Source organism: Eutrema salsugineum, unplaced genomic scaffold (assembly GCF_000478725.1).
Source record: "Eutrema salsugineum unplaced genomic scaffold, Eutsalg1_0 scaffold_4, whole genome shotgun sequence".
NCBI lineage: Eukaryota > Viridiplantae > Streptophyta > Magnoliopsida > Brassicales > Brassicaceae > Eutrema > Eutrema salsugineum.
Window position 1 is genome coordinate 12296176 of NW_006256686.1, and position 72089 is coordinate 12368264.

General features: G+C 37.6%; 3 protein-coding genes and 1 non-coding gene across 4 annotated transcripts; 2 read left to right on the top strand and 2 right to left on the bottom strand.

Annotated features, from left to right (window-relative positions):
* Positions 1-13585: 13585 nt before the first annotated feature.
* On the top strand, positions 13586-13690 carry LOC112084884. Its single transcript, XR_002898540.1, has one exon. It is a non-coding gene; the product is annotated as a small nucleolar RNA R71 (small nucleolar RNA).
* Positions 13691-28210: 14520 nt separating this feature from the next.
* Positions 28211-36882, bottom strand: LOC112084532. Its single transcript, XM_024153681.1, has 7 exons — positions 36822-36882; positions 31363-32825; positions 30834-31086; positions 29759-30392; positions 28854-29626; positions 28576-28707; positions 28211-28518 (listed from the first exon to the last, which is right to left on the bottom strand). The coding sequence occupies exons 1-7, from the start codon at positions 36880-36882 to the stop codon at positions 28211-28213; spliced, it is 3624 nt and encodes a 1207-aa protein (XP_024009449.1).
* A 22373-nt stretch (positions 36883-59255) lies between these two features.
* On the top strand, positions 59256-64534 carry LOC18013580 (AT-rich interactive domain-containing protein 4). Its single transcript, XM_006419065.2, has 16 exons — positions 59256-59997; positions 60234-60425; positions 60654-60707; positions 61016-61104; positions 61222-61498; positions 61607-61663; positions 61800-61831; positions 61945-62080; positions 62167-62340; positions 62714-62953; positions 63109-63411; positions 63489-63626; positions 63704-63802; positions 63902-64002; positions 64094-64184; positions 64272-64534. Exons 1-16 carry the CDS (start codon positions 59854-59856, stop codon positions 64374-64376), a joined length of 2232 nt encoding a protein of 743 aa, XP_006419128.1. The 5' UTR covers positions 59256-59853; the 3' UTR covers positions 64377-64534.
* Positions 64535-64607: 73 nt separating this feature from the next.
* Positions 64608-67016, bottom strand: LOC18013581. The gene is made up of 5 exons (XM_006419066.2): positions 66881-67016; positions 65628-66508; positions 65337-65537; positions 65066-65261; positions 64608-64971 (listed from the first exon to the last, which is right to left on the bottom strand). Exons 2-5 carry the CDS (start codon positions 66483-66485, stop codon positions 64787-64789), a joined length of 1440 nt encoding a protein of 479 aa, XP_006419129.1. The 5' UTR covers positions 66486-66508; positions 66881-67016; the 3' UTR covers positions 64608-64786.
* Between the last annotated feature and the right edge of the window lie 5073 nt (positions 67017-72089).

The following is a 72089-nucleotide window of genomic DNA, read 5'->3' on the forward strand; positions in this document are numbered from 1 at the left end:
AAGCCCACCTATATATAGTGGAGAAGCTTGGAGACAAAGCTTTAGAAACTTGGGGACAAAATGATCTAGGGGGGATGAATGTTTAAGGGGGATGAATGTTCAAAGGGGATGAATACTTAGAAGCTAAGAAGCTATCCAAATGTATAATCAATATATTTATAACACTTTCCATATTTTTTGTTCTAAGAGATTTTAAGAAGAGTTTTTGATGCGTGTCAACTGCGTGAGGGAACAAGTTTTACCCTTAACAAAAACAAATGAAAGCCGCAAGTGCACAGCTAATCAGTTGTACACTACAAGAAAACAATCTTTTTCCAACGGTCCATTATGACGGTTTAAAAATCGTCGCAAACTTACATCGATTGTACGACGATGTTACGTCAAATTAAAAAACCGTCGTAAAACCGTCGTACAAAAAAATCATCGTAACTTCGACGTATAATTTACGACGAATTACGACGAATATACATCGATAACGAGAGATTTGATATTAATTGCAAAATCGTCGTAAATTAGATGTAAAATTACGACGAATATACGACGATTGGTTTTCGATGTAAACGTTACGACGACTTTATGTCGACAAAGAAGTTAGATGAAGAACATTTAAAACATGTTTACCTAACTAATGTAGGTGAAAGATTTTATCGCATAGTCGACGTAAAATCGTCGTAAAATTATTGTTGAATGTAAAATCGTCGTAAAAAGTCATCGTAAAGGCGTCGTAAAGCTCGAAATTTTCCTATAAATAGATCTTCATTCCTTCTTTCAATCACAACACATCATCATTCAAACATAAGAGCATCATCATCCTGGAGACCCATTGTAGGTCTCCTAAATTTTAGTATAGTGTTGCAAATCCTGATATATTGGGTTGTCCATTGCTGGAAACCTGAATTAGTATAGTTATTTACTTTGAAAAAAAGAAGTAATAATATTAAAAGGTTACTCCATTCACGTGGCTAGACGTGACACAAGAGACAAGCTCCTTTATTGTCTAATCAATAAAAAGAGATAGTATTTTGAGTTTATTTCAAGATGTCTATATACGAGCTAAGAAGCTGGATGTATATGCGTAAAGATTCAGATGGGGCGTTGACAGAAGAGTTCAAGAACGGGTTAGAAATATTTATGTATCAGGCTACAAATATGGAGAGAACGAAAGATAGCGGGAAGATGTTTTGTCCTTGTTTGAAATGCAAGAATACGAGGTATACACTAACCAAAACCGTGTGGACGCATTTATTAAATAGAGGGTTTATGCCGCAATATTTTGTTTGGTATCTACATGGAGAAGGATATGGCAGTAATACTCATGGGAATCCTGGTAGTAGTAGTAGTAATTATCAAAGTCATGTTGATTTTGATAAATCGAATTATGGTCATCAGTCTAATCAATATCAATCTGATCAAAGTGTAGATCATGATAGGATGCATGAGATGGTGACTGATGCATTTCATGAAACGCATACTGGTAATGCTGTTGAGGAACCTAATGTAGATGCCAAACGATTTTATGATTTGTTAGACAATGCTAATCAGCCAATCTTCGAATGATGTAGAGAAGGCCTGTCTAAATTATCGTTGGCAGCTAGGATGATGTCAATTAAAACAGATCATAACCTGGCTGAGGTTTGCATGGATGATTGGGCTGATCTTCTGAAATAGTATCTATCGGAGGATAAATTGGCAGCGACATCATACTATGAAATACAGAAGTTGATTTTTAGTCTTGGTCTACCTTCTGAGATGATAGATGTATGTGTTGACAATTGTATGATTTTTTGGAAAGATGATGATCAGCTGGAGGAATGTCGATTTTGCCAAAAACCAAGATACATGCCACAAACTGGTGGGCGTAAAAGGATACCGTACCAACGTATGTGGTATCTCCCTATAACTGATGGGTTAAAACGGCTTTATCAATCTGAAAGGACAGCTGCATCAATGAGATGGCATGCGGAACATACACAAGTAGATGGAGAAGTTGTTCATCCATCAGATGCAAAGGCATGGAAACACTTCAATATGGTATACCCAGATTTTGCTAAGTTCAAACGGAATGTGTATCTTGGTCTGTGCACTGATGGTTTTAATCCATTTGGTATGTCTGGTAGACAATATTCATTATGGCCAGTAATCCTAACTCCTTATAACCTTTCTCCAGATTTGTGCATGCAAAGGGAATTTCTTTTCCTAAGTATTTTGGTTCCATGTCCCAATCATCCGAAGCGAGCTCTCGATGTATTTCTGCAGCCACTCATACATGAGTTGAATCAGTTATGGTATACCGGCGTTCGCACATATGACTGTTCTACGGGAAAAATTTTACTATGTGGGTTGTGCTTATGTGGACAATAAACGATTTCCCCGCTTATGTGGACAATAAGCGATTTCTCCGCTTATGGTATGCTATCAGGATGGACTACACATGGGAGGCTATCTTGTCCTTATTGTCTTCATCGAACTGATGCGTTTCAGCTAAAACATGGTAGAAAAACTTGTTGGTTTGATTGTCACCGGAGGTTTTTACCGGATAACCATCCATATCGGAGAAACAAGAGGTTATTTATGAAGAACAAAAGTGTACATGTCCCTCCACCCGTAAATTTAAGAGGAGCTGATATACATGCGCAAATCGATCATTGGAGGGCAGAGGAAACAGTAACGCGTGGGGGAAACTGGCACACTCCTGCAAATATGCCTGAAGGTTATGGAGTTTATCATAATTGGCACAAGAAAAGTATCTTTTGGCAACTACCCTATTGGAAAGATCATCTGCTCAGACACAATCTTGATGTCATGCACATTGAAAAAAACTTTTTTGATAATATCATGCATACAGTTATGAACGTAGCGGGAAGAACAAAAGACAATGGTAAGTCAAGATTGGACTTGCCTGATTTATGCAACAGAAGTGAGTTGCATATACTGAGAAACGGGAAAGCACCAGTTCCTGTATTTCGGTTGAGTGCAGATCAAAAATCAGCATTGTTCAGATGGGTTTCTTCAGACGTTAAATTTCCTGATGGGTATGTTTCTAATCTTTCTAAATCTGTTAAGAAGGGGGTAAAGTTTGCCAAGATGAAAAGCCAAGACTGCCATGTGTTTATGCAACGATTATTTCCATTTGCATTTGCTGAACTCTTGCCCAAAAATGTCCATGAAGCTGTTGGAGGCATTGGTGCTTTTTTTGGGATCTTAGTACACGAACATTATCAGTTGATGTAATATCACAACTGACATTGAATATTCCAATCTTGTTGTGCAATTTGGAAAAGATCTTCCCACCATCATTTTTTGATGTTATGGAACATCTTCCTGTTTATCTCCCACACGAAGCAGAGCTCGGTGGACCCGTTCAGTACAGGTGGATGTATCCGTTCGAGTGTTTCATGAAGCATCTTAAGGGTAAAGCCAAAAACCTAGCTAAAGTGGAAGGCTCAATTGTGGCGGGGAGCTTGACGCAAGAGACTTCACACTTCACTTCGTACTATTTTGCACCGAAAGTACGAACACGCAAAAGAGCTACTCGTCGATATGATGATGGAGGAGTTGGCCAAACATATGCCGTTGAGGGTGTACCTGATATATTCTCGCCGATCGGACGTCTTAGTGGAAAACTAAAAGAAGTTTGGTGGTTGAATGAAAAAGATTATCACAGTGCACATATGTATATCCTGCTAAATTGTGAAGAGTTGTCATCGTACGAAAGGTACTTTTTAATTAATAATATATATATATATATATAGTCAGTATTAATACACTATTTGTTGTTTTCTCAGCACATTCGTTGATGAGGTTAAAGAATGCATATCTGGGGTTTCTGAAACTGAAATCAATGATCGTAACGATCAACACTATGCCCAGTGGTTAAAAGCGCAAGTACGTATAAATTTTTAATTAAAAGACTACTTTGATATATATCCAAATTAAGAAATTAAAGCAAATTTTTTTCTTGTTAGGTGGACCCGAATGATCATCCATGGTTCCATGAGTTACTACTAGGTCCGATGGCAAAAATAACTACAGCCTCCATGTATTTCACTCGGGGCTATGTTTTTCACACATACCGTCACGGTGCAAAGCGGGCGACAACTAACTATGGAGTTTGTGTGAGGGGTGAAATAGATTTTTATGGAGTTCTGCAAGAAATAATTGAAGTAGAGTATCCTGGATTGTTAAGGCTGAAAATTGTTCTCTTCAAATGTGATTGGTTTGATCCAACTGTTGGAAGAGGGGTACGTCTAAACAAGTTTGGAGTTGTTGACGTGAACAAGTCACGACGGTAAAACAGGTTTGAGCCATTTATATTAGCTTCTCAAGCAGAACATGTAACGTTTCTGCCATACCCTAGAGTTCGATCAACAGAAATCTCATGGATAGCTGTAGATAAAGTGGCTCTGAGGGGCAAGATTGTAGGGGTTGAGGATGTTCCACTTCAACAGGACACTTGCGTAGATCTGTCTGAACCAGATGTTGATGAGGAGATTTTCTTAATAGACCCTCGGAACAGGCAAGTTGAAGATCTTCCCAATGATACAGAAGAAGAAGGTGATGATGAGTTTGCTGAAACCGATGATGACGATTTGGCGGAAGACGACGGTGATGGTGACGAAGTAATAGAGGAAGATGAATCTGATTGAGTTTCATGCATCGTATTTAGTGAATGTTTGTTATTATGTAATTTGTAACTTTGTTTGTTTGAATTTTTAAATGGAATAAAATTCGATTTTACGACCGTTTTACGACGAATTTTACAAACCCTAAACCCTAAGTCTAGGTTTTAAGCCCTGAATGAATAGGGTTTAAGCATTACGACGTCTTTACGACGCGTTCACTATTTAGTCGTAAAATCGTCGTAATATTGAAATCCAAGCTTTTGAATCTTTTATATCTGATTGGTTGTAAGGTATTTCACAAATGTTTTTGATTGGTTATCTTATTTTATATCAAATGCTATCAATCTGATCAAAATCAAAAATTTGAAAAAAAACATACATATTTCAAGTTCATGCATGTTTTTGTAAATGTTAAGTAAAAGGTTATATATTAGATTACGGAATTTCAATATTTACTATCTCATGTACTAAATCCGTCATACATGCAAAGTTATAAACCTTTTTTTATATGTTAGGATACAATAACCTTTGCGTTGTTCTTTATGCAATAAGCCTTTTGAAAGATTTAAGGTTTGATAACTTTTTACATAAACATCGTAAAACCGTCGTAATATTATCGTAACGTTACGACGGTTTACGACGAATGTTCCTTAAACCGTCGTTAAACTGTCGTAACACTGATGAGAATCATACGGCTCCAGATCCGAGGTACGAGGTAATAAATGTTGTTACGTTACGACGGTTTTACAACGGTTTAGGGTTTAGTCGTTGTAAAACAGTTGTAACGGTCAAACTCTCCCATCATGACATGTGTCATGTCATGCAGTGGACCGACTGTTATACAACCAAATCGTCGTAAAATCGTCGTAACGTTACGACGATCACAAAATCTATATAAGGGACGCGAGTTTTCCTCCTTCGTCGCTCATTTCTCTCTTCCCCCTCTCTCTCTCTCTAGAAAATCTACATCTCCCTCTCTCCCTATTCTCCCAGCCAATTTAATTGCAAGTATTTTTTTTAAATAAATTTCATTATAGTTTTATTTAAATAATAGATAGACCTGGAATTTAGATAGGTTTAGGTTCGGAATTTAGATAGGCCCGGAATTTATAAATATATGATATAATTAGTAACAAATGTTATTTAATTTTGTAGATTACTTAGATATGGCTCCTCGGGCAAAGAGGTTCCACTACCGACAGATGGTAGATCCAGACGGTACGGCTCCGTCCACCTCAGCGACAGGGGCAGTCATCCCAGAGTCCTCGGGAACACAACAGACGGTTTCCCAACCGGTCGTTGTACCACAGCCGGCACCGCCTCCACCACCACCAGCCGAACCAGCAGCCCCGATACAGCCTGTACCGTATGCCCAATTTATGGTACAGGATCTTCTACGCCAACCGGATCATGAGACTATGAAAAAACTCGATCCAGATCGAGCCCCGGGAACATTTTGGTACGAGTTTTTTTTTTCAAATATTTTTTAAACAAATAATATTTATTATTAATTGAAATTAATTTAATTTTTATTTACATTTGACTAGCTTTACGACCGATAATGCGGTCAGTCGTAACGTGATGGTCGTGTCAACTGCGTGAGGGAACAAGTTTTACCCTTAACAAAACAAATGAAAGCCGCAAGTGCACAGCTAATCAGTTGTAGTATTTAGGGATCGAATCCACAGAGATTTGTGTGCCTGGTATTCTTCTACGGTTTTTAACTTTATGTCTAGACTAGATTGGTTTTTAAAGGTTGGTTGTTTGTCACAAATTAAACTAAACAAAAGAAAGCAAATAAATCTATCCTAAAAAGCAGGTAAGAAAATCGAATGAAATGCAATTAGAATAAGCAAATATCGAATGAAAGACTAATAAGGCAAGTAAAATATCGCATGAAAGGTAAATAAAGAAAGTAAATAATGAACTAAGGAAATTGAAATGCAGGTCTAAGAAAGCAAGTAAAAATCGATGGAATTGTAAACTATGGCTAAAAACGATGAGCTTTTGGGAACTCTAAGGGATCATAATCGGTTTTAACACTAAGGTAGATAGATTGGGATTGACGGATAACGATATATGGGTTCTAGAGCTAGAGTACGGCGGTATGACTACGTCACTGTCGTGATCATAACCAACTGTTTCTCGCAACCCTGACCAGTAGGTTTCCACTCTGGCCCTGGAAGGGAGAGAACGCAAGAGTTGCACAAGACTCGTCAATACTCACGATCTCGCCGCAGGTAGGTTTCCACTCCTACGGAAAAATCGCCTGTTTCATTCTAGTGCTGATACTTAATGAAAACTTTCGCAACACTAACTATCTAGATCAGATACTAGGTGATCAATCAAGCATACATGCAATAAGAACAAGAATAAACAGAGAACAGGTCGAAATCCCAGATCTATAAACCTAGATGTCTTAATCGATTATGAGAGCCCCTTTCGGGAACCCTAAGCCCAACTCGGGATCTACTCAGACATGGCTGAGTTCGACATCATCATTGGTTTTAATAAAAGTAATGAAAAACAGTAAAGAAAAGAGATAAAGAAAGCTTCTCTATTGAAGAACTCGGACTTGAACAATCTTCTACAAAAATCTCATAAAAACGGCTAATGGAAAAGGGTTTCTGTAAAGTATCAAGGGTTCTTCCTAAAAACGACCTAAATGACATGTATTTATAATCTCCAATGCTCCATGGTCTCTAGGGTTCCAGAATTGAGGCTGAGAATGACTTTGGTCTTCAGATAAGTGGGCCTTAAGTCGGAGCTTGAATGCCGCGGTCGGGAGTGTTGTGACCGCGGCAATTGGCTTGTTGGCCGCGGTCGGGAAGCTTCTGACCGCGGCAAATAGCTTGTTGGCCGCGGTCGCGTGAGTTGCTGACCGACTTCGAGTGGCTCCGGGGCTAATGGAATATCTTGAGATCCAACCGTTGGAATGTCTTCAAACCAAGTGCATTTGAAAGCTGGTTGATTCTTCTATAAGTTTTCCAATTTTGAGGGTGATCAGACGGTGAGAAGGTCTTCGTCTCTCCATGAGAGTTCTGACGGTCTGCATTTATCTAAAAGAGTCTTTTTGTTCCATTTTGTGCCTCTTTATCCCAAATTACCTTAAAAGTCTTTTAAAATCCGGAAACATAGAAATCCTTTGAAAACCTTTGAAAATGGAGTAAAAACACATGTAAAAGATATTAAAATGATCCATAAAAATGGTCAAAATCCGGTGTTATCAACTCCCCCAGACTTAGTCTTTTGTTTGTCCTCAAACAAAACAAAGGCTAAATCTCGGCGAGAGGTTTGAAAACGCAGGAACTAAACAAAATCTCAGAGACCAAACTTCTAGACCAATATCAATCAGTATGCATCAATCGGGAATAGCATAGAAAATTCTCACTAGAAATACAGGCATAACTAGTCCGTTAATCCGTCATGCAGAAATCTATGCACTAAGATCTAACTTCCAGTCAACTAGCTCTTAACATTCATTAAAAATCTCGGTGGTTCTCATCAAAGAAAATCTAGGCAAGGCGATCTAGGCTAGGTGTCAAGAAGGATTACTTTGGGGGGTAAGGCTTAAAGTGTTTACGGGTTACCTGAAGATTTGGAGGATGCAGGATATTATGCAAAACCGCAAGAGAGAGTGAAGCTGTTGGTATCCACAGTTTTCAGTCACTTTCTTCTTGACATAGATTCATGGTCTTCTTCCTCAGGTTCTCTCCAAACTCCCCCAGACTAGATTTTTGTTAATCTTTCAAAACAATAGCTCCTTAAACGAATAGTGGTTGCTCATTGCTCCACAAATTTCGACAACCTAAGACACATTAGGCTTTTTGTTTCCCTTTCTCTTTTCACGTTTTTTTTTTTTTTTTTTTTTTTTTTTTTTTTTTTTTAGAGAAAGGGAACACCTTTAGATATAGAGTCTTAGAGAGCATAAATTCACCAGTTAATATCTGTCTTGTAAAGCTTTATTATGTTTCTGATACTCTTCCTTCCCAATTCCATTCAGTCTCCTTTGTGAGTGACTGAAAACTGCGTCGCTCCTCTTCTCTCCGACGTTTTTGCACATATCTGCTGATATAAACTAAAGAGAGAATGCATGAGGATTGAAAACAAGTGTTTTGGGTTTAGGGTATGGTACCAGATAAAGATAAACTGGTCATCTAGGACGATAAAGAGTGGTAAAAGTGAGAGTAAAAGACGTCCTAGATGTGTATGTCGATGCTTGCCTAAAATCATGATGAGAAAATTAGATGTCAATATTAAGGTCAAATAAAATGAGCTAGTATATCCTGTCAGAAAGAATCTCCATGAATAGAAGTCTTCTGGTGGGAGTTCGTAGTGCAAGTACTCTAGCTACCGCCTAGTCTAGTGCTAACCACAAATGAGCTATCATGCATAGTGTAGAAGTGTGCAGGTCTAAATCATCATAGTTTTGTGTCAAACATTCCTGAAAAATACTTAATGTCGAATAGGTTACATATTAAAATTTAAAAAGTGCTTGAAATTTAAAAGCAAAAGCAAGAAAATGATTAGTATGGATAGACATCCTCCCCCAGACTTAAATCACACTGTCCCCAGTGTGAAAAAGTTGGTGAGAAGATGGTGAATAAAAGCGAAATAAAATAAATAAAAGAAAAGAAAATGATGATAGAACCGTGATGGCAGTGAAGTGCTGATCAATCACTCATCCTCCGATGTGTCTGCTGCGAACTGGTGCTGCTCCTGTAGGAAGGTGACAACGCGCTCAAAGCGTCGTCCTTGTCTCTCAACTCTGCGCTCCAGATCAGAATGTGTGTGCGATGATGTAGATGATGAGGCGTGGCCGGTCGAAACAGATGGCTGAAAGTGAGCACGGGCCGCAGCTGCATCGCGTTTTGCCTTGGCCACTATGTATTGGCCAATGGTGAATGGTAGACAAGGTACAGATGGCAGAAAATCATCGGGTTCCGGAGTCCATCGCGGACGTTCTCCGTTACACAATCTCGGGACTGATGGTGAAGGCAAGCTGACTCGATGCTCCTCAGTGCCAGTGCAATACTTGTAACCAAACCTGTCTGGATCGAAAGCGGCAAGAGAGATAGTGTGATCGCGAGAGAGATAAAGTAGGTCATACCAGACATCGGGAAGTGGATCATCAGATGAAAAATCGAATCCTACAGCCTGTAGTATCGCTGTAATAGCACTCCCATAAGCTGGAGTAGCGTCCTCGCAACCATGTAAATCATGCTTCACCTTTACCATGTTCTGTGCTATGATCCAGACAAAGCAGGCAAGTCGTGGGTCGTCCATAAATGGCATCTGAAGTGTAATGAGCTCGGTCTTCAAAACACATCCCATGTTGGCTCTAGAGAAAATCGTGTGTGCTAAGAGTTTGTGCACAGCTCTCACTGCAGGATGAGTAAGAAGGGCTGACTTGGATCTCCCGCTATCATAGACTCCATGACCCATCTCTCTCCACAAGTTAAAATCGGGTTCATCTTCAAGGTAAATGCCATCGGTGTATGGAAGCTTAAGAGCCTCGCAAAGTTCAGAAATGGTGAGCGAGTAAGGCTGTCCGCGGATAGAGAATGACAAGATGCCATCAGATGCTCTGGGGTTCCTCCTCTTAGTGTGGTGGAGTGTAATAGTTGCTAAGAACTCTCGGACTAGCTCAAGATAAGTTGGAAGGTTCAGCTCCATGTAGGGTCTTAGCTTAAGTGCATCGATGTACCAGATTACATCTTCTCTGATTCCAAGCATCTCAAGTGTATGATAATCAATGCAAGGCGTGGGTTTGATGTTAAGCTTCTTGAAACGTCTTGCATAGTCCACTCTCGGGTTTATCTCCTTGCCAATGTATCGAATCTGTGGTGGCTCAGGAGTTGCTCGTGTTTCTCTTGAGTGCTGGAGCAATCTCTCACATAGTTTCTTCTTCTCGGTCTGGCTTGGTTCAGCATGTACTCTCCTAGAGTAGCATCATCGGGAATGTCCTCAGAGCTGTCACCAGTGCGACGGCTTCTTCGGGATCTGGTTTGTTCCATTTTTCTGCAAAACGAATTGATTCTTGGAAAAAGAGTGAATTGCTGATTTTAACACATTAAGATCAGTTATACTAATACTAGTATAAAGAGATTAATTAAAACCATGAGCAAGCAGAATTGACATTAAATCAAAGAAATCGAGTAGTTCACTAGATTCAGATTTTTGATGTTCTCAATATAGAAATCTTCTAAAAATCGGTTTTAATGAGCAATTTCCATGTCAAATCTATAGGTTACCTAATACTAATCACTAATAATACAAAACTTAATCAGATTCATCCATTTTTCTGTTCCAAACTCGATTTTTATAAAGCATGTAAAATCCAAATTTCAAAAATCTCAATTCCTCTTTAGCTAGGTGTTATTGATTTTTAGATAACCTAAAAGGAAAATCTATTGTTCTTAAGCTATTTTCACCATCAATAAACCAGGATTTGGGCTTTTTAAGAAAACCCTAAGTTCTAAAATCAAGTAAAAATGGCGAGTTTGAGCTTCATACCTTGCTGGAAAGAGAGATTTGATGACATAATTGAAATCAGCTTTGAAAAAGAGTGAGGTTTGAGCCAAGAATCTCTTAAAAAGCTTAAGAATTGAAAAAGGTGTTCTATCTCCTAAATCTCCAAATCTTTTGGAAGAGAAGAGAAGAGAAGAAGGAGTTTTGATCAAAAAAGTGCATTTCCTTTCTTTAAAAAGCGTTTTTGTAGCAAAAACGGAAAATTTCCGGGAATTTTTAAGTTTACGGGAACTTACCTTTCTTGTCTTGCACGCAAGGAAGGTTTAAAACTTACGGAAAATCTTAACGGGCTTTACCGGGAATACTCCAGAAATCACCGGGAAACTCCGGGAACTTTCGAAAAGCGGTGGAAATCTGCATTCTCGTCTCAACGACCAACGGCCGCGGTCAGGAGACGCGCGACCACGGCGATTGAGGGCTCGGCCGCGGTCACATTCACAGTGCCGCGGTCGATGCTCCCTTGGCCGCGGGTCGGTTGGTCGTGACCGCGGCTCTTTCTCCTGCGGCCTTTGTCCAACTCTCTGGTCTTTGCCGGGCCGAGCAGCTAAAAACCTATCCTTTTCTTCTTGGTTTTTCTAATCTTCTGATTTTTTGTGTTTTTGTTTTATAAAATATCTGAAATTTAAAAGGAAAAGAAAACATAAATTGTAAAAAGGAAAATAAAACTAAAAGAAAGAGTACCTAAATGGGTTGCCTCCCATTAAGCGCTTTTGTTTTAAGTCGTATAGCTCGACGTTGGTATGAAGAATCAGGCTGATTTGAATGGCACTCCACTTGATGTGCCCTTATCACTTCCGGTCGCTGGAGGTTTTACTTCTTCTCCTTGAGGTGCTGTCTTCTTTTCTTTACTCTTCTTTTGGACTTTAACATTGTTTAAAACCCTTTTGTGTTTTCGATCAGCTCCTGGATTTGGTCTTCACTAGTTTCTGTTGCATCCGGTGGAATGATGATCTTGATCTTTGCAAAAGCTTTCGCCTTCTCCTTTTCTTTCTTTTTTGGCCGGTTTCCTTTGCTTGGAAAATCATCTAGGATAGTCGGGTAAAACCTTCTGCGATCTACATTGAGGAAAACAGCATGCCGGTTTGCGTGATTGATTATTGCTCCTACGGTAGCTAGGAATGGTCTCCCAAAAATGAGTGGCCTCTCCTTGTCTTTATCTATCTCCAGGACTTGGAAATCTGCTGGAACAATCTTGTCTCCCACTAGAACTTGTAGATCATGAATCGCCCCTTCAATATCTTTTTGAGATGAATCTCCAAAGATAACCTTAACCGTCGATGTCCTTAAGGTTTTTATGCCCAATTTTTTGGCAAATGTCTTTGACATGATGTTGACATTGGCTCCGGAATCGCACAGGCAGTCTGTGAAACTGATTCCTGAAATGAAACATTGGAAAACAAAACGTCCCGGATCGTCGGCTTTTGTAAGCCTTTGAAACGGTGATCGTTGAGGTACCTTAAATGGTGGCTGCTTGGCATCGACATCCTTGTAAAGTGGTACAAAGATTGGGGTTTCTTCTTTCTTTCCATCGGTTCTGGCCTCTTCTTCGGGCAGTGTGGTTATGGCTTTGCAAAACCTCTTAGGATTATCTTCAACTCTTCCTGGAAGAACTCCACTTTGCCTCTTCATAGAGTCGGCTGTTTGGGCAACTTGCACGTCTAGCTTTTTGACGTGCGAAGATAAACCTCCCGTTCAGGTCATTGTACATGCAATCAACCTTCACGTTCATGTCTTTAGATGCTTTTTCATTTGTCATAACGAGCTGTTGGATGGACTGTTCAAGTCTACCGATTTGTGAAGCTAGCTGGTTCGTCGTGACTCCTTGCTGTTGTACAAATTGATTGTTAAAACCCGTACCTTGGTAGTTATATGGCTGTCGCGGTTGATAAGCTCCTGTCCCTCCGAAGTTTCCACCTTGGAACTTGTTTTGGAAGGATTTTTTCTGTGGTGGGTAGTACTGGTCTTGAGGATTCTCCACATTTGGAATGCGGTAAGAGAGATTGTTGTAATTTGCATTCCGGAAGTTGTTGTTGAAGCCATTGTTGAAGCGATTTGGATATGGTGCTTGTGCTCCTACAAAGTTCACCTCTTCTTCTTGAAAGGCTTGATTAATGTGATCGATATCAGTATGCCCTTCCTCTTCTGCGCCATTGTTGGTCTCACAAGCATGGATTGGGCGATTGTTGCTCTTCAAAAGCTGGCTCATCATGTTCTTCAACTCGGTTATCTCCTTGTTGTTTGTTCCGGTTTGCTTTGTCGAGCGATCGTATTCAGGACAATCATTGCTATTGGCTTGAGCCAAATTTTCGATGAGGGCTCTTCCTTGGGCTATCGTCTTTTGTCTAAAATCTCCATTGCTAGCTGTATCAAGCGAAAGTTTGTATTTTGGTTGCAAACCTCGGTAAAATGTGCTCAGCAGGCTTCATCCAGGAAATCCATGGTGAGGGCAATCACGTTCATACTCCTTAAAACGTTCCCAGGCTTCATAGAAAGATTCAGTCGGTCCTTGTTGAAAGCTTGAGATCTTTGTTCTCAACAAGTTCGACCTTGACTTAGTATAGAAGTGATTCAGGAAAGCAGTTTTACACTCTTTCCAATTAGTAATCGATCCTGCAGGCAAAGATTTCAACCAACAGTGAGCTTTGTCTGCTAATGAAAAAGGGAACAACTTACACTTTAAATAGTCTGCTGTAACTTGGTTTGTTCTCATCATGCTGCAGATTTCTTCAAAGAGCTCGATATGGTCCATTGGATGTTTAGAAGGAACTCCATGGAATTGGTTTTGCTTCACCAATGAGATGATTTGAGGCTTGACTTCAAACTCATTCCGGTTCAGAAATGGAACTTGGATTGCAGATCGGTTCTGAAAATTTTGAGTAGGTGCATCAAAATCAGCTATGTGGTGGTTTCTGGCTTGTCTTCGGTGTTGATATGCTGGCTGCACAGGGCGGTTAGCACGCCCAGTCAGCTGCATTCCTTGGTGGTCACCATCGGCTGCATTGATGGGTGCGTCAAGGTCTTCACGTTCTTCTCTTTCGCGGTTCTGGTGGTTTCTTGGAGGAACCTCATCCTCCTCTCCATCTTGTCGAGCATGATCACCTCCTCTGTGATCATTCTCTTCATTTTCTCCATGTTCGGACCCGTCTTGGTCCATATTTAAAGCTCGGTTAATAGGATCTCCAGAATCGTCGTTGTTGGCCATTCCTTGCGTTCGTCTAAGTCTTCGAAGTTCTCTTTCGTGCCTGTCTATCTCGTCTAGAATTGGAATGTTTTCTACAGGTCTGCGCCTGGTATTCATGCAATTCAGAGAAAAACAAAAGAAGGGAAAGATAATTCAGCAAAACTTTAAGAAAGAACTAGAGATCAGGTGTCTAGAACAGAAGTTAAAACAAGAAAAATAGCAAAAGACAGCGAAACAAATCCCCGACAACGGCGCCAAAAACTTGATGCGTGTCAACTGCGTAAGGGAACAAGTTGTACCCATAACAAAAACAAATGAAAGCCGCAAGTGCACAGTTAATCAGTTGTAGTATTTAGGGATCGAATGCACAGAGATTTGTGTGTCTGGTATTCTTCTACGGTTTTTAACTTTATATCTAGACTAGATTGGTTTTAAAGGTTGGTTGTTTATCACGAATTAAACTAAAACTTAAAAATAGCAAATAAATCTATCCTAGAAAGCAAGTAGAAATATTGAATGGAAAGCAGGTAAAGGAAGTAAAATATCGAACTAAAGCAATTGAAATGAAGATCTAAATAAACAAGTAAAAACCGATTGGTTTGTAAACTATGGCTAAAAACGCTGAGCTTTTGGGAACTCTAAGGGATCATAATCGGTTTTAACACTAAGGTAGATAGATTGGGATTGACGGATATCGATATATAGGGTTCTAGAGCTAGAGTACGGCGGTATGATTACGTCACTGTCGTGATCATAACCAAGTGTTTCTCGCAACCCTGACCAGTAGGTTTCCACTCTGGCCCTGGAAGGGAGAAAACGCAAGAGCTGCACAAGACTCGTCAATACTCACAATCTCGCTGCAGGTAGGTTTCCACTCCTACGGAAAAATTGCCTGTTTCATTCTAGGGCTGATACTTAATGAAAACTTTCGCAACACTAACTATCTAGATCAGATACTAGGCGATTAATCAAGCATACATGCAATAAGAACAAGAATAAACAGAGAACAAAGTTGAAATCCCAGATCTATAAACCTAGATGTCTTAATCGATTATGAGAGCCCCTTTCGGGAACCCTAAGCCCAACTCGGGATCTACTCAGACATGGCTGAGGTCGACATCATCATTGGTTTTAATAAAAATAACTAAAAATAGTAAAGAAAAGAGATGAAAAAAGTTTCTTTATTGAAGAACTCGGACTTGAACAATCTTCTACAAAAATCGCATAAAAACGGCTAAAGGAAAAAGGGTTTCTGTAAAGTATGAAGGGTGGTTGTCTAAAAACGACCTAAATGACAAGTATTTATAGTCTTCAATACTCCATGGTCTCTAGGGTTCCGGAATTGAGGCTGAGAATGACTTTGGGCTTCAGAAATATGGGCTTTAGTTCGGAGTTAGCCGGCCGCGGTCAGGAGTGACGTGACCGCGGGGAATAGGTGGTTGGCCGCGGTCGGGAGGCTTGTGACCGCGGGGAATGGGCTGTTGGCCGCGGTCGCGTGACTTGCTGGCCGTCTTCGAGTGGCTCCGGGGCTAATGGAATATCTTGAGATCCAACCGTTGGAATGTCTCCAAACTAAGTGCATTTGAAAGCTGGTTGATTCTTCTATAAGTTGTCCAATTTTGAGGGTGATCAGACGGTGAGAAGGTCTTCGTCTCTCTATGAGAGTTCTGACGGTCTGCATTTATCCAAAATAGTCTTTTTTGTTCCAATTTGTGCCTATTTATCCCAAATTACCTGAAAAGTCTTTTAAAATCCGAAAATATAGAAATTCTTTGAAAACCTTTGAAAATGGAGTAAAAACACCTGTAAAAAACATTAAAGTGATCCATAAAAATGGTCAAAATCCGGTGTTATCAGTTTTCTCCTTTTGTTCAACCCTTATTCTTTTAACAATACAATGATTTTTACTCTGCGTGTACACTTCCACCTTGTGGGAGTAAACCACTTGTTAGATCATGGGTATTTCAAGAAGTGCATAAAAAAATTTGATATTGAAGTTTTAAAAAAATTTATCATATGGTTCTTCACATTTATTTGTGCTAATTGCTGGTTACGTGGTTGGCCATCTAATGATTTGATCTTTGGTAATATACTCTCTAAAAACTTTTTATATTGCTTGATCAAATATTTGGTGAGCAGTGCATCGTAACAATCAAAATTTGAGTTGCAGAGCATCGTGAACAATCTTATTAACTTGCTAGACTAATGCATGTTTTCATGTTTTAATAACCACGGAAAGTTAAGTCTATTAGGTTGTTTGCGAATTATCCATTGTCTAAAGTTTTCTCATATTGTTTATCTCTATTTTATATATTGCTTATCATTGATCTCCCAAAAGCTTTTATTCTGTTGTTTTAGCTCAATCCAAAGTCAGAAAACCTCTAATGCTTCATATTTCAGTCTATATGGATTTGATCCCCAGGTACTACATGTTGTTGTGCATTTGAAAAATTCATTATTCTAAGGGTGACAAACTCACCAAATCAGTAGACTATCTCCAATATGTTATAACACATATCATATATGGACTCTTATACCGGCCCATTAGGCCCATCAGGGCATTGTACTTAACCTAGATTCCTTATGTACTCTATATATACATTCCAGTGATTAATAAAGTATCTAAGTTTTCACAACACGTTATCAGCACGATAAGACTCTCTGAGCGAAAAACCCTAATAAATCCGGCCACCACCAAAACCCTAAAAGCAAGTCGAAACTTAAAAGACGCATATCTTCCAAACCGTGAGGAACCAGAAGACGATCTACATATCAAATCGAAGCCCTCGACGAGACGAATCTACTGGTGAAAACCGTTTGTCGACCCAACGTCGGACGCGCCCTCACGCACACTTACAGTACACGACGATCAACCAAAAAAAAAAAAAAAAACCAGATCCGAGTTTTTCCTTCTTCAACCAGCAGCTTCTCCAGTTTTGGTGATCAATCCTTGGAATTTGTAGCGGCTAACTGAGGTCTATTAGCTCCCAGTTTCATTAGCCTGTCAGAAATCCAAAGGTGGAAAAGCACACCAGCAAATGGAAACCATAGTCGTAGATAGTGGATCCAGCCACACTATCTTAAGAAACAAAAGTTACTTCATAAACCTAACCTATCAAACCGCAAATATTAGCACCATCGCGGGTCCCTCAAACCTTATCGAAGGATATGGCCATGCCTATGTGTTGCTATCAAATGGCACACAACTTGAAATACCAGATGCTCTATATTCTCCTAGTTCGAAGAGAAATCTTCTGAGCTTCAAGGATATAAGACAGAATGGTTTCCACATAGAAACCCAAGGTCAAGGGAACAAAGAATCCCTCCTAGTCACTAAAACCGTAGACGGCCATAAACAAATCCTCGAAACCATACCCGCGCTCTCTACTGGACTTTACCATGCTAAAGTCAGTATGATTGAAGCTAATACCACTCTCAAAGCCCGGTTTACTGATTATACTATTTGGCACGACCGGCTCGGTCATCCCGGTGCAAATATGATGCGTAAACTAATTCAAAACTCTCAAGGGCATACCCTCAAAGAAAACCGAGCTTATCCTCAACACCTCATGTGCACAGCTTGTTCTCAAGGCAAATTGATCACTCGGCCTTCACCAGTTAAAATCTCTAAACAAACACTTCATTTCCTAGAAAGAATCCAGGGCGATATCTGTGGACCTATACATCCATCTTCCGGACCATTCCGGTACTTCATGGTCCTTATAGACGCATTGACCCGTTGGTCATATGTTTGTCTCTTGTCCTCTCGGAACCAAGCCTTCGCTAGGTTCTTGGCCCAAATCATCAAATTGCGGGCCCATTTCCCTGACTTCCCACTAAAGACTATCCGCCTTGACAATGCTGGTGAATTTACCTCACAAGCGTTTAATGACTACTGTATGGCCATGGGGGTAACCGTGGAACATCCTGTAGCACATGTCCATACTCAAAATGGATTGGCTGAATCATTCATTAAACGCATTCAATGGATAGCCCGACCATTACTCATGAGATCAAAGCTCCCGGCCTCAGCATGGGGACATGCAGTATTACATGCTGCTGAACTCATACGCATCCGGCCATCTAGTGAACACAAATATTCCCCATCCCAACTACTCTCGGGTCATGAGCCAGACATCTCCCATCTCAAAACATTTGGGTGTTCAGTATATGTACCCATTGCTCCACCACATCGAACCAAAATGGGACCTCAAAGAAGGATGGGAATATATGTTGGTTTTGACTCTCCCACCATCATAAGATATCTCGAGCCAACCACTGGAGATCTCTTCAAGGCCAGATATGCGGATTGCCAATTCGATGAATCGGTATATCCCTCTTTAGGTGGTGAGACAAACAAGCTGGTCAAAGATCTTTCATGGAATCAAACATCATTAAATTGGCAAGATCCTCGGACTCTAGAATGTGATTCAGTGATCCAAAAGATTATTCATTATCAAAAGCTAGCTAATCAATTGCCAGATTCTTTTGCTGACCCGACCAAAGTAACCAAATCGTACATCCCAGCTTGTAATGCACCAGTACGAATAGCTGTCCCAACGGGACAGACCCAAGTTGCTACAGAGTCTGCACCACGTCTCAAACGGGGCAGACCTCTCGGTTCCAAAGATAAGAATCCCCAGAAATCAAAGAAAGGTGCAATAACCGAAACCGGGATTCCTGCAATATCAGACATAGCCGCGGCTGAGACTCAATCTAATGAACCCTCAATGGAAGTTCGGGACGCCGAATCTCCAGGTTCAGAAGATAACAATGAGATCTCCATCAATTACAATATGTCCGGAATACAATGGAATCGAAAAGAAGTCGACTTAAATGCACTCTTTGCATACAAAGTAGCACTTGATGTTGCGCTCACGCAAGAGGATCTAGAACCCACGTCAATAACACAGTGTACACATCGAACAGATTGGCTAAAATGGAAAGAAGCCATAAACGTGGAGTTAAAGAGTCTCAAACTCAGAAACGTGTTCGGTCCGATCATCCGGACCCCATCACACATCAAGCCAGTGGGCCACAAATGGGTCTTTGTGCGCAAAAGGAACGAACTCGGTGAAGTCGTTCGATACAAAGCACGGCTTGTAGCACAAGGATTCTCACAGAGACCCGGAATCGATTATGAGGAGACTTATTCTCCAGTGGTGGATGCAACAACATTCCGATTCCTCATAAGTCTGGCCATAAGAGAAAATCTTGATCTGCGGTTAATGGATGTTGTAACCGCATATCTCTATGGGCCCCTGGACAACGAAATATATATGAGACTCCCAGATGGCATTGAACTAAAAGACAAAAATGCATCTCGAGATCAATACTGCATCAGGCTGAACAAATCCTTGTATGGACTGAAACAAAGTGGGCGTATGTGGTACAACCGCCTCAGCGATTACCTCATCAAAGAAGGCTACAAAAATGACCCCATCAGTCCATGCATCTTCATCAAGAAGTACTCAAACGAAGGATTTGTAATCATAGCAGTATACGTGGATGATCTAAACATCCTCGGAACATCTGGTGAGATCTCCCAAACAGTCGACTGCTTAAAAGCAGAATTCGAAATGAAAGACCTAGGCAAAACAAAGTACTGTTTGGGATTACAACTTGAGTACATCAAAGGAGGAATCCTTGTGCATCAATCGGCTTATATCGAAAAGGTACTCAAGCGATTTAATATGGACCAAGCTCACCCATTGACCAGCCCAATGGTAGTTAGAAGCTTAAGTGATGACCCTCTTGGTCCCAAAAAGGATGATGAAGAAATCCTTGGTCCTGAAAAGCCATACCTCAGTGCTGTAGGAGCGTTAATGTACCTGGCTAGTCACACTAGACCAGACATATGTTTCGCCGTGAACCTCCTCGCTCGATATAGTTCATCCCCAACTCAGAGGCACTGGAACGGTATAAAACATCTCCTAAGATACCTTCGAGGTACTCAAGACTTAGGACTCTTCTATACTAACCAAAATAAAGATGGGTTAGTCGGCTTCGCCGATGCAGGATATCTATCAGATCCGCACACTGCCAAGTCTCAAACTGGCTACGTTTTTACGCATGGAGGAACAGCCATCTCTTGGAGATCAATGAAGCAGACACTCACTGCCACTTCATCAAACCATGCTGAAATCCTAGCCATTCATGAGGCTAGTAGGGAATGCGTCTGGCTGCGATCCATGACTCAGCACATCCGCAGAGATTGTGGTATGGACGAAGACACACAGCCCACGGTGATGTATGAAGACAACGCGGCATGCATAGCTCAGCTCAAGGAAGGATATATCAAAGGAGATCGGACGAAGCACATTCTACCGAAGTTCTTCTCAACCTCAGACTGGCAGAAGGACGGCACTCTCAGCGTTCAGCAGGTCCGATCCAGTGAGAATTCAGCTGACCTCTTCACCAAATCATTGCCTACTTAAACACACCGGAAGCTCGTCAAACAGATAGGAATGTATAGACTTAGAGATCTGCAGTGATGCTACAATCAGGGGGAGTAATGCGTGTTGTACTCTTTTTCCTTCACCATGGTTTTGTCCCACTGGGTTTTTTCTGGTAAGGTTTTAATGAGGCAACATTCCCCAGCGCATTATCGAGATCCCGATTGAGTAGCTGGCCCGGTTCACTCGTCCAAGGGGGAGTGTTATAACACATATCATATATGGACTCTTATACCGGCCCATTAGGCCCATCAGGGCATTGTACTTAACCTAGATTCCCTATGTACTCTATATATACATTCCAGTGATTAATAAAGTATCTAAGTTTTCACAACACAATATAGTTTATTCCTACATTATCCAAACTGTTAAAATTAATAATTTCTTTGTTTCTAAATATAAATCATTTTAATTTTTACTTTTTGTTTTAAAATAATTGTTGTTCTCGGGTTTTAATCCAAATCTTTTTAAAAAAATTATTTTTTTTCCCTAGTTCTTTAGCTAATTAATTAGTGTGAACATAATATATAATACATTAATGAGAGATATATTAAAATAAAATTAAATAATTTTTTTAATATGTGTGAAAAATCTTAAATGGCTTATATTCTGAAACATAAAGAGTAGTTTTATAACATAAACTAATTAATTATAATTATTTCCTACACATACAATTAAAATTGTAAATCACGTTTTGTTAACAAAATTTCACCCAAAACAAGATCCAGATTCTCATTAAATAGTAAAATTAATGGAGTTAGGTTTGAAGACGTCGAGGACAGTTTCTGGTTCAATTTAGTCGAGGAAAGATATATCATGTTCCTCTTGCTCGTTTGAATTTAAAACAAACTAGAGGACAAATCGTTGAGTGATCCTCAAAATTAGATCTTTTGAAGAGTGACCAAAGACTCATTCAAACATTAAGGTAGACATGTACTCCAAATCCCTTATGTAGATTCTATGAAATAAGTCAAAACTGACATTAAGACTTTCAGAGAGATCTCATGAAGTGTCGCTCCGCACTCTAAAACAAAAGGAACAAGTTCAATAACCTCGATGATGTCTTTGTTGGGAATAAATATTTTTTGGTGATGGAGAAAGTGTTTAAGTATTTTGGAGAGAACATAAACTTTTAGAAAGAAGAAGATTTTATTGCTTTTAGAGTTCTTAGAACAACTTCATACATCACGATACAAATGAGAGAGGATGGAGGTATTTATAGCCTCCATGTTACAAGATATTCCAAAGAACTTGTTTTTGTTCTTCTCCGAACAATATAAAAAGAAGAGTCACAGTTGGGGTACTTAGTATTTTTTTCTCTTTTTGCCTACTGACGCTCATCACAGAATTTAGGTTCCAAATGTTAATTTTTTGTTCCCGCTTAGTGAAATTTCGGTATAACGTGTTTAAAATGCTATAATAGAATATCCAAATCCGAAATATCCTCTTTAATAGCAGTTATAGAAATCATGCTATGTTAATGTGCTATCAATACTCGTTTTTCTTGTAGTGTCTAGATTATTCTACTACAATAATCTAGATACTTTTATAAAAATATCTAGATTATTACTTTCTAGAAGTTTTAAAGAGATGAAGAGATGTGAAGATAATTCTAGAAAATTTCTAGAAATTGGGTCCAACAGATAGTTATTAGATCATTAGCTAAATAATTAAACTTAATCCAAAATCAAGTTTAACTTTCAACACCACCTCTTAAACTTGATTTTCTACTCTGAGCAAACTCCTCATTTTGATAAAGTCTTCACACTTGAGTAGTTTGGTAAATATATCAGCTACTTTTCGTCTTCACATACTCCAATTACACATCCCTGTTAGTGACACATCTCTAATGTATTGATAGCAAGTGTCAATGTGTTTACTTCGATCATGGAAGACATGATTTTTTGCCAAGGCTATTGATGACTTGTTATCCACAAAGATCTTTGTTGTCTCCTCTTGTGGCAAACTCAACTCCCTCAATAACTAACCAAATAGCATGGTAAACACACGATGTAGCCGCTACATACTCTGTTTCACGCGTAGAAAGGGTGACAATCAGTTGCTTATTCGACATCCATGTGAAGGCTATATCTCCAATAAAGAACACAAAGCCACTAGTGCTTTTCTGGTCATCTATGTCTCCACCCCAGTCCCTATTGTTGTATCCAACAAGCTTATATGGTCAGAAACATAGTAATACAAGTCAAAGTTTATGGTACCTTTGATATAGCAAAGAATCCTTTTAAATGCCTTGAAATGAGTTGTTGTAGGAATTTTGATAGTAGGAACTTTTAGGTTCAAACCCAATTACTCAAACTACTCATATCACTGTAGTATTTGAGGTGTGAATCCAAATAAAGATTTTTAGGCACTTGAACTATGATGAATTAATTCTTAACCCAAGTCTAACAGATGAATGATTGGTAACCAAGATGATCTAAAACATAAAATAAACAAGAAACAAGTAATAATTAAGAACTAAGCAAGCAAGAGAAACAACAAGACTCAAATTCAAAATAAGATAAAGCTATGTGACTCACAACTCCAACCGCATATAAGATGTCAGGTCTTGTACATGTTAAATAACGAAGAATTCCAACCAAACTAAAGAGTGTTGGATCCACACTCTCTCCTTAATCTTTCTTTGACAACTTGCCTCCACATTCCATTGGCGTGCTTACTGGATTCGTGTCATCCATCTTGAGTTTCTTGAGCACTTCTTTAGCATAGCCTTCTTGAGTAATGAAGATTCCATGGTCTTCTTGTTTCACTTCAATTCCAAGATATTAAGACATCAGTCCAATATCAGTCATCTCAAACTCATTCATCATCTCTCTTTTATACTCTCCAAACATGTTTGAATTACTACCAGTGTTTATCAAGTAATCTACATACAAGCATGCAATCAATATATCATCATTTTGAGTTATGATATAGAGGGCATGCTCATATGGACACTTGATGAAGTTTTTCTCCTTGAAAAATTTATCAATTTGGGTATTCCAATGTCAAAGGAAAATAGGTCTTAGGGAAGACCTTAGGAACAGAATAGGTTCAGGAGTAGGGATTATATATAACCTAGAAGAAAAAAAAGAACGATGAGAACCGAGATGGTTTTGCGGAACCATTGTAAAAGAAGTGGAAACACCAAAGGAACGACCAGAAGATAAAAACTGACGGAAAAGAAAAAAGTAAGGAAATATAAGAAGAATAAATCCTACAGTTAAACCGATGAGGAAGAATTGCAACATTTCTGAAAAAAAAGTAGACACCTGAAGTAGAAAAAGCAACAATGAAGATGGAAGCCATTAAAGGAAAAAAAAAAACAAGTAACACAGGAATGTGGAAGGAAAGAGTTCAACAAACATGAAGAAATTAAAATGTTTAATGTTAAGGAGGATCAGGCTTGAATACACCATCAAATTTTTCTTGTTGTTGAATTGGATTGATCTTCAAGATTCTGAAAGTCAGATTGTGGCTCGTTTCATCTGTGGTTTACGCCAACAATTCAACACACATTGAATCTGTTTAATCCTCTAACGATCACACTGGAGCTCATTAACAAGTTTTAACTGTCAAATCTCAAACGAAGGTTTACTATTCTGCTTGGAATTTTTCACGACAACCTCAAACTTCTACTCCAATAAGTCTTCCTTCCACCGCAACAGACATTATGCACATTCATCCAGAAACACGAATAATTCTGGTGGACCCTAACCACACAAATCGGGTTGGTACGCTTCACTGTTTCTCTTGTGGCAAGCCTGGTCATCGACAGTCATCCTGTCCAAAACGTAACCATCAAGGATTGTTATTTGATTCATCTGTTCATGATGTGCAACTTGAGTATATATCGATGAATTGGATGAGACGATGGAAGAATTGGAAGCTGAGGCTAGTGTCTCATAATGTTACAGAGATCTTGTTTAGCACCTCATCTCCAAGATGAATTCCACAACGCAACACCCTATTTCAGTCACGTTGCACAATTGAAGGAAAGGTTTGTAAGTTAATCATTGATTCTGTCAGCAGTGAGAACATGATTGCGGTAGACGCTGTCCAAAAGTTGAAACTTCAAGACGAAGAACACCCTCATCCTTATCACCTTGTGTGGTTACAACAATCTAGTGAAGTATGTGTGATGCATCGTTCTCTAGTAGCACTTTTGATTGGAGATACATATCATGATTGAGTATATTCTGATTTCGTTCCAATGGACGCTTGTCACTTACTCTTAGATTATCCTTGGGAGTTCAACCATAAGTGATACATGATTTATCTTCTTTCTCGGACCAAGTTTGTTTACATGTTGTTGCTGAAACCTTCATGGACAACATTTTGCAGACAAAGACTAACTGGAAGCTTTTGCGGTTTATAAAACTGCAGCTGATGCATACTGATGCCACCTTGTCTTTGAGGTTGGAGATCTTGTTTATGTTGTCGTTACTAGTGATTGCATGCTAGCTCGTGCATACAACAAGCTCAAAGATAAGAATATGAGACCACTTGAAGTTTTAGAACGCATTAATGACACACACATATCATCTCCGCCTTCCTTCGGATATTATAACTTAATGTCAAATATATATATATATATATATATATATATATCTTGTTATCTATATGTCAGATACACCTTTCGATTCGTGCGACTAATCTATCTCACCCCAGGAGTCCTGATGCAGCATCATCCTAGAAAATTATCAACAGCTCCAACGACTTTCCTTTTTTTAGTTCAAGATTTCTTTTTATCTATTTCCTTATTTCCTAATTCTAGTTAGTTTTCTATTTCTATTAGGAGTAAACTTTCTTATTTTGATGGTAAGAGTTCTATATATAGTTCTCTTCTATTAGGTTTCTAATTCAGAGTTTTGAGAATTAATAAACAGACAATTGTTTTCTTTCCTTGCGTAAGATTTGATTAAATTAATATTCTTGAGAAGCAGGTCTCTAATGATTCTCTTTAAATCCCTAGATTGAGCTGAGTTCTGTTTTTACCCTCTATCACTACCATATTTCATCGTTAATTTGCATTTGTTGTACCTCTGAACTGACATTCTTGCGACCAAAAAGACTGTCACAAAATATGGTGATAAAAACTATGTTTTCTTGTAGTGAAATCGAGAGTTAAAAGATTTCATAACTATCAACAACGTTGGAGAAGCAATGTGTTATCTCACTCAGTGAAACCAGCAAAGCATTCTCATCATCTGCTGCTCCATCCATCATCTTCAGAGATTGTTTAGCTTCTTCTAAGATTAATCTCAATCTTAGTCTCTCTTTTCCTTTAATCTGTAGCTGACGTTTTGTCCAATTAGTGCAATGAACATGTAGATTTGTTTGAAAACATTCCAAAAAATTGTAATTTGTTTGTTAGGTTTCTAAATTTTGATTTATGTTGTCTACAATATCATGGTATATTCTGTTGAAAATGGATAATTATCCAACTCACGGCCTTAAGTTACCTACTTTACTGCTTATTAATTTATGTATTCTTACTTAGTATAAGGGTTTAATGCAAAAAAATCCATGACCTTTATTTTTTTTGCAAGAGTACCCGTCAACTCTAAAAAATGCATGTCAATCTCCTAACCTCCAAAGTCACCCGCAAAACAACCCCTCCGTGAAATCATCGTTATATCATTGATGGTTTTCAAAACGCTGTGTTCTGTCTGATAGAAGAGATGAAAAATCATGTTATTTTTTCTGGAAATTGTATATGTATCTTCAAAATCAATTAAAAAAGAAGAAAATATGTGATGCTTTAAAAAAATAAATAAAGAAACAAAAAAAAAAAAGAAACATCTCCCTTCTATAATGCATCTGAGCACACATCTTCAACAAATTTATCCAGAATCATCTTCATACAACTCCAGTTCTTTCTTTATGGTTATCTAACTATTTCAAAAGTAATCAAGGCACATAGAGACTAGCGTGAAATATAATTCCTTAATCTAAACAAAAAATTAAATCATATAGAAATTTACAATTTCCAACTTCAATTCCTTAAATCAAAACTAGAATAAGCAACTCTATTACTGATTTATTTCTATACATCTTTCATTTCTCTTCTTCATCGATCTCCTTATGTTCCTGAGATGATGAATATACCAACAACGTCGGCAAAGAGTAATGAGCCTACTCCGATATCGATGCCAACGTGGTTCCAGCGTCTGGAGAATCTGGAGAAGAGATTGATGAAAGATTACGTCGTGGCTCCCCCATTCATTCTCAGTGATCCCGCCTTCGATACCATAATCGAGCTTCTGACTTCCAGATCTTCATATTCCTCTTCCCCAAGATTGATTATGTTTCAAGAACCCTAATTTTATTGCTTTCCCCAAATCGATTTAAGCCAAACCAAAAATTGTTATAAAAAAATCTGTGTGCTGCTTTTTACATAGAATTAAAGAGTGGTTGAAGTTTTTCCACCAATAAAACGATGCGTTTAAACCCCTGTATGTTTTTTTTCACAGAGTTAAATATTGCCACGTCATCGATATAGGTTTGGATTGTTTTGCGGGTGACTTTGGAGGTTACTAGATTGACTAGCATTTTTCAGAACTGATAGGTATTTTTGCAAAAAAAATAAAGATGATGGTTTTTTTTGCATTAAACCCATAAATATGTATACTGGCTCTTTGTGGAAGTAAGAACAAGAATAAGAAAAAAAAAATCATTTCTCCCCATTCTGGCCTCTCTTCCTTTTTCTTGTTCTTCTATAACATATATATATATAGTATTATAATATATAGAAATACATATACATATATATATATATATATATTTCATCTTATATATTTATAAATTATAGTTTAATCCAAACCAATTGTTATGGTAAGCTTTACTTTCACAATCATTATTATCATATGGTAGACTATGTCTCCTCATATCAAATACGTGGTTGGTTTATGATTATATGGTAGATGTGTCATCAGATCATGGCCTCCATATAAAAAATATCCCGAAGACATTTATGAAAGGTTCCAGAAGAACCATTTGAAAGAAAAAAATGTCTACAAAACATTTAAGAAAAGTTCTTGAAGAACTGAATGAAAAAAAAATGTCCAGAAGGCATGAAAGTTTTTTAAAAGAATTATATGAAAATAATATCCAGAAGATATACATGAAAACATTTCTGAAGAACTGTTTAATAACTTTCGTCTAAAAAGACGATTAACACAAAGACGATTAACTTTCGTCTAAAAAAGACGATTAACACCTCAAACCATCAAATTTCGAGATCACAATCGTTGGAGAGTAGTCCAGGGCTTGATCCTCACCTAGGATCATATCAAGAGGCCTTTTGTAAAAGTGTTGTGAACAAGCCTCATTAAAAACCTTGTTTGGAAAACCCAATTGGGACAAAACCAAACGAAGAGAAAAAGAGCACAAGTCACAACACCTCTCTCGATGAACTCTTAAGTGGCTTGTATCACAACTAATGTAGTTGGATTAGCACACTTAAGATTGCCCTGAATGGTGTGTAGTAGCTTGTGAAAAGCTTGCTTGAACTTCATTGCTCTTGATCTCATCATTGGACCAATCGGAATATGCAAGTCTTTGTCTTCGTCTATACTTGCTTCCTCGGGTTTCAGCTGCTCTTGGTCTTCATTCGATTCTGGTTCAGGCTCTCCTTGTTCTCCTTCAATCTTCTCAGTTCCTAAGCTGGTCTTGATCATATCATCCTCTCCCACTTGAAAAGGATTTGTCCTCAAATCTGTTTCTTCTGCAAGAAAAGGAACTAAGTCAGGAACATTGAAGCTCGAACTCACAGAATACTTACCTTGAAAGTCCAGCTGATAGGCATTGTTATTGATCTTCTTGACAATCTTGAAAGGTCCATCGATTCGCGGCATAAGCTTAGACTTTCTTTCATTGGGAAATCTGTCTTTCCTTAAGTAAATCCACACCATGTCTCCTTCTTCAAAGACCATCTCCTTTCGGTTCTTGTTTGCATGCTTGGCGTAGTACTTAGTTTTATTCTCAATGTTATGCGCGCCTTCTCATGGATCTTTTTCACTAGCTCTGCCTTTTTCTTTCCATCTAAGCTAATTCTTTCACTCAAAGGTAAAGGCATTAGATCCAAAGGTGAAGTAGGATTGAATCCGTAAACGATTTCAAATGGTGAGAACTGAGATGCAGAATGCTTAGCATGATTATAGGCGAATTCTACATGTGATAAGCATTCTTCCCAAGTTTTAAGATTCTTTTTAATCAATGCACGCAACAAGGTGGACAAAGTTCTATTAACTATTTCAGTTTGACCGTCAGATTGCGGATGACATGTGGTAGAGAAAAGCAGTTTAGTTCCTAGCTTAGACCAGAGAGTTTTCCAAAAGAAACTAAGGAACTTAGTATCTCTATCAGAAACTATAGTTCTAGGCATGGCATGCAATCGTACGATATCTCTAAAGAACAAGTTAGCAACATTCATGGCATCATCGGTCTTATTACATGGAATAAAATGAGCCATTTTAGAGAACCTATCTACAACCACAAAGATAGAATCCTTACCTGTCTTGGTCCTAGGCAATCCAACTACAAAGTCCATAGAAATATCGTGCCATGGATGCAAAGGAATAGGCAAAGGAGTATACAAACCGTAGGGTTGTTTCTTAGCCTTAGCTTGCTTGCAAGTAACACATCGTTCACATGCCCTCTCGATGCCTTTCTTCATATGTGGCCAATAAAAGTGTTCTTGGACTGTACTTAGAGTTTTGGCAACGCCAAAGTGACCCATTAGTCCACCTGCGTGAGCTTCTTTGACAAAAAGATCTCGAACAGAAGAGTTAGGCACACATAGACGGTTTTCAAAGAACAGGAAATCATCAGCTCTATACTATTTCCCACTACCAAACTTCTCACACGAAGCATATATATCTTTAAAATCAGCATCAGTAGGATATAGACTCTTAATGTGTTCAAAACCGAGCAGTTTGGTCTCTAAAGAGTTCAAGAGAACATACCTGCGAGACAATGCATCGGCTACCACATTATCTTTACCTTTCTTGTACTTGATGACATATGGGAAAGTCTCGATGAACTCGATCCACTTAGCATGTCTTTTGTTCAGCTTCTGTTGGCCTTTTAGATACTTGAGGGACTCATGGTCAGTGTGAATGACGAATTCTTTAGGCCAGAGATAGTGTTGCCATGTTTGGAGAGCTCTCACAAGCACATACAGCTCCTTGTCATATGAAGGGTAATTCAGTGTAGCTCCTCCAAGTTTCTCACTGAAGAATGCAATAGGCCTCTTTTCCTGCATAAGAACAGCACCAATACCAATACCTGAGGCATCGCATTCTATCTCAAAAGTTTTAGTAAAGTCAGGGAGAGAAAGCACCGGGGAATGAGTAAGCTTATCCTTCAAAGTTTGAAATGCCTCTTCTTGATCTTGTTCCCATTTGAATCCCACGTTTTTCTTGATAACCTCAGTGAGGGGAGCCGCTAGAGTGCTAAAGTCCTTGACAAATCTTCTATAGAAACCCGCAAGTCCATGAAAGCTTCTTACTTCACTAACAGACTTTGGACTCGGCCAGTCTTTAATAACTTTGATCTTGTCCTCATCAACCTTGATTCCATCTGCACTCACAACAAAACCTAAAAAGACAAGGTTATCTGTTCCAAAAGTGCATTTCTTTAAGTCCGCATACAAGGTCTCCTTTCTAAGCACTTCTAAAACCTTTCTAAGATGCTCCACATGTTCATCTAAGCTTTTGCTGTAAATTAAAATGTCATCAAAGTATACCACAAAAAAATGACCTATATAAGCTCTAAGAACATGATTCATCAATCTCATAAACGTGCTAGGTGCATTAGTTAATCCAAAGGGCATGACTAACCATTCGTATAGGCCTTGTTTAGTCTTAAAAGCAGTTTTCCATTCATCACCCTCTTTCATTCTAATCTGGTGATATCCACTCTTAAGATCTACCTTAGAAAAGATGCTAGAAGCATGTAATTCATCAAGCATGTCATCTAATCTAGGTATAGGGTGTCGATATTTCACCGTGATATTATTGATGGCTCTGCAATCTACACACATTCTCCAGCTGCCATCTTTCTTTGGAACAAGTAAAACAGGTACTGCGCATGGACTCATGCTCTTACGAATGTGTCCTTTGTTCATGAGCTCGGTGACTTGCTTTTGAAGCTCTTTGGTCTCCAAAGGATTAGTCCTATAGGCTGGTTTGTTCGGAAGTGAGGCTCCGGGTATAAAGTCAATCTGATGCTCAATGCCTCTTATTGGTGGTAAGCCCTGCAGATTCTCCTCTGGAAATACGTCTTTGAATTCCTGCAAAAGTAATATTATCTTGCTAGGAATAACCTGCGTAGGCATATTTAGGTTAAAGCATTCTTTGAAAACTAGTAAATAGTTTGGGAGTTGACTTCCCTTTGGTTTGGTGATCATGAGGCTCGTTGATAGAGAGTTTGTAGAGGTGGTTTGCACTTTGTTCTTCTTCATAGCGATCTGGTCCTGCTGAACTTCTTGAGGAGTTAAGGGAACCAAAGTAGTTTTCTTGCCGTGATAGTCAAAGGAATAACGATTTGTGAAACCATCGTGCATAACCCTTCTATCTGATTGCCATGGTCTTCCAAGTAAGATATGCCCCGCATCCATAGGCAATACATCACACAGAATCTCATCCTGGTATTTGCCTATCGATATTGGCACCATAACTTGATTTTTGACCTCCATTTCTCCAGCCTCATTCAGCGATTGTAGCTTGTAAGGTTTCGGCCTCTTCATTAGTTTCAAACCTAATTTTTCCACCATAGACTCACTAGCCACGTTAGTACAGCTTCCACCATCTATTACTAAGCTGCATACTTTTCCTTGCACCATACATCGGTTGTGAAATAAATTTTCCCTTTGCTCGTTTCCCTCGGTCTTGGTTTGAACATTCAGAGTCCTTCTAGTTACCAATAGTTCTCCTCGAGCAGGCATCTCTATTTGTTCCTCATCTTCAGACTGTTCTTCTTCAGTTTCCACTTCTCCATTCTCTTTAATGATCATTATCTTCTTGTTGGAACAGCTACTCGCATAGTGACCATACTCCTTGCACTTGTAACACTGAATATCTCTATTCTTGGAGGTAGTCACCACTTCTTTTCCTTTGACGCCCTGTTCTTCACCCTTAGACTTGAAGAATGGCTTAAACTCTTTTTGGAAACTCGTTTTCTCATCCTTCTGAAAACTTGGCTTGTTGGATCCGTAGCTAGGTTTATAGTTTCTTCTCTTGAGCTGTTTCTCTAACATAATAGCCTTGTGCAACAGTTCCTCTAGTTCCACGTAGTGATGCACCTCTAATCGATCAAGAATTTCTCTAATTAATCCCCCCATGAATCTAGCCATCGTTGCTTCCATGTCTTCACGAATATCAGCTCTCATCATGAGAGTTTCCATCTCCTTGTAGTATTCTTCTACAGATCGGCTTCCTTGGGTTAAACTTCTGAGTTTGAAATGCAGTTCTCTGTGGTAATGACTTGGTACAAATCTTCGTCTCATGATCGCCTTCAATTGGTTCCATGATTCGATGGGATCTTCTCCGATTCTTCTTTTGGTTGTAACTAGGTTATCCCACCAACTTAGGGCATAGTCTTTAAACTCTGTTGGGGCCAGCTTTATCTTGTGCTCGGTGGTGTAGTCTCGGCAGTTAAAAACAAGTTCAATCTTCTTTTCCCACTCCAAATACTCTTCCGGATCAGCTGTGCCTCTGAATTCAGGAATCGTGAGCTTGAGGCTGCCCATAGGAACGCTAGACCTTTGCTTTCTTTCTTCTCTATCGCTTACTCTTCTTCTTGATGAACGAGCTCTAGAGGAGTTGCTGTAGTATTGCTCCGAAGCCGAATGGTCACTGCTCTTTCTTGGTTTGTCCGAAACCATCTTCTCCATGTCAGATCTCATACTTTCAAACTCCCGCCGCATGAGAGACATCATTTGAGTCATCATAGCATCCATCATAAGTTTGTTTGTCGATCCGCTTGGGTTTGCGGGGTCTTCTTTCTCATGAGCCGATTCCTCCATTGTACCTGTTCAGATGACAAGTAAAAGAACCAGTAAAAGAGCTCGAAGAATACACATGCTAGTTTAAAAATTGATCAAATTCGATACAGAACATGATACGACAATCGGACTTTTAGAAACCCTAATTCTTTCTATGAAAATTCTTTGAAATTCTGGATGACTTGTAATATAAACTAGAGAGATCAGATGCTAGAGAGCACGATCCGACTAGTTTCACACAAATTGTCACGATCAAAATAGAATACGAAAAGTCATAAAATCGTTAAACACGAAAAGACACAACCTGGGTTTGGAGATTTGCTCTGATACCACTTGATATGATCCTAGGTGAGGATCAAGCCCTGGACTACTCTCCAACGATTGTGATCTCGAAATTTGATGGTTTGAGGTGTTGCGGAAGGAAGGGAATGAATATGAAATGATGAAATATGGTATAACTTGGGGAAGACGCCTTGACACTTCTAAGAGAGATGAAAGATCTCTTAGACTATCAACAGAAATAAAAGTGCTTGTAATGAAAGGATATTATCCAAATTCACTACTCAAGCTGGTGATCAACCGATTTAGAGAGAGTTTTAGAAATAAAAGGTTTGATAGATTGAAAAGAAAGACAAGAGCAATACATATAGAGTCTCGAACACATAGGAAATAACAAAGACAACTAAGATGACTTAAAGACTCAATGACTAAGACTTAGACTAGTTTGAATTTGAAAATAGGCTCCTCTCTTCCTTGATCGCATCTGGTGAACGAAATGGGCTAAGTTTTCATCAAGAGACCTTTTGTAAAAGTGTTGTGAACAAGCCTCATTAAAAACCTTGTTTGGAAAACCCAATTGGGACAAAACCAAACGAAGGGAAAAAGAGCACAAGTCACAACACCTCTCTCGATGAACTCTTAAGTGGCTTGTATCACAACTAATGTAGTTGGATTAGCACACTTAAGATTTCCCTGAATGATGTGTAGTAGCTTGTGGAAAGCTTGCTTGAACTTCATTGCTCTTGATCTCGTCATTGGACCAATCGGAATATGCAAGTCTTTGTCTTCGTCTATACTTGCTTCCTCGGGTTTCAGCTGCTCTTGGTCTTCATTCGATTCTGGTTCAGGCTCTCCTTGTTCTCCTTTAATCTCCTAAGTTCCTAAGCTGGTCTTGATCATATCACTATGTCTCCTCATATCAAATACGTGGTTGGTTTATGATTATATGGTAGATGTGTCATCAGATCATGGCCTCCATATAAAAAATATCCCGAAGACATTTATGAAAGGTTCCAGAAGAACCATTTGAAAGAAAAAAATGTCTACAAAACATATAAGAAAAGTTCTTGAAGAACTGAATGAAAAAAAAATGTCCAGAAGGCATGAAAGTTTTTTAAAAGAATTATATGAAAATAATATCCAGAAGATATACATGAAGACATTTCTGAAGAACTGTTTAATAACTTTCGTCTAAAAAGATGATTAACACATATACTAACTGATTACATGTAGTTATTATTAAATTTCTGTTTAGTTATTTCTTTATGTGTAATTATATAATTTATTTTATTGACTACAATATGGTTATAGAAATTGAAATTCAGAACTTCCCGAAAGAGTTAAAATGTTGTGAAACTAAAAGCTCCAAAAAAGCTAAAAAGTTTTGAAAGTTTTACAAGAGCTAAAAAGCTCCTGATGAGTTAAAATTTCTGTAAGTTTCATGAATTAAAAGCTCTGAAAGAGTTAGAGGTTCAGAAGGCTAGAAGCTCTAGAAGAGCTGAAAACTACAGAAAAATTAAAAGTTCGGCAGAGTTAAAAGCTCTGCAAGAGTTAGAAACTCATGAAAAAATAGAAGTTCTTGAAGAACTAAACACTCTTGAAGAGAAAAATTTAAAGATGGTAAAACTCCAGAAGAGCGAAACGCTCCCGATAAGCAAAACGCTTCAGAAGAGTTAGATGTTCTAAAAGAACAAAATGCTCTAGCAGAGCGAAACATTTTAAAAAAATACATGATGGAGACATGCATAAAGATGGCAAGAATTGTTTAAGATAGTAAATCCAAAGTATATTAATATATAACACAACTGGTTTAAACCATCTCCGTATAATAATAGTATCAAATATTATTAATAATTTATATGATAAGACCAGAAGTTTTTCACATATAGCATGTTTTAACAAAAATAGAATAAAAGTGAGACCATCATAAGCGATCACCATTTTTGGTGGAAAGAGTTCATTAGATATGGTTGTTTGATTTCTTTAAGCAGTCCCCAAATTATATCCAAGTAAGTGAATTTGATTTTAGAAACCTCGTAGTTGGTTTAGTTGGTTTTGCAGGTATCCCAATTGACATCGCATCTCTAAAGATCCCAGCAAGATCTAACATACTCCATTAGGCAGTTTTAGAGAAAATGCTCTCTGATCCTCCCTACAAAAATATAATGAACTTAAAATTCATATAACTTCGAAGTACTCCACAAAAATTATTGTTTCTAAAAAACAAAATTCATCAGAGTAGAGTAAATGAACTCAAGGTTCAGTTAAAAAGGGGGAGGATGATGGACACTATAATACTCCAGAAGAGAAAGAAAATTAGAGAACAAAATGAAAAGATTCCAGAAGAATCAATAAAAAAAATATCTTTAGACTTATGGTCATTATACCTGAAGTTGTAATGTCATTCGAGATCAAATAGGTTGTTGTTTAAAAACAATGAGAACAATGAAGTCATAAGATATAAAGTCCAGTTTGTGGCACAAATTTTTTCTCAAAGACTGGAAATTGATGTTCCTCAGTCATGAATGTAATCACATTCAGTAATGTATTGGTAAAAATTCCAGAAGGATCAAAGATGCCTAAAGCATCTGAAAAAAATTCTTTGGTCATGTTTGTTGTAACGGATGCAAGAAGAAAACAGTAAACGTAAAGATTGCGCACAGAATTAACGTGGTTCACCAACGATGTGTTGGCTACGTCCACAGGCAAAGGAGACTGATTTTATTACAGAGACATAAGTTTCAGAATACATTAGAGATTAGGTTAACACGGTTATTTATAGCATAAATCCTATTTAACCCTAATCGCAATTGGGATCGTTCACTTAGGTCCATGTAAGAACCTTCATGCAGAAATAGTGGTCCAAGTGCACGCAGACTTCTACATTGCTCACGCAGGCTGTAGTCTTCAACATCAGCTTACACAGCATGTAGATCTCAACATCAGCTTCAGCGAGCAGCATGTAAACATACACACACAACCTCAAGACACAGCATGTAAACTTAACATGCTAAAAGTAACCAGCATGCTTGATCACGCAGGCTGCATGCTGGATCGTACATCCTGCATGCTTGATCATGCAGCCTGTATGATTGATCGTGCAGCCTGCACACATCTGCATGCATCAATGCCAGGAAGCTTCTATGCTCCAGGATTCAAGGCATATCAACAAATCTCCACCTTGACTTGAATCCTCTAGAAAGCTTCTACACATTAGGATTCAAGGCGTATCAACAAATCTCCACCTTAACTTGAATCCTACAGACAGATGTATCAGATGCACCATCATAGTGCCAGATGTACCAAACCTCTCCTTTGCCTCAGAATGCCAAACATGCACACTTAATGTGCTAGATGTGCCAGATGTTTCAACAATCAGAAAATCAGACTTTCTTTTGGACCAGACGTCCATAACTGGACTCAGATGCTCCTACGGAGCCAGACGCCCTTCACCGGGCTTAGATGCTCCTGCGGAGCCAGACGTCCACTCGGATCAGATTAACAGCTTGTGATGTTCAGCAAGTGCAAACAATGTTTCAACTTGTTTTGAGGAACTGCCTTCGTGAAAATATCCGCAGGATTATCAGCAGTTCCTACCTTTCTCACATTGATTCTTTTCTCACCTCTAAGAAAGTGATACCTTACGTCAATGTGCTTGGTTATTTCATGATGACCTTGTTCTTTAGTTAGACAAATCACACTCAGACTGTAACAGTATACGATAACCTGATCATGCTGCATACCCAGATCACTAACCAGTCCCTTTAACCAGATACCTTCTTTAGCTGCTTCTGTCAACGCCATTTACTCTGTTTCAATAGTAGACAAAGTCATCGTAGGCTGTAGTGTCACTTTCCAACTAAAAACAGAGTCACCTAGAGTGAATACATAGCCTGTCATTGATCTCCTGCTATCTACATCTCCACCAAAATCAGAATCAGAATAGTCTGTCACCTGACACGGACTCTCACCCTCATATATAAGACCAACATCAGATGTACCTCTAAGGTATTGAAATATCCGCGTTACAGCCAGCCAGTGTACCTTTCCTGGATGCCCCATGAACCTGCTAACAATACTGACTGCATGTGCTAAATTTGGTCGTGTGCAAACCATAACATACATTAACATCAGATGTACCTCTAAGGTATTGAAAAATCCGCGTTACAGGCAGCCAGAGTACCTTTCCTGGATGCCCCATGAACCTGCTAACAATACTGACTGTATGTGCTAAATTTGGCGTGTGCAAACCATAGCATACATCAGACTTCCAACAGCGCTACCATAAGGAACTCGAGACATATACTCGATTTCTTCTTCAGACTGAATGGAAAATATAGTGAGATGAACGTTTGCTGCGGTTGGAGTGTCAATAGGTTTAGCTGAAGACATTCCAAACCTTGCTAAAACCTTTTCGATGTAGGTTTTCTGCGACAAGAAAAGCTTCTTCTGTTTTCTGTCTCTAAAGATTTCCATTCCTATAATTTTCTTTGCTGCACCCAGATCGTTCATCTCAAATTCGAAGCTAAGCAGATCCTTCAGCTTCTGAACGTCACACATCTTACTTGCAGCTATCAGCATTTCATCCACGTAAAGCACCATATAAATATATGATCCATCTTTTAGTTTGCTGTAGTAGACACAACAATCATAAAGGCTCCTGATATATCCCAACTTGTTCATGTAGCTCGCTTATCCTAACTAGTAGTCAAATCTCTTATACCACTGTTTGGGAGACTGCTTAAGACCATACAACGATTTTCTTAACTTACAAACATATTCTTCCTTCCCTGGAACTTTGAAACGCTCTGGTTGAGTCATGTATATCTCTTCATCCAACTCTCCATGAAGAAAAGCAGTCTTCACATCATGTTGTTCAAGCTCCAGATCCTGACGTGTCACTATTGCAAGCAGCGCTCTGATTGAAATGAGTCTGACTACTGGTGAAAAAATCTCATTGTAGTCAACTCCTTCTCTTTGACTGAAACCTCTCGCAACAACCCGAGCTTTGTACTTGACTCCTTTTGTAGGTGATATCCCTTCTTTTATTTTGCAAATCCACTTGCAAGTAACAATCTTTCTCTCTGGTGGTCGTGCGACTACATCCCATGTCTGATTCTTATCATAAGACAGCATCTCATTTTCCATTGCAGATACCCATTTTTCAGCATCAATACATGATATGGCTTCTCTGTACGTGTAAGGCTCATAAGTATCCACCTATTCAGCGACATGTAGTGCATATCCGACCATATCTTCAAAACCATATCTCACTGGCGGTCCAACTCATATCCTCTTTGGTCTGTCTTTCGCAATACTGCGTGTTGTAGTTCCAGATGGTTCAGTTTCTGATAGAGTCGGTTCTGGTTGAACGTCTTCTACTTGTTTCCCTTGACCCTCTTCGTGTTGCTGCAGATCGCTCTCTTCACCTTCAACCTCCTGCCCCACCTGCTTGTTAACACTACCACTCTCTACGGAAATCGTAGGCTCTGCTGAGAATCTCAGCATAGAACTTTCATCAAATACTACATTTCTGCTTGTAATAACTCTCTTTTCTGATGGAGACCAGGTCCTGTATCCTTTGACTCCATCTCCATAGCCCACAAATATTCTCTTCTTTGTTGTTGGCTCAAGCTTGCATTCATTACAAGAAAACAATCGTTTTCCAACGGTCTGTTATGACAGTTTATAAATCGTCGCAAATATACAACAATTTTACGATGATTTTACGAGGAAAAAAACAAAATGTCGTAAAACCGTCGTAAAAACAAATTATCGTAACTTCGACATATAACTTACGACGCTTTACGACGATTATACATCGATAAAGAGAGATTTGATATTTAATGCAAAATCGTCGTAAATTGGATGTAACGTTACGATGAATATACGACTATTAAAATCCGAAGTACAGTTACGATGATTTTACGTTGACAAAGAAGGTAGGTGAAGAACATTAAAAACATGTTCACCTAACTAATGTCGATGAAATATTTTATCGCACAATCGACGTAAAATCGTCGTAATATGAAGGTTGGATGTAAAAGCAATGTAAAAGCGATGTAAAAAAATTGTCGTTAAAGCATCGTAAAGTCCAAAATTTTATTATAAATACATCTTCATTTCTTCTTTCATTCACAACACATCATCATTCAAACATAAGAGGATCAGCATCCTGGAGACCCACTTTAGGTCTCTTAAACCTTGTTATAGTATTTTAAAACCTGATATATTGGGTTGTCCATTGCTGGAAACCCAAATGAGTAGTAATTTCTTTGAAAAAAGAAGTAATAATATAAAAAGATTTCTCCATTCACGCGGCTACACGTGACACAAGAGACTGTTTCTTATATTATCTAAGCAATAGAGAGAGATAGTTTTTTTGAGTTATTTTCAAGATGTCTATATACGAGCTAAGAAGCTGGATATATATGCGTAAAGATTCAGATGGGGCGTTGACAGAAGAATTCAAGAATGGGTTAGAAATATTCATGTATCAGGCCACAAATCTGGAGAGAACGAAAGAAAGCAAAAATATGTTTTGTCCTTGTTTGAAATGCAAGAATACAAGGTATACACTAACCAAAACCGTGTGGACGCATTTATTAAATAGAGGGTTTATGCCGCAATATTTTGTTTGGTATCTACATGGAGAAGGATATGGCAGTAATACTCATGGAAATGCTGGTAGTAGTAGTAATTATCAAAGTCATATTGATTTTGATGAATCATATTATGGTCATCAGTAATCAGTATCAATCTGATAAAGGTCTAGATTATGATAGGATGCATGAGATGGTGACTGATGCATTTCATGAAACGCATACTGGTAATGTTGTTGAGGAACCTAATGTAGATGCCAAACGATTTTATGATTTGTTAGACAATGTTAATCAGCCAATTTACGAAGGATGTAGAGAAAGTCTGTCTAAATTATCGTTGGCAGCTAGGATGATGTCAATTAAAACATATCATAACCTGGCTGAGGTTTGCATGGATGATTGGGCTGATCTTCTGAAAGAGTATCTACCGGAGGATAACTTGGCAGCGGCAACATACTATGAAACAGAAGTTGATTTGAGTCTTGGTATACCTTCTGAGATGATAGATGTATGTGTTGGCAATTGTATGATTTTCTGGGAAGATGATGATCAGCTAGAGGAATGTCGATTTTGCCAAAAACCAAGATACAGGCCACAAACTGGTGGGCGTAAAAGGATACCGTACCAACGTATGTGGTATCTCCCTATAACTGATAGATTGAAACGGCTTTATCAATCTGAAAGGACAGCTGCATCAATGATTGGAGAAGTTGTTCATCTATCAGATGCAAAGGCATGGAAACACTTCAATACGGTATACCCAGATTTTGCTAAGTTCAAACAGAATGTCTATCTTGGTCTGTGCGCTGATAATTTTAGTCCATTTGGTATGTCTGGTAGACAATATTCATTGGCCAGTAATCTTAACTCTTTATAACCTTTCTACAGATATGGGCATGCAAAGGAATTTCTTTTCCTTTAGTATTTTCGTTCCATGTCCCAACCATCAGAAGCGAACTCTCGATGTATTTCTGCAGCCACTCATACATGAGTTGAATCAGTTATGGTATAGCGGCGTTCGCACATATGACTATTCAACGGGAAAATTTTTACTCTGGGGGCTGCGCTTATGTGGATAATAAGCGATTTCCCCGCTTATGGTATGCTATCAGGATGGACTACACATGGGAGGTTATCTTGTCCTTATTGTCTTGATCAAACTGATGCGTTTCAGCAAAAACATGGTAGAAAAACGTGTTGTTTTGATTGTCACCGCAGGTTTTTACCGGATAATCATCCATATCGGAGGAATAAGAGGTTATTTAGGAAGAAAAAAAGTGTATGTGTCCCTCCACCCCTAAATTTAACAGGAGCTGATATACATGCGCAAATCGAGCATTAGAGGGCAGAGGAAACAGTAATGCGTGGGGGAAACTGGCAACTCCTGCAAATATGCCTGAAGGTTATGGAGTTCATCATAATTGGCACAAGAAAAGTATTTTTGGCAACTACCCTATTGGAAAGATCATCTGCTCAGACACAATCTTGATGTCATGCACATTGAGAAAACGTTTTTGATAACATCATCCATACAGTTATGAACGTAACAGGAAGAACAAAAGACAATGGTAAGTCAAGATTGGACTTGCCTGATTTATGCAACAGAAGTGAGTTGCATATACTGAGAAACAGGAAAGCACCAGTTCTTGTATTTCAGTTGAGTGCAAATCAGAAGTCAGCATTGTTCAAATGGGTTTCATCTGACGTTAAGTTTCCTGATGGGTATGTTTCTAATCTTTCTAAATCTGTTGAGAAGGGAGTAAAGTTTGCAGGGATGAAAAGTCATGACTGCCACATGTTTATGCAACGATTATTTCTATTTGCATTTGCTGAACTCTTGCCCAAAAATGTCCATGAAGCTGTTGGAAGTAAAATAATTACTACTTAACTACACTCTAGCTATTCCTATTATACTTTGTACATATTAAAATTTTATCTAATATTATGTATATGTACATATGAAGGCATTGGTGCTTTTTTCCGGGATCTTAGTACACAAACATTATCAGCTGATGTAACAACACAACTGGCATAGAATATTATAATCTTGATGTGCAATTTGGAAAAGTTCTTCCCGCCATCATTTTTTGATGTTATGGAACATCTTCCTGTTCATCTCCCTCATGAAGCAGAGCTCGGTGGACCGGTTCAGTATTGGTGGATGTATCCGTTCGAGCGTTTCATGAAGCATCTTAAGGGTAAAGCCAAAAACCTAGCTAAAGTGGAAGGTCCAATTGTGGCGGGAAGTTTGACGCAAGAGACTTCGCACTTCAATTCGTACTATTTTGCACCAAAAGTACGAACACGCAAAAGAGCTATTCGTAGATATGATGATGGAGGACTTGGCCAAATATATGCAGTTGAGGGTGTACCTGACATATTCTCGCCGATCGGACGTCTTAGTGGAAAAGTGAAGGAAGTTTGGTGGTCCAATGAAAAAGATTATCACAGTGCACATACATATATCCTGCTAAACTGCGAAGAGTTATCATCGTACGAGAGGTATATCTTTTTCACTATATATATATATAAATCAGTCGGTCTTAATTATTAGTTTTTTTTGCAGCACATTCGTTGACGAGGTTAAAGAATGCATCTGCGGGGTTTCTGAAACTGAAATCAATGATCATAGAGATTAACACTATGCCCAGTGGTTAAAAGCGCAAGTACATATAAAATATAAATTAAAAAAACTTTGATATCCAACATGGTTGAAGGCATATTTGCAAAACCAAGAAATTAAAGCAATATTTTTTCTGATTAGGTGGACCCGAATGATCCAGATGAATTTCCAATATGGTTCCATGAGTTACTCCTAGGTCCAATAGAAAAAATAACAACAGCCTCCATGTATTTCACTCGGAGCTATGTTTTTCACACATACAGTCACGGTGCAAAGCGGACGACAACTAACTATGGAGTTTGTGTGAAGGGTGAAATAGATTTTTATGGAGTTCTGCAAGAAATAATTGAAGTGGAGTATCCTGGATTGTTAACGCTGAAAACTGTTCTCTTCAAATGTGACTGGTTTGATCCAACTGTTGGAAGAGGAGTACGACTAAACAAATTTGGAGTTGTTGACGTGAACAAATCACGACGGTACAACAGGTTTGAGCCATTTATATTAGCTTCTCAAACGGAACAGGTCACATTTCTGCCATACCCCCGAGTTCGAGCAACGGGAATCTCATGGTTAGCAGTAGTTAAAGTGGCTTCGAGGGGTAATTTTGTAGGGGTTGAGGATGTTCCACTGCAACAGGACACTTGCGTAGATTTGACTGAACCAAATGTTGATGAGGAGATTTTCTTAGTTGACCCTCAGAACAGGCAAGTTGAAGATCTCCCCGATGATACAGAAGAAGAAGCTGATGATGAGTTTGATGAAACCGAGGACGATGATGAAGATTTGGCGGAAGATGACGCTGATGGTGACGAAGAACTAGAAGAAGATGAATCTGATTGATTTTCATGCATGGTTTTAGGGAATGTTTGTTATTATGTAATTTGTAATTGTATTTGTTTGATTTTTTTTTTAAATTATAATTTAACCATTACGACGGTTTTACGATAATTTTTGTAAACCCTAAACCCCAGTTTAGGCCTTATACCCTGAATGAATAGTATATGAGTATTGCGACGACTTTACGACCATCAGTCGTAACTTCGTCGTACTTTTACGACGATTTTACAACGCAATTTGAAACCTGTCGTAAAATCGTTGTAACGGTCAATTCCAAAATTTATAATCCTTTATATCTGATTGGTTTTTAACTATTTCACCAATATTTTTGATAGGTTATCTTATTTTATATGAAAAGAATTCATTCTGATAAAAATCAGAAATTTGAAAAAATTCATACATATTTACAAGTTCATGCATGTTTTTGTAAATGGTAAGTAAATGGTTATATATTAGATAGGATATTTGAAATATTTGTTATCACATTCAACAAATCAGTCATACATATAAAGTGATGAACTTTTTCTGATATGATAGTTTGACATCAGCTTTGCATTGTCCTTAATGCAATAATTCTTTTGAAAGATTTAGGGTTTGGTTACTTTTTTAAATAAGATCGTAAAACAGTCGGAAAATCGTCGTAATATTATGATGGTTTTACGTCGTCTAGTCATTCAACCGTCGTAAAACCGTCCGTCGTAATGTTGATGACGATCATACCTCTGACAGCCACCGGATTAGCTCCAGATCTGAGGTCGAGGGTATAAATGTCTGCGTATTACGACGGTTTTATGACGGTATGTTGAACAATCGTCGTAAAATCATCGTAATGCTCAAACGCTATGAGCAGGCCACGTGTCGTGTCATGTCATGCACTAATATGTTGGTTTTACAACCAAATCGTTGTAAAATCTATATAAGGGACGTGAGTTTTCCTCCTTCGTCGCTTATTCCTCACTTCTCTCTCTCTCTCTACAAACACACTCTCTCTCTAGCTCTCCCTCCTCTCTCTCCTCTCCACCTTTTGTATTTTTTAAAAGTTTTTTTCATTTTAATTTATATTCCTGTTTATAATTTTAATACTTATATAGATATAATGAGGGGAATTAGTTAGATTCGAAATTTAGATAGGCCCGAAATTTAGAAATAAATTATATAATTAGTAATTATATTTAATTTAATTTTGTAGATTATTCAAATAGCTCCCCGGAACAAGAGGTTCTACTACCGGGATATGGTTGATCCGGACGCTACCGCTCCGTCCACCTCAGCTACGGGGTCCGCCATCCTGGAGTCTTCGAGAACACAACGTACGGTTTTGCAACCGGTCGTTATCCCACAGCATGCACCGCCTCCATTGCCACCACCACCAGCAAAACCAGCAGCACCAGCTCCAGCCCCGATACAGCCTGAACCGTATGCCCAATTTACGGTTGAGGATTTTCTACGGCAACTGGGTCGTGCTAGTATGAAGAAACTCGATCCGGATCAAGCTCCAGGGACGTTTTGGTACGATTTTCGTTTTTTTACAAACTTTTTTAAATGATTTATATTTATAACTAATTTAAATATCTAACCAAATTATTTTTTAATGACTAGGTTTACGACCGATAACGCAGTTGGTCGGAACGTTTCCGACATCATCAAGGGGTTCTTCGTACAACCCCATACCAACTAAAAGAAGCTGGATCAGGCAATTATTGACACTTGGTTCAAGTGTTTCGCGGTAAGTTATTTAAAATTACGAACTGTTTTATTTTTATTTTTTTTACTATAATTACTAACTCTTTTTTTGTAGCAAAACTGGCATTGGGGAACTTCTGCACATGAACGTGTGAAGACGACAACACCGTTTCCGACTAGAAACGGAAGTGGGAGGTCGACAGCAACAAGGCAAAGCCGGCGCCAATGGCCAATACCGTCTGGGAGGGTCTGGTGCGCCATTAGTTGACCCCGCACAACCAGATTGTTGCCGCAAAGTGTTCCACATCCATGTTTGTTTGAAATTTAAATTAATATGTGTTTATAATATAGTATTATATTTTTAATTACAAATCTAATTAATAATTTTTTATTTCCAGGAACGCTACTAACGATGCGGGAAATCTAAAGAACGTTTCACACACTTCTAGCCAGGTTCCTTTCGCCGGGAGACGACTTATGATAGTAAGTTTTTAATAATAAGTTTTTTTTTATCAATAAACCTAATTTGTCTTATTAATAATTTCAAATTGATTTTGTAGGTCGAAGAAAATGGAGGAGAACTTCTTCTGATGACGAAGGTCTTCGCCGAGACCCATAAGAAGAAGAACGGCGAATTCACGGATCGTCGGGCCGAGGCAATCTACAACGCAGTATGTGCGAGGATCGAGGAGCGGCAGATGCAGTTCACGCAGCAGGCGCATCTGACGTCTCCCAGAGGTAGCTCGGTCTAGTCCACACCGACCTTGACGGTGGCAGAGATGTACCAGATCTTCAAAGAGGTAAGTTCAATTTTACTTTATTTTTTTCTTATTTGGTTTAATTTTAACTATAGATAGTGTTTTACATAAGTTCAAATGCTGGATTAGAAAGAAAATTTTGGGCCGAGGCTGTAAGTACTGCATGTTACTTGATAAATCATTTACCACACAGAGGTATTAAATGCAAAACGCCAATTGAGATATGGACAGGTAAACCTGCTGACTACACTTACCTGAAAGTTTTTGGTTGCACGGTCTATTACCACGTGAGTGAAGCACTACAAGAAAAACACCCTTTTACAACGGCCGAAACCGTCTTAAGTTCGATTGTAAAACCCCTATTACGACGAACTATCTATGGTTTCTAAACCGTCATAAATTCATCGTCATAAAATCTAGGACGGTTAAAAATCGTTGTAATATCGTCGTAAATGCGTCGTAATGATTACGACAACTTTACATCGATTTGTATCGATTTGGTTTTCAGCCTAACCGACGTAAAATCGTCGTAAACAACCGATGTAGGTTCGTCGTATAATATACGATTCATCGTAATTCAGTCGTTTTTTTTTATGTTCGACGTAAAACCGTCGTAAAACACCGACATATATTTATTGTATAATACGTTGTATATTATACGACGAATATATCATCGTAATTGGGTCGTACTGTTTTATATTTTTTACGATGATTTATTAAATAAATAATAAATAAATTACGACAATTATACGACGTTTTCGTTATAATGAAAACAAATCCGAATTAAAATATTAATTGAAATAAAAAATAAATTAATATTTTAATTAAAATAAAAATTTAAAATAAAAAAAATATATTAATTACAAAAAAACCTATCAAAGATCTAAATCTAAACTAATATCGTCTATTCCCGCATCGTCCCGCTCCGTATCCCCATCTTGGTCCGCAATTTCTTAGCCGGCTCTTCGGTTGGAAGCTTCCGGCGCCTGATCCCCGGCTCTAAGAGGATCAATCCTGAGAGACCGGAACATCTCCTCGTCCGTCTACACCGGTGATTGCCTCCTCGAAGATGAAGAAGATGCTCTGACGACTTCAGATGCCCGCAACCTGTCCAACTGTGCCTGGAGCAATGGGTTGTCGGCGCCCATAATCTTGAAGAAACCGTACAACTGGTCGATCTTTGTCTCATACTGCGTTCGCATCTGGTGGAGCTCCTGGCAGATAACGACTGGATCCTCTGCTCGGACATGACCAGTCGCCGTAGCGATCGGGGTATCATGGATGGATCTCATCCCTAATACCATGCCTTTCTTCTAAGGGACAACCTGAAAAAACGTAGATAACTCATGTAAAACACTATCTATAGTTAAAATTAAACCAAATGGGGAAAAAAAATAAAGTAAATTAAACTTACCTCTTCAAAGATCTGGTACATCTCTGCCACCGTCAAGGTCGGTGTGGACTAGACCGAGCTACCTCTGGGAGATGTCGGAGGCGCCTGCTGCGTGAACTGCATCTGCCGCTCCTCGATCCTTGCACATACTGCGTTGTAGATTGCCTCGGCCCGAGGATCCGTGAATTCGCCGTTCTTCTTCTTATGGGTTTCGGCGAAGACCTTCGTCATCAGAAGAAGTTCTCCTCCGTTTTCTTCGAACTACAAAATCAATTTGAAATTATTAATAAGACAAATTAGGTTTATTGAATGCACCTCGCCCTTTCTATCAACGTCTGATTCATCCGTCAACTACACCATTCTGCTGAGGTGTATCTCTAACTATGTGATGACGCGCAACACCTTCATCCATACAGAATTGAGTGAACTATGACGAACAGAACTCCAAGCCATTATCTGTTTGCAACCTTTTAACATTCTTCCCTGTTTGATTTTCCACTAAGGCTTTCCACTGCTTGAAATTCTTGAAAGCTTTACTTTTGTGCTTCAGCATGAACACCCAAGTTTTTCTTGAGTAGTCATCAATCATGGATACAAAATATCTGCGACCTCCCAAAGACTCCACGCGAGAGGGACCCCAACAGTCTGAGTGAATATAATCCAGCGTGCCTTTTGTTCTATGAATGGCCTTCGGAATCTTGCTGCGGTGAAGCTTTCCATAGACACAATGTTCACAAAACTCTAGACTCTTGACTTCATAGCCACCAAGAACATTTTCCTTTGACAGAATTTGCATTCCTCTTTCACTCATATGACCAAGCCTCATGTGCCATAGCTTTGTCATATCTTCCTTGTGAATCTCCAAGGATGCAACATTAGCTGAGCGTGTAACCGTGGAACCTTGCAAGACGTACAAGGTACCATGTATGACACCCTTTAGGATCGTGTCAGAACCCTTGCAGATATTAAACACTCCATCTCCACCAGAATACTTGACATTCTTGCTCTCCAATAGACTCAGAGATATCAAATTTTTTGTCATAGACGGAGCATGTCTCACATTGGTCAACGTAGAGAATCTACCATCATGTGTCCTAATGTTGATTGATCCAATCCCAGCAACTTTGCATGCAGAAATGTTAGCCATCTTGATACTGTCATTATCTACATGCTCCTATGTGGAAAACCACTCTCTCCTTGGACATATATGATAGGATGCTCTAGTGTCTAGGATCCACACATCAGAAGGAAGTGTGTGTTCATTCCCAGCCAGTGCAATGTCTCCTTCTGACTCAATGTCACAGTCACCTACAGCAGCAGAAGCGGATTGCTTCTTCTTCTTAGAACAATCAGTTTTCCAATGTCCTTTTCCCTTACAGTAATTGCAGATATCATCTGATTTAGGACCTTTCGAGAATGTTCTTCTTACATTCTTCTGCCTGCTATTTCCACCACTAACAAGCAGCCTGGAAGCTTGATTATCTGCAATTGTACCAGATGTCTGATGTCGCAAATCTCTATTATGAAGGGATGATCGGATCTCTTCCAGAGATACAGTATCTTTATCGACTATAAACGATTGCATGAAGTTCTCATATGATAGCGGTAGTATACCAACAGAAGCAGCACAGCATCCTCATCCTCCACGTTAACATCAATACTATGTAATTCTAGTAGTAACATGTTTAGCTGATCTAAATGATTCCTGAGTTGCGTACCTTTCTGCATTCTTAATCCGAAAAGACATTGTTTCAGAAGCAGCTTGTTCGTTAGAGATTTTTTCATATACAACGTCTTTAACTTCACCCATAATCCAGCCGCAGTCGTTTCACTTGCAACCTCAACGATGATATCATCTGCAAGACACAACAAAATTGGTGCGTGTGCTTTCTCTTCCAGACTTGCCATCTCAGCAGCATCACCCTTGTTATTTTTAAGTAGTGGCGCCCACAAACCTTGTCGGTTCAGCAACGCTTGCATCTTGATTTACCAGAGGCTGAAACTGTTTCTCCCTATGAACTTGTCGATCTTCACGTTTATTTTAGACATCTTCTCACCAGACACGGAAAACTCCCATAACCTAGCTCTGATACCAGGTTGTTGTAACGGATGCAAGAAGAAAGCAGTAAACGTAAAGATTGCACACAGAATTAACATGGTTCACCAACGATGTGTTGGTTACGTCCCCGGGCAAAGGAGACTGATTTTATTATGGAGATAGAAAGTTTCAGAATACATCATAGATTAGTTTAACATGGTTATTTATTGCATAACCCCTAGTTAATCTTAATCGCAATTGGGCTCGTTCACTTAGACCCATGTAAGAACCTTCATGCAGAAATAGCGGCCCAAGTGCACACAGACTTCTACATTGCTCACGTAGGCTGTAGTCTTCAACATCAGCTTACACACCATGTAGATCTCAACATCAGCTTCACCGAGCAGCATGTAAACATTCACACGCAACCTCAAGACACAACATATAAACTTAATATGCTGCAAATAACCAGCATGTTTGATCACGCAGGCTGCATGCTGGATCGTGCATCCTGCATGCTTGATCCTGCAGCTTGTATGATTGATCGTGCAGCCTGCACGCATCTGCACGCATCTGCACGCATCAACGCCAGGATGCTTCTACGCTCTAGGATTCAAGGCATATCAACAAAGTTACAACGATCAAAAGAAGAGTTTGAAATGAACAATCTTGAAAATTCAGGATAATATATTTCATGAAAAAAGCATGACTGACTTGAACTATGGACCAGAAGTCCAATGATCCGAGAAATTATAAGACGATCATATGAGTTTGTTCACTGAATTTTTACTTATACAAATTCTAAAATGGTTTATATAATTGGAATGCATCTCTTGAAAATGATGCTGCATGGGGGGGGAGGGGGGAGAAAATTGTGATTATATGTGTGGTTGCATTTCTTTTCCCTTAACATGGTTTTTATCCTATTGGGTTTTTCTATGAAAAGATTTTTAACGAGGCAGCAAATGAAAATGCAAAAAGATAAACATTTCAAAAGCAATACTTCAAGAAAAAGACGAAGCGTGTGGATACATTATTTTTCTTGCCATGCTTTTTTTTTGTCCCATTGATTTTTCCATGACGAGGTTTTTAACAAAGCATCAAAGAATACACAAAGAATAGACATCCAAGAGACCAAAAGAAAGTATTATAATTCCAGTGACGTAGAAGTCAAAACTCATATATCCAAGGGAGACTACAAAGAAAAGATTATATACATTTTTCAGGGAAATGTTGTATTACTGAACTTTTTTTTTCATGGTTTTTATTCTATTGGATTTTTCTGTGATAAAATTTTTAACGAAACAATATGTAATATGTTAATGGAGTGATGGATAATCAAGAAAGAATGTTGAGAATGGATAATTATCTAACTCAATTACCGACTTTGCTGCTTATTATTTTATGCATTCTTACTTAGTATAAATATGTATACTCGCTCTTTTTGGAAGTAAAATCAAGAACAAAAAGATAAATCATTTCTTCCCCTTCTCGCCTCTCTCTCCTTTTCTCTTGTTCTTCAATAACACATATTGTTATAATATAGATATATATATATATATATCATCTTATATATTTATATGTTATAGCAAATTTTCTTTTTTGCAACAAAATTTAGAATGTTTTTTACCGATTGAGCCAAAGAAATACAAGTGACATTTATTAGGTTTAACATGAACCACTAGGATTTCACAATAGTTCTTTAAAAAAAAATGAAAAATTAATGTTAAGATATATGGATTTGTTGACTTTGCTAGGTTTTTTTATTACCATAGATTACTGGGCCTGTTTTACTGAGGGACAATTAAATGAATAACCAAAATTCATTAAGTGATGAAGAAAATAGCCATGAAGATCACATAATAACGCAAGTAATAATGTGCATGATTTTGAGACAAAAATAACTTTGTGGATAAGAGCGGTTAAAAAAACAGGAGAGAGAATATATTTTCATACGTGCCGCACGCACGCGTTATCTACTACTAATCTGTGTTAGTATAGACAATCTATGTAAACTACATCTCCCATGAACATTCTTTCCGGTAAGCTTAAATCTACCATCACAACACTGTAAAAAAACAAGAAGAAGACATCGAGTTAAATAGACTATTAGATACAATAAAAACATACATTCAAAGAATCATACAAAATTTCTATATACATATAGACAATCGATAGAAAACCCTTTCAATAAAAAACCCATTCACGTATGTATACATAGAAAACACAGACAGATCTAAGAATGATTCACATATAGTCATTCTATGTAAATAGTCAGTCTATTTATTAAAAACCCTAAAATAGAACTTTTAATTTCATTTAATCTGAAACTCAAAATTTTTGATGATTTCAGTCTCCAATCGCAGAACCCATAACCCAGAATCAAAGATTTCATCTTATGTCTTTTTGCGATGATGTCGACAAGAACCAACAATAAACTCAAATCCAGAATCGAAATCGAAATCAAAATATAAACCCAAACCCAGAATTCAAAACTTCTAAATCCAAATCCAGAATTGATGATGTCGTCAAGGAGTACAAACCCAAACTCATACCCATAATTGATGATGTCGTCGAGGAGTACAAACCAAAATCCAAACCCATAATTGAAAGAGAAAGCTACCCAAATCCAAACCCAGAATTGAAAGAGAAAGCTTTATCGCGAGTTAAAATTTTTTTTCCCACCTTTTTGTTTTTGTTTTTAGATTAACTGATTTATGTGGATGAGTTAAAACCAACAACTAGACTAAAGTAATATGGGAGGATAACTATAATAGCTTTCAAAAGTTCAGAAATTATTAAAACAGCCTTCAAAAATTTTAATTACTAGAATAACCTACTATACCTATTTTATCCTTGTAACTTTTATTGAGAAAAATCGTAATTACAAAGCTGCCATTACTATTTATAATCCACATCAGCAAAAATTTGATTTATTTACGGAAAAACTAACGAGCTAAAATACACAAGTCTACCAATATTTGACGGTAGATATATTTTTTGGTAGACTTATATTTGTAACCGTAGATTTATTTTTGAGTCAGTAGATTTATCAGAAGATAGTCGATTTGTTTTGAAGTTGGTAGATTTGTTTGATGTTAGTAGACTTATTTTGATAGATTTATGTTAACGAGTGGTAGAGATGTTATTGGTCAATAGACTTAGTAAATTTCGGGTAGACTTGTTTATAATGACGGTAGATGTGATACGATTTGGTAGACTTTTTCCGTGATGGTTGACTTTGGTTAACTTATTGGTAGATATTTTACCATATTGGTAGATTTATCCTATTTGACGGTAGATTTATTGTCAACTGAGGTAGACTTTTGTTTCATGATAATAGACTTATTGCTAGATGGATTGATTTGCAATCACGGTAGATTTATTTGTAATGATGGTAGATTAATAATGCATTGGTAGATTTATTATTGTGTTGGTAGATTTATATTTGTATTGGTAGATTTATTGTTGAAATGATAGATTTGTTAGTAGACACGGTAGACTTAACTAATGATAAAATACGGTTCTTAGATTTCTATGTGTAGTAGACTTATTTGAAGAGACGGTATAATTATTAGAGATAATAACTAGAACAACCTTCAAAAGTTGCCTCTTTACTAGAATAACTCTGCCCCAAATTTTGAAAAACTAAACTAACCTTAATAAATTGGTTAAAGACTTTAAAATCCATGTTTTCGTTTTTATAACAAAAATACCATTATATTTAAATTTTATGATTTTTCTTTTTTACATTTATCGATATAAAAAAAAATTAAAAAAAAAACAAAATTAGAAATACATAAACAAAAGGGTTATAAACCCTAATTGTGTCTCTTTTAAAAAAACCTCTCAAATCTCGGTCGCGATTGTGGTTCCGATTTCGAAGCCGTCTTCTTCTCCGGCGAGATTGTATAACTGTTCCAGTCTTAAGGCCATAGATTCCGGCTAGAAGTAGGTAAGATATCTCCATTCTCTTTTATCTCTTCATCTTCTCCGTTTCGTTTTCTTCTTCTTTTTTTTTGTTTTCTTATTTTGTATTCTTCTTTTTGTCTTTTCGTCCTCTTTTAACCGCCGAGAAAACTTTAAGCACCGCCGCCGAATTTTTTAGGGCGACCACCGTCTAAAGTAATGACTCAAGAGATATGCCCACCAACCGTTCGACGAAATTCCGCCAATGATGGTAGACTTATTCGTAGATTTTCATTAATGGTAGATTTATTTTCCTAGTGGTGGTAGATTTGTTGTCAAATGATGGAAGATCATTCCCGCATAGCCTAGTATATACTAGATTTATTTTTGATATAATGATAGATTTATTTTTGATATAATGGTAGATTTATTTTTGAAATGATGATAGATTTATTTTGGATTTTGTGTATTTATCTTCTTCTCTAGGAGGTGACGACGAATGGTGGATCAAAAGATAAACAATATGATGGAAGGGGAGTCGAGTTACTGGCACGGAAATGAGAATTTGTTTATCAAAAAAAATATTTGTAGTTGTGTTTGCTTGAATAGTGGTAGATTTGTTTATTTAATGGTAAATTTAATTTAGGATTTGATAGATTTATTCGAAATGGTAGTAAATTTCTTTAAATAAAAATTTAATAATTGCTTAGTATGTATAATCAAAATGAATGAGATATAAACTAAAAACATATGATATAACCCAATAATATAAAACAAATTAAAATACATATTCATTTTATATACCAAAAAAGAAAACAAACAAGCACAAATAAAAAAAAACCATTTGCCATTTCTAACACAATCAAGCATTGTCTAGCAAATAACCAAATATCCTAAATGGTTCAATGTAGATTAAAGTAATAATACAACTTTTCATTTGTTATTGACATTTTAGTACTTCAAAAAATTCATATATCAAACTAAATCTACCATCATTACAATAAATCTACCACCAAACAATAGTCCTGTGACGACCATCTTCACGATGGGTGCCTGGTTTTTTTTTTGTAAATATAATTTTTTTTTAGGGCAAAATTGTCATTTGACATTTCGTAGTTTCAACAAATCTACCATCATTAATAAATATAAAATTTATCAATTTCAGATAAATCTACCAATATCAGATATAACCTATTTATAATTAAATCTACCAATTTACGATAAGTCTACCAATTTTGTGTTTTTCAAATTGTTTTATAAATTTACCGTCATTATTAATAAATCTACCAAGTTTTGTACAAATCTGCCTATTGTTAATAAATCTATCGTCTTTTCAAATAAGTCTACCACACATAAAAATTTAAGAACCGTATTTTATCATTAATTAAGTTTACCGTGTCTTCTAACAAATCTACCATTTCAACAATAAATCTATCAATACGAAGATAAATCTACCAACACACTATTAAATCTACCAAAGCATATATTATTAATACCGTCATTAAAAATAAATCTACCGTTATTGAGACTCAAACCATCCAACGATAAGTCTATTATCATTACACAAAAGTCTACCTCGGACGAAAATAAACCTACCATCAAATAGGATAAATCTACCAATCCGGTATACTGTCTACCAAAAAGTCAACCAAAGTCAACCTTGCCGAAAAAAGTCTACCAGATCGTATCAAATCTACCCTCATTATAAACAAGTCTACTAGAAATTTAATAAGTCTACTGACCACTAACATCTCTACCTAACGTAAGAATAAATCTATCGAAATAAGTCTACCGACTTCAAAACAAATCTATCGACTTCAAAACAAATTAACGTTTTCGAATAAATCTACTGACCCAAAACAAATCTACGGTTTCAAATATAAGTCTACCAAAAAGTTATAAGTCTACCGTGAAATATTGGTAGACTTGTATATTTGAGCGCGTTGGTTTTTTCGTAAATAAATCAAACTTTTGCCGACGTGGATTATAAATAGTAATGGCAGTTTTGTAATTACGCATTTTTTTAACAAAGGTCAAAAGGTAGAATAGGTACCGTAGGTTATTCTAATAATTAAAGTTTTTGAAAGCTGTTTAAATAATTTCACGATTTTTGAAGGCTATTATAGTTATCCTCCCTAATTATTAACATAAAAAAAAATTATACAGAACATGGTAGACTTTATTAATAATGACGGTAGATTTATATAAAAGATCGAGAAACACGAAGTCGATAGACTTGTCGAAATTTGGTAGATTTATTTACAAATAGGTATATATATCTAATATTGATAGATTTATTCAAAATTAGTCGACTTATTATCAACTGATCTGTATTAATGATGGTAGACCTGTTTCTTGGGGACATTAAATGCAAATAAAAAATGACGATTGAGCCCATCAATTAACTTTAGGTTAGCCATAAACACTAGACATCTGTCGACCTTGATTTAGGGTTACCGCCAACCCAGTTTTTTTGCATCCCAGAACTTCTATCTTTTTATCTTGATTTTATCCCAATTTTATCTTTCTCATCATCTCTTCATCATCTGTCGCAATGGATCAAGTTGTTCTGCCTCTTTCCATTCGTTACCCACCCGGACGTCCCAAAAAATCTCGAATGAAAAGTGCACTGGAAGTGGCAATGCAGAAGAAACGTCCAAGAAAATAACACAAGTGTTCTAAATGCGGTGTAGGTGGCCATAATCGTGCTACATACCCAATGTGAACTTAGAGGTTTGTTATTGTATGTTATATATTGTGTGTAATAAGTGCTAAGTGTTGCTTTCTTCTTTCTTGAACAGAACAATCGCTTGTAATTGGCATTTGTTTGTAGTTCAAATCTAGCAAGCTCCAAAGTAGAACAACATATTTGCCATTCATCCCATAAACAAAAACTTTCTGTGGGAGTCCTCAACTACATGGCTACATAGCATGTTCCAATCTACCAAACTTTCAAAGGACCAACTTCAAACAAACAAAAAATGGTCCTTTGAAAATATAGTCAACAAATCTACCGCAATTAACTTAACAAGTCTACCGATAAAAACTAAACAAATCTACCGAGATTACAAAAGAAATAACTCTGATTGATCACTTCAAAGAAGCTGTCTGAAGTGGAACTCAGTCATCGTACTATCCAATTATGATCTATTCATTACATCATTGAACACCGCATCACCAACTACTTCTTTCATGATGTCGAAATCGGTGAGGTGGCATCTGTAATTGAAGGTATGGTTCTGCAAAGGAGACTTTCCTGGCGGATACATTCTTGGAGGATAATCCTTTGACTCGCTAGATGTGGTCATCTCTGTTAACATGAAACACAAAAAAACACATCAACAACTCTACCACTCTACTAAAAATAACTTTACCAAAGACATAAAGACATTATACAAGTCTACCAAAATTAAAATAACTCTAAAAAAAAGTATACAAGTCTACCAAAATTAAAACAACTCTATCACATTCATGACAAACATACAACAATTATATCAAAAACAAAAACAAGTCTACCAAAACCAAAAAACAACTCTACCAAAAAAAAGGTCTACTCTTACATTTACAAATCAACCACCTAATCACAGTAAGTCTACAGGAATCTACCAAAATTCCTAAACCGACAACAAAAACAACAAGAAAACTACCGTAAATTCGACGCCTTTCGCCAGAAATTCAGTCCTTGCACCGAAAAATAACTTCTTTCACCGGAAATTGTCTCCTACTAGTGGAAAAGGGAAATATTAAAACTAGGGTTTAGCAAAAATAAAAATTTTAGTCGGCGGTTGTTTTTCTCTCTGAAAGAACTCGATGAAGAAAACGAAAAGAAGAAGACGAAAAGAAGAAGTCGAAAATAAGAAGATAAAAATAAGAAGACAAAAAGAAAAACACAAAACGAAGAAGACAAAACGGAGAAGATGACACGAAGAAGACAAACATATAAGGAAGAAATGGAGAGTCCCTTACCTACTTCTTTCCGGAATCTATGGTCCTAAGAATTGAACAGTTTTTAAATCTCGCCGGAGAAGACGACCGGCTTCGAAATCGCAACCACAATCGCCTTTGGAAATGAGAGGAGTTTTTCTAAGAGACACAATTAAAGTTTCTAACCATTTTTTTTTATATATTTCTAATTTCGTTTATTTCTTTTTTTAATTTTGAGTTCATTTATATCGAAATTCCTAAATTTTTATTATACTGGCAGTTTTGTTATAAAACGAAAAGAAGAATTTGAAACAGGGCAACTTTAGTCAATTTATTAAGGTTAGTTTAGTTTTTCAAATTTGAGACAGAATTATTCTAGTAAAAGGGCAATTTTTAAAGGTTATTATAGTAATTATCTTTTAATATTATTAGACCATGAACATTGCTGAGACTTATTAAAGTCTCTTAATTACTTTTTTAATATTAAAATCTATAGCTGTCTTCAGAAACCGTCTCTTATGGTTTCAATTTAGAAGACGTCTCTTGCATTTTCAGAGACTCAACTTATTAAAAAAATGTTTTTTATTAACAAGAGACGCAGTTAAATACTGCGATGTTCATGCTCTTATGTTCTGTGAGTGGAGAAAGGGGAAAACGGCCAATTAATACATCAACTTTTCAACTGGTACCGATTAGTACCTGAACAATTCATGTGTGCTAATTAATACCAAAACTTTTGAAAATAGGAATATTAATACCCCAACTTTTATTATTTTGGCCGAAACCTACTTTGATCCGAATTCTGTTAGTCAATGTCGTTAAAATATTAATGGTAATGACTCAGATGCCATGTGTCATTCTCGTTGGAACAAAACTGCAAAACGGCGTTATTTTGTGAAAAAATATTTAATCATGATATGCACGCTATGTGATTCGAACCAGGGCTGATGGGAACTATGTAACCACTGCGCTATATCAGCTTTTCTAAACATATTCAACCACAAAAATATAAAACGTTATGATTAGCTGCTAAGATTTCAATCCAGTCTCTTTCTTTTCTCCACACAATCCAACCCAACCCGAGTCTCCTCTTTCTCCACTTCATTCGTCTTCTCCGATCTCCCTGACATATCCACCAGCCCTGGCTTCGGCATCTGTTTCGTCCTCTCCAATTCCACCAACGTCCCCGTTCCTTTCCTCTCCGTCGAATTCGACACCGATCAGAACTCTGAAGTCAACGACATCAACGGAAACCACATAGGGATCGACTTTAACAACATCTGTGATCTGGTTATCGCGAATTATGTCGATTGATATGTACGTTGGCTTTTCCGCCTATAAAACAACTTGGGTTTAAGTTCGAAATTAAGTTTTATTTGTTTAAGTGATTATTCAACTACAAAGAAATGTAATTGGAGCAGTGGTTACATAGTGCCCATCAGTCTTCTTTGAATCCAGTTTCAAACCCCACGGCGTGTATATCATGATAAAATTTTTTTCTTCACAAAACGACATCGTTTTGCAGTTTCGTTCCAGCGAGGATGACATATGGCATCTGAGTCATCACCGTTAATATTTTAACGATATTGACTAACAAAATTCAGGTCAAAGTTGGTTTCAGCCAAAATAATAAAAGTTGGGGTATGAAATTCCTATTTTCAAAGTTTGGGTATTAATAAGCACACTTAAATTGTTCAGGTACTATTCGGTACCAGTTGAAAGAGTTGAGGTACTAATTGGTCGTTTTCCTATAGAGAAAGTAAAATGTATACTTGTATATATTGTATATAATATATATAGAATATAGTAACCATTTTCTTTATATGGTTATTTATTTAGTTTTAATAAATACTAAACAACTAATTATTTATAATATTTCATGAAAATATAATTATAATATAGTATATATATTTTGACAATATAATAACAAAATAATTATAGTTCTTTATAAAAAATTTTATAAATCTTTATAAAAAAATTTATAAACTTTTAGAAGTCATTTTATAAATCCTATAAACCTTTATAAATAATTTTAATAATATCAAAGTTATAAGTAATAATAATATAATATGAAAATTATAAATAATAATAATATAAAAACAAAAATTTAGTATATTAATTGATAAATAATATAATATTAATATTATAATAAAGATAACAATAAATTTTTTTTTTTAGAGTTTTGTGAATAGTTAGGAGTTGTACTATTCACAAAACTCTAAAAAAAAATGTGGTTACATTTGGAGTCCCGTTGAAGATCGTAGAACTCCATATTTGATGTTATAGAGTCTGATTGGAGAAGCTCTTAGAACTTCGAACTACAGAGGAAAAAATGATAAAACAAATTAACAAATTAGAAAATTAGAGAATTAGAAGAAAAAAAAACAATTCAGTATTGAATTTCACATGATGTTCTTTGGTTTTTGCTCCTATCTAGATGAGAGTGGAATCGAAGCTTTACGATTAAAACATGTGAAACAAAAAAAATAAAAAACAAAACCTTTCTCTACCTGAGGAATCTGATTAATTCGCCTCTCTCACTTTTAGATTTTTGTTTAATTTTGCTTTCATCTTGGGGGGGGGGGGGAATCGATGGGAAACACAAACACTGTAGAGTAATAGCTCTTACAAAAAAAAACGAATTTCTTTATTGTTCTTCAGATTTTTCTATGAGTTTGTGATCTTACACTTATCTCATTCTCGTTTGGTTATCAAGTTGCTTCCTTTTTCACGGTCAAATCTAAGAAATTTCCTTCGTGAATTTGATGGGCCTATAGGTTTCTTTTTGCCAATAAAATCACAATTTCTCTGCTTCGTGTTCTACTTTTACGAGTCTCGTTGATTTCTCCCTTTCTCTTCCTCTACGAATTAGAAATTAGGGTTTTATTTTATACTCCGATTATTCGTGCCTTCAGGACGAACTTATTCGTTGTATTTCTTTAGGGTTTCGTACCTTGCTGAGCTTCAATTCGATTTTCAGAGGGATATAAACTTTGGTAATGCTTTGAATGATGTTTCATGGTCAAGGGTTTTCGAGAAACCGTTGTAATGTTGTGGCAGTTGTTTGTGGAGAGCTTAGCGATAACCAGAAAGCTGAAGCTCATCAACCCAACTACCCTATTCCAGATCTCTCTTCTTCAGGGCGACTCAAGGTAAAAGATAATATCTATGTCTTGAATCTCTTTGATACTCCTAAATGATTTGCTAGATTGTTGGTGGAAATTTGGAACCTTTAAGTAAGTTTTTCAATGTTTATAGAGCTAAGTTGGTTCTGGGTATGAATGTTGAGAATTGTAGCTTGTAGCTTGAATGCTTCAGAAACTGGTAGACTTCAAGGGAAATCTTAGTTCTAGCTAATATCGCGAGTGTATGCTTTGTCATGTTGTAGTTTCAGGTTTTGAATAATCCTACCACCGAGGAGTTCCAGGTTGCAATTAACTCCTCAGCACCGGATATTGTGTACTTGCAAGGGGAGCAGAGTGGAGATAGTGATGAAGTCGGTCCCTTAGTGTTGGGATATGCTGATTTTTCTACTCCTGATGCATTGGTTACTCTGTTTGGCTCAACATTACCGACAACGGTGGGTGCATTTGTCGTTTAACATTGCTCATTTTTAGATAAAGAGTTCGTTTTTACCAGCTAATGCCGCACAGATCTTTTTCTTTCTAAGGCTCCATAGAGTTTCCTCTACTTGAATGTTTAAACACTTTTTGTAACAAAAACCTAATAATCTGTACTAGTTAAGTTTCTCTTATTATGGTCCTTTAATGATAGATCAATAGGCTTTGATTTCATATTGCTGTCTCAGGTTTATCTTGAGCTACCGAATGGTGAAGAATTAGCTCAAGCACTTTACTCTAAGGTACACCATTCTTGATAAGCATCTAGCTCTTTTTTGCTTTCCTGGCTAATACTTATTCTTCTTATTACATCTTGTTGCTATCTGTTTCACCTATGGTTATGTTGCAACTCTTGGAAAGGAATATATAAAATGTAAAGGACATTTTGAATGACAGTTTTCCTTTATGGTCACCTAATTGCTAGAGTATCGTACATTATGTTCGAGGTATAAAGATGTGAGTTATTCCGAGGAAAGTTTTTTATTTGATTATTTTTCACCTGTCCGTCTTATCAGTTTTGTCGATTGGTGCTTCTGTTTGTTTTTCGCAGGGTGTTCAATATGTTATTTATTGGAAAAATGTGTTCTCGAAATACGTAGCCTGCCATTTCCGCCATGCTCTGTTTTCGATCATTCAAAGGTAATTGTTTACTCGAGCATCTGAAATTGAGACGAGCCTTAATTTGAGTCTAAAAATTATATACATTTTTTCCCTAGTCTACAAGTATAGTCAATGATATGTTTTTTGGAAATGCAGTTCTTGCAGCGACACATGGGATACGTTCCAGGCTGCAGAAGCATCTTTCCGACTCTATTGTACGAGTAACAATGCCGTCCCTCCTTCTGACAGCAACCGTAAAATGAGTTATGAGATGGGACCCTGCTTGCTTGGAGACCCTCCAAAGATTGATGTGGTTTCGCCAGGAGCTGATGACCTAGAAGAGGAAAATTCATTAGAGAGCCTCCCATCCATAAAGATATATGATGAAGATGTAACCGTGAGGTTTCTTTTGTGTGGACCACCATGCACACTGGTGGGTTTTGTTGACCTTCTCGCACATTTTATGTTGCTTGCTTGCTTGACCAGATATTAGTAATTCTTTATGCTATCATTAGTCTCAAAGCATTTTTTGCTATTTTAGGATACTTGTTTACTGGGATCTTTGGTGGATGGACTCAATGCTCTCTTGAGAATAGAAGTGAGTGTAACTCGTTGTTTTAATGTTCCCATTCTTCTTCATTAGTGGCCATACTAAAATGTGTGCATGGAAAGATAAATTTAATATTATATGCATTAATCCTTTCAAATTATAACTTACTATTTCGTTGTTCCAGATGCGAGGAAGTAAGCTACACAACCGTTCTAGGTATGTGTTTTATATGGCCAAATAACCCTTCTACGAATTTGTGCCTATGGACTTAGTTTTAAGACTTATTTTGTTACTTTTCATGTTCTTGCTCATCGGAAATAAAACTGTAGTGCTCCAGCACCTCCTCTTCAAGCAGGAACATTTACTCGTGGTGTAGTGACCATGCGTTGTGATATCTCAACATGTTCTTCTGCTCACATATCAATGCTGGTGTCTGGAAATGCGCAGACCTGTTTCAGTGATCAGGCAAGTGATTATATCACTTAAAAACTGGGCTCTTCTCTTCATACATGTGCAATGGGATTTATTATTTTCTCCTTTGTTAATCTTAGCTTTTGGAAACTCACATAAAACATGAGGTGGTTGAGAAGATCCAACTAGTCCATTCAGTGGTGAAGTCAGAAGAAACAAAGCGATTTTTCTCTGAGCCTCGGAGATCTGCCTCCGTAGCTTGTGGGGCAAGTGTGTGTGAAGTTTCAATGCAAGTCCCAACATGGGCTCTGCAGGTTAATAATCTCTTTCTTAGCTCAACTTTTTTTTGTAGGTAGTAATCTCTTGTCCAATTTATCGCATGCACCTCATTGCCAACAATTTATTCAGTTAGAGTAGACACACGAGTTTCAGATAAAAAAGTTTGTCATGACACAAATGAAGACTTTTTCTTTCTGAACTTTTGACTCAAGCTTTGGGATGTCCCAGGACCATTTTCCGTGCTTTATTGCTTTCACTATCTATATATGATGCTTTTACATGTAAAGTGATAGCATCCAGATAGCTATGTGATACACATTCACTGCGGCTTCTTAGGAATATTTGCGTGTAATGAGTTTTCTCTTGGTAACGGTTAGCTAAGAAAATGTTAGTTTTGCTTTTCGGCAGGTTTTAAGACAGCTGGCGCCGGATTTGTCATACCGGAGTTTGGTTGTCCTTGGAGTAGCCAGCATTCAGGGGTTATCTGTTGCTTCCTTTGAAAAAGATGATGCAGAACGTTTACTTTTCTTCTGCGGACAACAGATCAATGATACTTCTAACCATGATGCTCTTCTTTCCAAAATCCCTCACTGGTTCACGCCTCCCTTGCCAACCAGAAAAAGATCCGAGCCGTGCAGAGAAAGTAAGGTACTGTATAGAATGCCGCAGGTTTGAAACTACTCTACTCGTTGTTTACTAGCTAGATTCTTTGATTTCAAATATAATCTGGAGAAGCTTCGTTTTCTTCTTCGTATATATGTCGGAAAAAAGTTATCTTTTACTGATTGCATCCTTACATCCAGGAAATCGAAAACGGAGGACCTACATCAAGGAAAATCAACGTGGCTGCTTTGAGACCAATACCTCACACTCGTAGACATAAGATGATACCTTTCTCTGGTTACTCTGAAATTAGAAGATTTGATGGTGACCACACCAAAGGAAGCTTGCCTATGCCTCCAAAGTATGGTGCATCAGGTGGCACCCCAGTAACTCACCGTAAAGCTTTTTCTGGTTCGTATCAGAGGAAGCAAATCATCTCACTAAACCCTCTGCCTCTCAAGAAACACGACTGTGGAAGAGCGCATATTCAGATTTGCTCAGAGGTTAGTTTAACTTAAATCCCCCTTGGAACATTGATGTTTCTTTCTTTGGAACTCATATGAATTCTGTGTCTATGTAGGAGGAATTTCTGAGGGATGTGATGCAGTTTCTGATAATACGAGGACATAGCCGGCTTGTTCCTCCAGGGGGATTAGCTGAGTTTCCTGATGCTGTTCTCAACTCAAAACGGCTTGATCTGTTCAACTTGTACCGAGAGGTAGTTACTCAGTGATTTAATCTTTGATCAACCGAGCCAGCATTATAGATTATGTGAGCTAAAGAGAGATGCTGCAGGTTGTATCACGGGGAGGGTTCCACGTAGGGAATGGGATCAACTGGAAAGGACAAGTTTTCTCAAAGATGCGGAACCACACACTCACAAACAGAATGACTGTAAATGATTCGATTTCTAATCCTCTTTACTTGATTCAATCTTGGAAAAAATCATGAGCATGGTCTTTAATACTACATCTCTGGGGGTTATTATGGCAGGGAGTGGGCAATACGCTGAAAAGACACTATGAGACGTATCTACTCGAGTATGAGTATGCTCATGATGATGTAGATGGAGAGTGTTGCTTAATATGTCGCAGGTACACTAAGAACCCTCTTTCACTTTCTCTCGCATTCGCGTAACAAGGATTCATGTTAATAATGCATTGTTTCTTGCTTTGGTTGAAACAGTAGCACGGCGGGTGACTGGGTGAACTGTGGATCGTGTGGAGAGTGGGCTCATTTTGGATGTGACCGAAGGCCAGGCCTAGGCGCCTTTAAGGTAAGCAAACAAACACTCACGCACTCGTAAGTAGCATCTATGTCCTTGTTTGTACTGATTGATGATACACACATAATGATATGACAGGATTATGCGAAAACGGATGGGTTGGAATATGTGTGCCCAAACTGTAGCGTCTCTAATTACAGAAAGAAGTCTCAGAAGACCTCCAATGGCTTGCTTGTCCCTTAGTTTCACGTTTCTTATTTTATTTTTCCTTTTTTTCTTTAGAAACCAAATGATAGATTCCTACTCTAGACATTTCACGAGTATTTGCAATGTAAAAGTCTTTCTTGTTTCATTTCTCTCTATAATGAGTTAACCACAACGATATTAATTGATAGACTTTTCCATATTCTATCTATAACAAATGAATAGAAGAACATATTCATCCAAATAAGAACCACAAGTGATACGATTTGAAAAGGTAAACAAACCTGGATAAGACTAACAAATGCTAAAACCTTGGTGCAGCAAAGGTATGATATGTACATGTACACTTCGTTGTAATGAAACGAATCTGAGAAAATGTTTTTTTTTTTTTTCTTGAACATAGAGAAAATGTTTATATACAAAAGAGTAGCTTGTAATGTGAATGGAGATTACGGGCGTAAACCTGCGTAGAGGTCTTTGAGAGCAGTGTACAATGGTTCAGCCGCTTTAGGTTGATCCACCATCCCAAGTAGAATATCCGATGTCGAAAGGTATGGATCGCCATAGAACCTTACGTTCATATCCCGTCTTGTCGCCACAACATTTCCTTCTAGAGACACTCCCACAAATGCCCCTGTTCACACAAAACATCTCTCAGGTTCTAGGTTTACAGGATAACATTTAAGATGAAATTATTCAATTTCCCATTTAATTTCGATCTACAAAACCTTTGCTACGGCTATAAGTATAGCAGACGCCAGAGCCTCTGTCACCAGCTCGAAGGTCAGCCTCCAACACTCTCCCTATAGGACCGGCTGCTGCGCTGCATCCGGCGCCTAGAGAAAAGTGCATTCTGCTGCAGAACGTCGTCACCGCTTTCAAATCATGCAGCACTATTATGAAGTCCATTAACTCACCTCCAATCTGACAAAGAGTACAAAAATCCTTAACATTCTTACCTCTTACGGGCATGTATCGAATGAAAAACATGATGTTTACCTGAGCACCCCATCCTAGACCAACTGAGAGTATCGCAGATGGTGCAGACCATGACCCGTCTGATCTCCGAGATATTACTAGACCAGTACCGAGTTTGTATGACAGCAAAGCCCCAGCTTTAGCAACCGTTAAGATTGCCAAACCTTTAGCTCGGCTAAGAACTGCATGTGGTATGGATTTCTCAGGGTCTAATCTTGCTACCTGTGTATTTCGATAACTGGTTAATCAAACATTTGATACTCAATTCTCTTACTCCAACATCTTAGTCACAAAATAGGATAAAAATCAAACCTGGCAATAACCTCTCAACGTATTAGATGCCTTGTATATCTCATCTTCCATGGAAAGACCAACAGGGAGGTTCAACCATCCTCGTGTGCATGTCCAATCCACGACATCATGCTTTGCTACTTGCACGGCATTACTAATGGAATTAATGAGGACACCTTGCAAAGGATCAAGCCTCTCGTAGCAAGAATCGCAAACTCTCTGAGGGTTCCTTTCCCGGAATCTACTCGGCATCAAGCATCTCCCTTTGGAACAGTTTCTACAAAATATCCCTCCGCAGAACCGACAATGATGTCTTCCGCATGTGATTGCGGTAAAAGGAGATGAACACTGCATGCAGGTAGTAGTTGAGCTGTCGGGCAGCCACTGAGGTGGTTCGGCTTCAAGCAAGTCCTTGTAGACACTGTAATTAATCCCGGTAGGTTCAAGAAGAGGCGGCGCGCTAGGTATGTAAACAGATGAGTGAAGGTAAGTATCTCCGTTCTTGCTAGAGCCAAGGAACGAGACATTCGAAGACGGGATATTCTGATCTAACGAAACGTTAAGGTCCTTGTTCCGCCCGGTAACAATGGCGATCAAGCCGGTTAAGACGTTTTTCAAGTTTACTTCAGGGGCTCCATTTCCTCGAACGGGCGTAGAGAGCTCGTCAGCTGAATCATATCCATCATCTACGTAATCTCCTGAGTCGATAGTCGGATACTCAGGCTCTTTTTTGGTGGGGATTGACTGAACAGACCATTTAGGTGAATCTCCATATTCATCACCATCATCATCATCATCATCATACTTGAATTTGGTCTTCTCTTTCTCCGATTTTAGATGGGGAGAATACGAAGAAGCTTTTCCATTGAGAGTAGCCATGCCTAACCGCTAAAATCGAAAATCTGCAAAAGATGCAAAATCGCTACTGTTGCAATAAACAGGTACAGAAAATCTCATAGACCATGAATAGATTCAAACTAACAAAAAGGAACTGATTCGGAACCAATTTCTACACAGAAGAAGCTAAAATCACGATTCGTAAACAAAAATTAACAACAGATTCATAGGAAACAATAATCAATCAAAAACAGTTTCAAAGAAACTCCACAAATCTTGAACCCGGATCAACAACATAGCTTTGATTTCAATTTAAGGTTTATCCGAATCGCTGAGGGAATATAAGAAAACGATTTCAAGAGCACGAGAATTTGCCAAAAATTTTAAAAAGTCAATACAATTATTTTGAGAATCTAAGGAAAAAACAAAAAAATAACCTGTGCTTTGATCGCGAAGAAGATATTCTGGTGAATAAAAATAGACCTATCGATGATCGGATTGAGGAAGATAACCAGAAAGAACACGGCGTCTCGGTTCTGAGGGTAATATTTTATTTCATTTAAATATTTAATAGACACGGAAGATACAGCAGTATATTAATTTCTGGTAAAGCAAGTCAGTATTTTAGGATAGTTCTGATAAGGCATACCAAAAAAAAACGGATAGTTCTGATAATGTTGGGCCCAAGAGGCCTTGGGTTTTTTTGTGGTTTAGGTTTAAAAAAACCCGAAAAGTCAATATTGTGGTTTTTAATGATATTATTAGGAATTAATCCGCCCAGAATAATATTTTTTAAATTATTTTTAAATTTTATTTTATTTTTTTGATAAAATTAAAATTGGTGGCAAAATTTTTTTAATAAAAAATATAAATAAATAAAAGTGATAGAAATTAGATAATAATACATATATAAATATCACACATATGTATATCATCGAATAGGATTTGAGCTAGTTTTGTTATGCGCTTTAGTTATTAGTAGTTTTTATATGTGAAAATGATAAGATGTTAATATATTTATACTTATATGTAGACAAACATAGATTAGAATCTAAATATATATATATATATATAAAATAATAATTTAATTGTTTATAAATATTTTATTAAAGATCAAACTATCATTTTTAGTTAATGAATTATATAATATGTGTTAATAATAATTATATATAGGATTGTCAAAGTAAACAAATTCGTTTACTTAATCTATTTTTCAGTTTACTAAAATATTTTTTCGACTAACCCGTAAAAATACAATTTAAATTTTGAAAATATATTTCAGTTTTTTTATAATAATAATTGAATTTATTTTCAAAAATGATACTAATTAATTATGAAAATACAAAAACAATAACTGAATTAATTTTAAATAGATTATATATATATATGGATTCATTATTATTTAAAAAATATAATATATTTTAATATTTTAATAAGTAAATAAACTAAATATACTTTTGATATATATCTATATATATTCAAAACAAATCTGTAAGCTCTATATTTAATTATTTTTTATGGAAAAATATTTGATTGAACTTTCTATATTTGTAAAATTTATTTATGAAATATCTTTTAAATAAATGTTTATTATGTAATATCTTATAAGTAAATATTTATTTATATAAAATATTCTATAATATTTTACAAATAAAAGTTCATTTATGTAAATGTCTACTTAAATAATAATATAGAGATTAATAAAGCGTTTTACAATTATTTTTTAATTAGTCCTTCTGAAAAAGCAGGACAAACATGGAAAATAGACCAAGGAAATTCAGATGTGATGGCCTTTTGGCTAAAGTATCTGCACATGTGTTGGCTGAACGGTTAGCGTATGAAAACTTGACCTCATAAAAGTTCCAACTATTTATAATCGTTAAATAATGCCAAAATTTGAGATTCTCTGTATTGTTGTTAGCAGTCTGATTGAGGTTAAGATTGTCTTTTTCAAACTCAATCATACGATAACCAAGACTCCAAATGAGCATTCAGTTTCTTTCAGGCAACCGTGACCTTGAAATTTACCCATTCCACCATCTAGGAAGATTCCATTGCTGTTGCTGAGAATCCAACTTAAACCAAAAGCTCAGCCCCTTCATGATGTATGCACCGTAGTTGCATTTGATAGAATCTAGGGAGGGAGGACGCTATGTTGCTTGACATCTAGGTGATAACACCGTATTTTGACCACTTTTATGGATCGTTTTGAAATACTTTTTTCTATGTTTTTAATTGCTTTTAAGTACTTTTATCACGTTTTTCTAGTATTTGTAGTTCAAAGACTCTTTTCAGGTAACTTAGGAAAAAGCTTAACAAAATGGATAGAAAACCAGATTTCAGCTCAGAGTCAAACCGTCAGAAGTTCACCCCTGATTGAAGGCCTTCTCACCGTCTGATCCAGCTCAAATTTGGAGACCTTAAAGATGGAAGTATCAGCTTTCCAGTGCACTTTACAGCTTGGCAATCCAACGGTTCAATCAAAAGATACGCGAAGAGCAAGATGTCCCGTAAACCAGCCGGCAAGCACTTCCACCCGCGGCCAACAAGCATTTTCCCGCGGTCAGGAGCATCCCGACCGCGGCAAACCATACATTCCCCACGGTCAGAGCACTCCCGACCGCGGCAAGCCAAATCCGAGCCCAAAAGCCCATTTTTGAAGCCCACAATGATTCCTTCATTTGGAGAAACCCTAAGTGACGTCCAGAGAGGTCTTGAGCACTATAAATACATGTCTTAGGAACCCTAATCGATCATCTATCTTTCTTATTGTTTTAGAATACTTTTAAGTTTTAGGTTTTAGGGAGAGAGAGATTTGTTCTCTTGAACCCTTGTTCTTTCTTTTTTCAATTTCGGTTTCTATTCTACTTCTTAATACTATGCTTTTGATTTCGTTCATTATGTCTGAGTAGTTTTATTGTTGGGATTAAGGGATTTTCGATGGGGATTTATATGTTCGATGAGGATTCCATGAGCTTTTGAGCCGAATCTTAGAACTTTTTCTTCTGAATTCGTTTTTACTGCATGAGAGTAGCGTCATGAACTACAATCTGATCCAGATGCTTGGTGACACGAAAGTGTTCATCAGGTATCAGATCTAGTTTGGGAGAGCAAAACAAACATAGGAGTGGAAACCTACCTATGGGCGATTTGTGAATTAGGACGAGTCTTAAACATAATGCATCTCTTCTCTTCCAGGGCCAGAGTGGAAACCTACTCGTCAGGGTTGAGAGAGATAGTTGTCTATGATCACGACAGTGGCGTATTCATACGTCCGTGACTCCAGTTCGAAAACTTTATGCTAAGATCTTATCAATTTTACTCTCTAGCAATGTTTTGAATCGTTCGTACCCCTGAGAAAACTTCCCTGAACCCCAATGCTTTCTTCTCCATTGATTTACACCGATTTTCTTTTAAGCTTTAGTTCAATATTGTCTTTCCTTTTTAGTTCATTTTCATTTAAGCATTAGAATATCCATTTTTATCATTTTTAGTTATTTTCGTTAAGTTTAGTTATTACGTCATTTAATTTCCGTATTCTCTTTTAATATTTTGTTTTTACATTTTAAACACACTACCAAACCCCTACAAAACCGTTTTTGTTCTAGACTTCCTTACTTTAACTTATTTCAAAGACTTTTTGCAGAAAAAGATCCTCCTTCCCTTTGGATTCGATCCCTAAGTACTACAATTGATCAGTTGTGCACTTGCGGCTATTGATTACAATTAGGGTAAAACTTGACACCCTCAACACAGCACACATCAAGTTTTTGGCGCCGTTGCCGGGGAAGGCACGCGTTTTCTTTTCTGCAAAACCCCGAGAAAGGTTAGTAAATCGACTCTAGAACCCCTTTTTCTGCAATTTTCCATTTTTCGGTTATTTTGTTTCCATTTCAGAAGATATGGATCCTATAAATCGAAATATACACAATGAGGAAGGTTTCTATAACACTCCTCAAGCCACCAGACGCAGAGAGAAGTATCTACGCGATCTCTACGAAAAAACTCAACCCGAAGACAACAGAACATCCCAGAAGGAACCTTGCGCACCTCAAATGGCCAACCCTGAACAACCTGCTCGTCATTTGCCTCACAAGAATGAAAACGTCAAACCCATTCACCGATTGGAGCTACTAGAATTGGCGGTCTCGCACTTACTCGACGTTCAAGCAAGATCCACAATTGACGAGAGAATTGACGACTTGTCAATACGCTTTAACAGAAAGCTTGAAGATCTTTCAGCTCAAGTCAAGACCGTCGAAAGCCAGCTAAACGAAGGTGCTGAAACCGTCCAGGAGAGGATGAAAGCAATCGAAGAACGAGTTGGAGCACACGAAGTTCGCATTCGCAAAGCCGGTTGGAGCATCCGCACGTTAGAGATCAAACTTGGTGAAGCAGAAGAGACTATTAACTACCACAACAACCAAACCTATTCCTATGTGGAAGAGATTTGGGATGGAGCACACAAGGTTCAAGAGAAAGCAGAGGCAATAGACTCAACCGTGGACAAAGTAGTCTATACCCTCGATGAAATCGAAAAGAAGGTCGAAAAGCTTATGCAAGGACGTGAAACGAATGGTTCGACGCTTCTCATCGAAGATCTTAGCCTAAAAGAGAAGGAGACGGAGTTAGAAGGTGCAGAAATCAGTTCAGATGGCAAAGGAGCAGACGAAACTGAGGAAACAACTCGGAGCCTCATTCCCGCGGTCGGAACTCACGTGGTCGGCCAACAAGCTTCCAGCCGCGGTCGTGAGCCTCCTGACTGCGGCAAAGCCCTCTGTACCCGCGGTCGTGAAGCTTCTACCCGTGGCCAGCACTCCTTTAGATGCCTTTCAGCCCTTTTCCACTCCTACAGGTCAATGCTCATTTGATACATCTGCTGAGTTGGTCAAAACCCCTCTTCAGGAGCAAACGGTGTATGCTATCAACTCCAAAACATCTCAAGAAGAAAATGAGGTACTCCCTTGCAACATAGTTTTAGCATATGAGGATGAATATGAAGGACACTACCTCGAAGATGAAGACTATCGTCTGTTCATAGAAGGAGGGAATCCAGACAAAATGGTGGAATTAGGAGCACCAATCTCCAGAGAAAAGCTCATTGAATTCAACAAGTTTGTGAAATCGATCCCTCTTTACACAGGTTTCGATGATTTTTGGCATCTTGGTTGTTTGCAAGTTTTCTTTAGGTACAGCAAGGAGACAAAGGAGGATATCAGAACCTATTTTGGGAGGGCCACACGTCTGACTTTTTCCAGAACATCACCTGATGCTGCTGTTTATTCAATCCACCTCCAAAGACTGGAAGAGTGCAGCCACTACACCAACAAAATCAGCAAGGAGAAGCTCGACGAATTCAATGATGTGGTTCGAAATTTGCCTGAAGGAATCACGTTTGCCAAAGCTTGCAAGGACTTCATGATAGGCCACTACTTCTGTGAGAGCAAAGAATCAATCCCTGAGATAGAAGACTTGTTCAATCATGCAAGAAAAGGTAAACCTGTTCGAACACTTCATAAAATAGAAGGAGTAGGTCAGTTTCTTATCTCTTGTTCTATTAGAGGAGAAATGTTTAAAAACGTGCTATGTGATTCTGGAGCTTGTCTTAACATGATGTCCAAGGCAATTGCTTTGAGACTTGGTATT

Excerpts from the sequence above, each read along its gene's own strand:
- LOC112084532 (XM_024153681.1), bottom strand. The coding sequence starts at position 36,882 with ATGGCGTTGACAGAAGCAGCTAAAGAAGGTATCTGGTTAAAGGGACTG. Across the intron at positions 29,627-29,758 it reads GCCGATGCATTGTCTCGCAG|AGCTGATGATTTCCTGTTCT; the intron begins GTATGTTCTCTT and ends GAAATAGTATAG. Across the intron at positions 28,519-28,575 it reads CTATCAGCTGGACTTTCAAG|AAGAAACAGATTTGAGGACA; the intron begins GTAAGTATTCTG and ends CTTTTCTTGCAG.
- LOC18013580 (XM_006419065.2), top strand. The coding sequence starts at position 59,854 with ATGATGTTTCATGGTCAAGGGTTTTCGAGAAACCGTTGTAATGTTGTG. Across the intron at positions 61,832-61,944 it reads AAGCTACACAACCGTTCTAG|TGCTCCAGCACCTCCTCTTC; the intron begins GTATGTGTTTTA and ends ATAAAACTGTAG. Across the intron at positions 62,954-63,108 it reads AGCCGTGCAGAGAAAGTAAG|GAAATCGAAAACGGAGGACC; the intron begins GTACTGTATAGA and ends CCTTACATCCAG.
- LOC18013581 (XM_006419066.2), bottom strand. The coding sequence starts at position 66,485 with ATGGCTACTCTCAATGGAAAAGCTTCTTCGTATTCTCCCCATCTAAAA. Across the intron at positions 65,538-65,627 it reads CGTTGAGAGGTTATTGCCAG|GTAGCAAGATTAGACCCTGA; the intron begins GTTTGATTTTTA and ends CGAAATACACAG. Across the intron at positions 64,972-65,065 it reads TACTTATAGCCGTAGCAAAG|GGGCATTTGTGGGAGTGTCT; the intron begins GTTTTGTAGATC and ends TTGTGTGAACAG.